Source organism: Glycine max, chromosome 7, assembly GCF_000004515.6.
Source record: "Glycine max cultivar Williams 82 chromosome 7, Glycine_max_v4.0, whole genome shotgun sequence".
Lineage (NCBI taxonomy): Eukaryota > Viridiplantae > Streptophyta > Magnoliopsida > Fabales > Fabaceae > Glycine > Glycine max.
Genome location: NC_038243.2, coordinates 41,373,789 through 41,445,877, shown reverse-complemented (window position 1 = coordinate 41,445,877; position 72,089 = coordinate 41,373,789). Strand labels below are relative to the sequence as shown.

Below are 72,089 nucleotides of genomic sequence, written 5' to 3'. Positions count from 1 at the left end.
GTTGGTACCTATGGAGGATACATAATCGAACTTCCCTCTCTTCAAGCCCACCTCGATCCTTTCCCCGGCGAATACCAAGTCTGCGAAGCTGGAGGGCATGTAGCCCACTAATTTCTCATAGTAAAACACAGGCAAGGTATCTACCATCATGGTAACCATCTCCCTCTTGACCATGGGAGGGGCTACCTGTGCTGCCATGTCCCTCCAATGCTGATCGTATTCTTTAAAGGACTCGCTTTCCCGTTTAAACATGTTTTGCAGCTGAGTCCGGTCGGGAGCCATATCAGAGTTGTACTGATACTGCCTAAGGAAGGCGATAATCAGATCCTTCCAAGTGCGAATGCGGGAAGCTTCTAGATTAGTGTACTAGATGACCGCTACCCCAGCCAAGCTATCTTGGAGGAAATGCATCAACAACTTCTCATCCCTGGAATACGCACCCATCTTGCGACAATACATTTTGAGATGATTCTTAGGACAAGTCATCCCTTTGTACCTATCAAAATCAGGTACCTTGAATTTCGGTGGGATGACAACATCCGGCACTAAGAAAATATCAGTCATGTTCGTGAATGGATAGTCGCCAAAGCCTTCAACAACCCTTAATCTCTTTTCGATGAGATCGAGTTTCCTCTTTTCTTCTGCTGCCAAGGGTGGCCCTCTTGCGGACAAAAATATTGGCTGTGTTGGGTGGTTTCGAGGTTCTCCCGTGAGGTTGGGCTGAGGTAGTGCGTTGGGTGCCGGCCCCTCGGCAGGGAACGGGGAGTAGGAATCGATGTCTCCCTGGGCATGCTCTCGATGATCCTCGTGGACCTCGTCCGACTGTCGAGGAGGCTCCCCTTCAAGGATGGGGGGAAGGACATGACCCGCGTCATCACGTATGACTGGTGGTGTGTAATTAGGTTGTAATCCATAGGGGTAAGCTACTTGGTTGTACCCCGGATGGGGGTTGTTGATGTGCCCTAGTGTGCTTCTTTCTCGTCCTACCACATTTGGGATAGGGTAGTGCGCGGTAGCTGGGAGAGTTGGGTCTGCTTCGGCAGCCGAACTAACAGCGACGACGGTGGCCGCGTTATTCTCCATTAGTTGTCTCATTCCTAGCTTGACATCCATCATGGAAGCCATTTGCTCTTTCAAAGCCGACATGTCGGCTTTCATCTATTCATGTACTTCCTCTTGGTCACCCATCGTCCTAGATTTGGATCTAGTGCGATAGGGATGCCTTGGGGCGCGCTTAGTTATGGCGTTTTTTCCTAAAAAACCAAACGTGAGGAGTACGTAAAAAAATGAATGTATGCTAGAGATAAAATGTGGGAGTGATTCGATTTGCACTGATTTTGGAGTAAAATCACAGGACAAACTCATTTTATTCAGAAAGTTACAACTAGTCAAGATCTGAGTGACAATACAAACTTCCTAGCGGTTCCTAATTATATGGGCCATTAAGTCTATCATATGCTAACAATAGCTGAGGAGTCCGTGGATATCCTCGGGGGCAGAGTAGGCATCTGCCATTGCTTTGGCCTTGGCCAGCAATCGGGGAAGTTCTTGACTCCCGTTTAAAGTAAGAGCACATTGGTCCATCCACATCGTTGCCTCTTGATGTAACAAGTTAATCACCCTTCCTCTAGCCTCCTTTTCCGCGTACACTCAGGCATATTCGTTCGCTACTTTGTGCTCGTGGGTCGTTGCTAGATTTAATTCTTCTTGGTACTTGCTGATGATGGCTAACATGTTGGTCTCGGTCTCGCATAACCGCCGAGACAGGTTCCTCTTGGACCTTAGGCAAATCCTCAATTCATCATTCAAGATCAAATTGTCTACTCGTGATTGGTCCATTTCCTCTCTTCAGAGCTTAAGCTCGCTGTTACTACCTCACAAAGCCCCTTGGAATTTGTTTCGGCCATGTTCTTCCCTACGGGCCCTCTTGGTCTCTTGTTCTAAGGCCTTAGTGGTGGTTATATTTACGTCTCTCAGTTCGGCGTTCTCCTTTTGGATCCTAATAGTTGCTGACTTGAACTTTTCTTTGTCCGTTTGGGCTTTCTCGAGTTCTGTCTTGAGGGCCTGTACCTCTTCGTCTTCTTCCGGAGTTTCAACCTCCACCCCCTTAGTGGTTCTCAAATTTGGGAGCCAATCCAGTCCTTGTGCATAGGCTTTCAACCACCTATAGTAGCCGTCGATGGGGCCGTTGCTATTGCCTCTAAGTTCCTTGTCCTTCTTTTGCACCGTCTCCCATGCCTTGCGGATCTTTTGAAGTAACCCCGCGTCGGTGCTTTTGAAACCTCGTGCAATAATAGGTGTGAGGCCTTCCTCTAATGGTGCCCTTCTCATAGGGTAGCCAAGTTGTCTTATGGCGAGAATGGGATTGTAATTAATGCAACCCCTTGTCCCCATCAAGGGAACATTTGGAAATCCTCCGCACGAAATGAGAATCCCAGTTCTTCCTTCTTTCCATCGGGGGAACCAATTGACAGACACTCCTTCTTTGCTTGCTAAGAGTCGGTCCCAACTTGCCTCTTTTTTCTCTATGCATGAGCGGTGGTCTTCTAGCGGGCAAGCATGTCTCACCTCTTGGCGGAAAAGGTGCGAAACCAACCATACGTAGAGGGTCGGAGTACAGCAAACGATCCTTGATGTGTTCTTTTGACATCTTCGGTCGAAGGTGTTATATAGATCGGCTAAGATAGCGACAACCGGGCTTTCCTTGCGGTCACGAAAGGCGAGAAAAGCGTCAATCGCTGCCTGGTCCACCAACCCATCCACATTTGGAAAGAGGACCCCCCCCCCCCCCCCCCCCCCCCGAAGATCAAAAGTGCGAGGATGTCCATGAACGGGGCCCATTCGCCTTCACCTGCTAAGACTCTTGCTTTTGCTTCCAAATATTTCCTTGGTACTCCAACCACCCCATTTTCGATTTGCTTTCCGCGGTCTAATTCCTGCGTTGAGATTTGGACTATCTTAGAAATTCTAGCTAAAGAGGGATAGAATCCCGAGAAGAGGTATGGTTTCCTTCCTCCCAGAGGGCATCCTAGGATTTCTTCAAATTCTTCCACCGTGGGTGATAACTGGAAGTCCCCAAAGGTGAAGCACCTCAAAGGCTGGTCATAATATTGGGCGAGGGAGGCAATGGCCTCTGTGGAGACCTTTGCCATGGCTAGGTCCCAGATCTTACCGTAAGCTTTGTGAAAAGCTTGTAGCTGGAGCTGACCCATCAACTCTCCTAACTCTTTCAGACTGGCGACTCCTATCAGAGCATTGTGTCCCGACGTCCTTCAGCACAAGGTTCCTTAAAGCAACTCACCTAGTCATCTGCTCCCGGAACACAAAGTTCAAGATCATCACAGGATCCAAACATAAACAACAGAGGGAGTGAGTTATCACATTCCTAACTAATAGAGAAAAATAAGACAACATATAGGTATAAATATTATATAACAAAATACAATTCACTTGAGCATAACTCACGTTATTTTACCACACGTCTCATTCGTTTTCACAACATTCACATACTCAATAGTCAAAACACAATATCATCAAATCAATCAATATAGAACAATACACAAGCATTATGGAAGAGATACACTAAGACTCAATCCTATATGCAATGTGGTACCATGTCAGTGAAAAACCTCGTCGAGTGCTTAGGAGTACATGACAAGACAAACCACACACTAGCAAGTCAAGTCACTCTCACTAGGTAATATCATAGGGAGACCAGTCAGGGTCATAGTGTTTTGCGAGAATGCTCCAACCATATGGAATTAACATAGGCTTAAAGGAACACTCAAATCGGGTGACCCCCAAGGCCTACAATGGATCCCATCACAATACTCGTCGTGCAAAACTCGTCGCCCTTAAAGGGTCTTACAGTTGTGTGATTGTACAATTCATAACTCACAACACAATACACATCTCAATATACATGTATTCCATCATTCATCACATGTTCAATGCACCACATACTCACATGTCCAAAATATACAAATATCAATAGCAATTTTTATCAAGCAATTCTCATTAGAACATCAATATTTTATTTATAATTATAAAGGAAAAATTGCAATTTAATAAACATCCCAAAATAAAATCTTAATTTAATCCTCTAAGGATCCCTACACATGTTCTCACTAACCCCCAATTGTGAATAACTCATCCCTTACCTCTAAGCAAGCTCATGTGTCTTCTGACAACGATAGAGACATCTCTAACAAGTTCCTGAGATTCCTCTGGTTGTTTGCTCTAATAGGGTTCCCAAACGTTAGAGAGAATGAGAATGGATTGAAGCCTCCATTTGTACTATCTTCATGTGATTCCCTTTTCTCCCTCCACGAATATTATCTCACAAATCTCAACGGTGAAAGTGTGCACAATTGAATTTTGAACAACATATCCAAATTTTACTACAATCCAACGGTTAACTAATCCGGGATCATAGTTTTACTGAGACAGTTTTGGGTTTCTGCGGGAAAATAAAAGGCTACAATGTGAAGAGTATTCCTCTAATCTCAGACATGATTTTGAAATTTCCAACGGTGAGAATTCTCAGAATTGAGTTCTGAACTTGATTTTCAAATTTCACAATGATCCAACGGTGAATGAGTCAGAGATCGTCGTTTTTCTGAGACATATTTGATGGTCTGCGGGAAAAGAGAGGTTGAGAAGGAAAAATGAAATTAAGCGACAGAGGAGACGACTGAGGAGTCAGTCTAAAAACTGACCTAGCATTTTTCTATTTATAGCTAGCCGTATTCGCGACCTATTATTTACTCTATTTATTTATTTTTATTATTTTATAAAAAAAGAAACTCTATTTTATTCTCCATCAAATGAATAATAAAATACCTTTTTTTATTTTCTCTCAAACCATTATTTTAATTAATAAATTTATTTCCCCTTATTTATTTAATTATAAAATCTCATCATTTTTTTTTCTAAAACTCTATTTATTTACAAATAACAATCATTTTTAAATTAGTTTACGAAAATTAGGATGTTACACACCATGCATATGATGAGAAATTGTAGTACATGCCACAATTGCAAGAACATAAAATCCTAAAAATAGAATCATCTTATCCTAGTGGGCCAAGGTAGAATCACATCATCTTAGCAAGCCAAGGTTACTAGAGCTACATCCAAAATTAGGGTGATTCTACTGATCTACATGCTAGATTGGAAGGAAGTCATAGGAAGCGAATCCTCAAAAGATGATACCATGTGCAAACATGGATTGAGTCCAATTCAACAAACAAGTCTTCATTACTTATATATAATATTCAAGACAAGGTTTGTTTGCTAGGCTGGTTTTGCCCTATTTATGTGTCAGTGAAATTACTTATTGATACTTTCTAACTTATATATTGGATGTATTAATTTTTTTTCCTGAGTAAGCAATCCAAATCATTCAAGACAAGGGCCAATCTGGTGAAAAAAGGTCTAGAGAAGGCAGACATTGAAATCAATGTGATAGTGAACCTTGAATAGGTATGCTAAAAATAAAATGGTTGATTACTTTGTTTCACACTTTCACTAGCCCTTGGAAGACTTTCAGGTCATTAATTAGTTTTTCAAATTGTTATTTCAAAATGTGTTATGTTTTGTTTACTAGTCTTTTTCTGTCAATGCATGAAATTCAATGTAACCTTGTTTTTTAGCAACATTTTAAATCATGGCCACAATTGGGGTGACAATTTTTGTTATGATCCATGATATCATGAAAAATTATGGATAAATATTGCGGTTACAAAGATCTTAAGTACCCTGATGTTGTGACTACAATTGTGGTTGCGAATCATTTTTCAAAACCTTATATTTGAAAAAATGATACCATGTGCAAACATGGATTAGCCAAATTAAACAAACAAGTCTTCATTGCCTATTTATAATATTCAAACACATCAAAAAGTTTCAAACAACATAAGCTTCAAATGTATTTGAATTTAGCACCAATAACTAAATTGTCATTCAATGAATAAAATAGATGAGGACTCTCTCGAAAGGATTAAAGGAACAATCAAAGAGTGAGTAATGTCATAATCATTTAACAAATGAACGGATCAGAATGATTGAATGAATTAAAGAAGGAACTATCGATTCAACAAAAATTATCAAGTAGGTTTTGGAGGTTCCTTCCATAGAAATGGATCTTAGCTTTAGTGTCATTTTGCTTCTTGTTGTATTTCAAAGTAACCTTTTCTTGGTTGTTCATTGATTGACGACAATGAAAAAGCAAGGTTACTTTGAAAGACGACAAGAAGTAAAATGCCACTAAAGCCTGGACCCCTTTTCTATGGAGGTAAATCCTAAACCTACTTGTTAATTTGTTTGAATTGATAGTTCCTTCTTTATTTTATTCAATTTTTGTCCTTTCATTTGTTAAATGGCTCTGACAATACTCACATTTTGATTGTTGCTTTAATCATTTCAAAAGAGTACTTGTCTGTTTTATCCATTGAATGGCAATTTGGTTGTTGGTGTTGAGTTCAAGTAGCTTTTAAGGTTATGTTGTTTTTAAAATTTTAACATGTTTGAATATTATATATAAGTAATGAAGACTTATTTGTTGAATTTGACCTAATCCATGCCTGCACATGGTATCATCTTTTCAAAAATAAGGTTTTCAAAAAATAGTTCGCAACCATAATTGCAATCACAACATCAAGATTCTTAAGAACTTTGCAAACACAACATTTATCCATAATTTTTCATCATATCATGGATCATAACAAAAAAGCCACCCCAATTATGGCCATGATTTAAAACATTGCTCTGAAAAAAATATATATTTAGTTTCCCACATGGACAAAAAAAGACTAGTAAACAAAACACAACACTGCACATTTTGAACAACAATTTGAAAAATAGATCATGAAAGTCTTCCAAGGGTTGGTGAAAGTATGAAACAAATTAATCAACAATATTATTTTTAGCATACCTTTTCGGGGTTTAGTATCACATTGATTCCAATGTCTTCTTTCTCTGGACCTTTTTTCACTATATTGGCCCTCATCTGGGATGATTTAGATTGCTTACTAAGGCAAAAACAATTAACACATCCGATATATAACGTAGAAAATATCAATAATAATAATTTCATTGACGCATAAATAAGGCAAAACCAGCTTAGTAAACAAACTAAAAAACAACAACAAAAACAAATACTTATTGTCCTCTTTCAAGTGTTCAACAATATTACATAAAATGAAATTGAAAAAAATAATTAAGTCCCACTTAAAGCAATGATCCTAAAACACATCAAAAATCACAGAAACAGAGTATAGGTAATTCTTCAAAGAAAATGAATAACATAATGAAAAGGATGAATTACAAAAATGTGTTTTTTAATACTTGGGGTGAGGGATTCTTCTGACTTGCTCTGCTCAAATTAAAACCTATGATAAAGATCTACAAGAAAGAAAAAGATAGCAATTCACAGTAACCCTACTTTTCCCTCCACTAGAAAAGAGGGAAGTGTTAATCTTCATTCATATGTGCGATTCACAAGAAATAACCTTGTGGGCACACTTATATGCAAAGAACATAGACAAGAGAGAGATACTGAGAGAGAGAAACATTTTTATCTTATTTGATTCATTGTTTTAGTTTTATAATTAATATTAATTTATTTTCATATATACATACATACATACATACATACATATATATATATATATATATATATATATATATATATATATATATATATATATATATATATATATATATATATATATATATATATATATATATATATATATGAAATACAATAAACATGAAAATTCTAATTAAAAAAAGGACATGTTTGAGACTCTTTGAGGTTCAGAGAGCAATGTTTCCGTAGTGATTTAGGGGTTTTTCTTCTTTAATGATTTAGGGCTTCCTTAGTGATTTTGAGAGAAACTAAGGGGGTTTATTGGATTGATATTTTAAAAGACTATTTTGATAGAAAAATTCTAGTAGATGCTAAAAGATTAAATAAAAATGTTATCATTTATCATATTTTTTTAAAAAATTATTATTAGTTTAGATTTTAATGGATCAATATCATAAGATTTAAAAGGACTTTAAGAATTTTTAAGATTTTAAAGGATTTCAAAAATAAAAACATAATAAAGAAAAGCAAGTGCTATGTTTCAACATGCAAATAAATCATTTTTGGCATAAAAAACTTAAGGAAAATAGCTTAACACATAGATTCAGGACAGGGCACGAAGCACAAAAATTTCAAGACAACATGTTCAAGGAAGTTTAACAACAAACATAACATTCAAGAATTGGAGAGACCCCTCTGACCTCTTGATGAAACTCATGAAATATTGAAGGAAGAATGAAGAATTTTCAGTTTTCAAGGACACTGGATACAAGCTTGGAAGAAGAAGAAAAAACTAGACCTCTCTCCCTCAAGGTGGAACTCGTGAAAATGGTGAATGAAGGCTCTAATTGATATTTTTTTCCCTCAAGGAATCAGGAGATAAGGTGTAGGCTTAAATGACAAGTTCAAATGACACTTGAATGACCGCTAGCCAGCCATGCTTCAATTGGGTGGTTTTTCTTTTTGCAAAACTACCAAAAATGGAGGGGATAGGATTTGCCAAAAAGGGATAGTTTTGCCTTTTTACCAAAACTAGTAAATCTTATCTTAATCGCATAGGATATTGTGCTAATCTTCCTAGGAATACGTGTATCCAGAGTGTATCTTACACAAAAAACACTCTCACATAGAGTTAAATTACACTTTCGCTCAGTGCGCGGTGCAATTTCGCTATAGATGAAATTTTTGTTTAGGTAGTTTCCAAATTTTTGCCAACTAACTAAATAAATTATTTGGACTAAAAAAATATGATTAATACTTGTCATACCCTAATTTCGTCCGGGGATTATTACTTGATAATATGCAACCTTTGATCGGCCGCTTTGAGATACTTGGCATCCTTTGTTTCACAATATGTGAAGTCCCGAGACATGCCGGAAATCAAAAAGAAGCAGGCTTACGCGATCCGTGAAATTCCGTAATGTGGCGGAAACCAAAAGGAGGTGTTGTTACGCAATCCGTGAGTTTCCGTAACTTCTTCGAAAGCTAAAAAAGAGTAAATACATGATCCGTAAGGATCCGTAACCTTACGGAAAGAAAATAAGTATCGTTATGAAATTCATAAAGTTTCGTAACGTAACGGAAAAAGAATCAACAAAAAAGGTAAAGGTGTGAACTTATCAAGATAGGGGTGTAAATAGCAATTCAAATCTTGGCCCTTCCGGAACATTTTGGAAGTTGGGTTGCTTAAGGAGGAAGCAACTGGGCGGCAAGCTCCTCCACGTTTTTGAAAAATGATTTCCGGGGCTTCCGCGGCTTCCGTATTACTTCCGTAAAATTTCCGAAAACCTTGGGTAAGCATATTCCACTTAACATTGGTGAAAGGGAAGAGAAAAAAGATGAAAGTTAAGTCATATATGCTTCCGTAAGGCTTCCGTAACTTTTCCGTAAATTACGAAAGAAGGTGGGGTGAACTTATCAAGATAGGGGTGTAAATAGCAATTCGAGTCTAGACCCTTCTGAAACATTTTGGAAGTGGGGTTGCTTAAGGAGGAAGCAATTGGGCGGCAAGCTCCTCCATGTTTTTGAAAAATGGTTTCCGAGACTTCCGCGGCTTCCGTAATACTTCCGTAAATTTTCCAAAAACCTTAGGTAAGCATATTCCACTTAACATTGGTGAAAGGGAAGAGAAAAAAGATGAAAATCAAATTCGAAAACACTTTCGTAAGGCTTCCGTAACTTTTCCGTAAAATACGAAAAGGGGGTGAACTTAGTAATTCGGGTGCGCTTAGAAATCTTCTTCATTAAGTCTCTGGGCGGCAAGCACCTCCCTTTTTTTCTATAAATAGGGGAGGGGGGAGTTGTTTCAAAAGGTTCAAGACCCCTTTTGCTATGCATTTCGACTATTTTGGGCAAAAAACACGTTTTCGTGAAGAAAAATCGAGTCGAAGTGCTTCCGTAAGCGATTCTGTGCAAATTCTTCATCGTTCTTCGTCGTTCTTCACCGTTCTTCATCCGTTCTTCGTTCGTTCTTCATTCTTCAACGGGTAAGTTTTCGAATCCGAGACTTTCAATTCATTTCTTGTTTTGTGTACTTTCACTTTAATTTCGTTCACTTTCAGTTTTCTTTTCTTCCGTTTTTAACGTGCTTCAACCGTTTATTTAAGCCGTTTTCTCGCCTAATAAATGATAAAATGAATTTCAACCAATCATTTGTGTTGTAATCTCGTTTAATCACTGTTAAAACAAAATCTAACCGATCGTTCACATTGTAACCACGGTTAAACCAAAAAGAGGTAAAATAATAAAATAATACTGAAAAAATATCTTTTAGTAAAATAAACCAAAAAAAAATCAATCGGACGTTTTCTCTTTGAGATTTTTCATTCTTAATCGAATTGACTAATAACTAAAGTGAAATTAAGGCTAAAATCAACTCGCCTAGTCAAGCTCGTCCACAAAAAAGTCACTAAAAAGGGTTTGAAAGTTTATCATTTCAGTTTTTTCCTTATCAAGTAAATGGATCATTTTTAAGGTCCAACGCCTTAAAATGATCACCTTTCAACTAAAAAGAATCGCTTGATTCACTCTTAAGAAAGAACTACGTAGGTCTGATTTCCTCTTCGATGGAGGGTACGTAGGAGCAAGAGCCCCGCTTTTGTCGACTTCAAAAAATAAAAAGAAATAAAAGTTAAGGTAACACAATTTCCACAATTCTAAAAAATAGGCTGTTGTCCTTTGAGACAAACGTGAGAGGTGCTAATACCTTCCTCAAACGTAAATATAATTCTCGAACTTAGAATTTTCATTTCAACCGGTTTCCTTTGGTTTTTCCGACGTTTTCCACAAATAAATGTTGGTGGCGACTCCGCGCATCTTTCCTCCTTTGGAAAGCGCACCCGTGAGCCTCGCCTCGCTCGCCCGCAAAAGGGCATGTTGCAACAATACTAAACTTATACAATTAGTATAATACAGAGAATAAATTAAATCAGACAGACATATAATTAAATTATACAGTGCATAATTTCCATTGTCTAGTCCTTAACAATATTAAGAAGAAAATTTTAGGGTGTCACATTGAAAGGTGAAGAGAGAGCTGAGAAAATATAGAATGAATGACACTGGTTTCATTCATTGGCTAGGAGTTAAACTAAGAAGCAAAGGAGAATCTCTAAATTCTTTTGTTAGAGAAAATCAATATTAATAATGAGAAGAGAAAATCTCATGAATGATGTGGAAAATTATGCAGCAAGCATACAATTGAAAATTATGATTAGGAAACTAGATAAACAATCTCGAGGAAGATAGCAATTACATATGAATTTTTTTTTTAAAAAAATCAGATAATAATTAGGCAGAGTACAACTGTCTTGAATCGCAAGCAAATCCCTAAAAAACATGTGTACAATTCTAAAACAAAAACTAACACAATATCTAACAATCAAATTTTTTTCAAAAGTTGGCAACCAGCAAACAGGGGCAAAAAATGCAACTCCTCTAATAGTGCATGGTCAACATCCAAAACTCATTTGATAAGAAATTGAATCAATGGCCATTTAATTCAAAAATGCACATCGTAGACATGAAGCACAATACTCTTCAGCAAGTGAATAGTTGTCATCTCTGGTTCAATATCTCAAATGTAGTAAACTTAACAATACAATTATCGAACTAAAATGATATAAATGAACCTCAAAGCAAATGCACAATGAGCACGACAAAGCTTCTCACCTCATTTTTACTTTAGAGATCTGATGGAGACTGAAGATAAAAATACAAAAGGGGATTAGAAACAAAACCCTAGAAAAGTAGGAACAGGTGAAGAAGAAAAGAGAGATTGAAGTTTGTGATGCTTACCAATGAAATTGGAGAGAAGGATTCAATCACTATAGAGGATGAAGTTTGTGAACATCAAATGAATGAGCAAGAAAAGCAACAAGTGAGAGATTGAATCATAAATCATCGATATTTATGCAGAATTGCAGTGAAACACCTCGTCTTTCGTAAAATAAATAAAAAGAATTTTATTTAAAAATTAATAGAGTTTTTATCATTTAAACAAATAATAGAAAAGGGTTTTTGTTATTAAAATAAGGGTTTCATAGTATTAGAAAATAAATAGAGTAAAATGATGTTTTAGAAATAAATGGATGTTTTAATTTGTTATTTATTTGATGAAAAAGTAAAATAGAATTATTTTTTTAAAAAAATAATAAAATAAATAATAGGCTAAGAGTACCCTAACTATAAATAGAGACATACTAGGTCAGTTTTACATTTAGGATACGTCTCTATGCTTTTTGCTCCTCCCAAGTTCATTCTTTCTTCTTCTTCTCCCAAAACCTCTCTCTTTTCCGCATATACCCAAACTTGTCTTAGTAAAATTACGATCGTAGACTCGTTAACCGTTGGATTTTCCTGAAATTTGGGCACCACCTTTGGAAGTCATTTTTGCACATTCTCACTGTTGGGATTTTAGAAATAATGTATTCATAAAGAAATGTATCTCGCACGGAGACAGTAAAATTGTGGCTCCAATCTCTTTTCCTTTTCTCTAACGCTTGGAAACCTTTGCAGAGAAACCTGAGAAAAAGCTTGAGGAATCTTAAGGAACTACTAGAGACACTACTATCGCTGTTGGACTACACACTTGAGCCCGCTTAGAGGTAAGGGATGAGTTACTCATACTTGGGGATTAGAATGAACATGTGTAGGGATCCTTAAAGGATTAATTTGTTAGAATAGTAATTCTTATTAGTGGTAGTTATTTCTTTGTTTTAGACACATGGGATATGCAGACTTTTTGTTATAAATAAAAGTCTTATGAACGTGCGTATGTGTGCAATTTCATACCTTTCACAGAATAAACCTATTATTTCTTGCTTTTTCTCTCTTTTTCCTTAACAAGTGGTATCAAGAGCCTTAAAGATTCTAGGAATCCAAGATCAAGGATGCGTCAAGATGGTGACAATCTTTTGGAAAATCTACTGATCCTCGATGACAATAATTGGCATCGGTGGTTGCACATATGAAGGTGATACTTGAGTATCAGGAAGTCCTTGAGATCGTGGAGAAAAGGTATTCACTGCTTGCAGAAGATGCTACAAAAGAACAGAAGGTGGCATATAATGAGAATAAGAAGAACGACTGCAAGGCCCTATGTTTGATTTACCAGAGTGTGGACAATGCCCATTTTGAAAAGATCATTGGAGCAAAAACCTCATCGGAGGCATGGAAGATCTTGGAGAAAGGAAATGAAGGTGTGGAACAGTTGAAGAAGGTGTGTCTTCAAACGATGCACAGACAATTCGAATTGATGCAGATTGAGGAAAATGAAAGAGTAGCTGAGTTCTTTAATCATGTCTTTACTCTGACCAATGCAATGAAGTCCTGTGGTGAGAAGGTCACTGATCTCACCATCGTAGAGAAAGTCCTACATACCTTGAACCCCAAATTTGACCACATTGTGGTGGTCATAGAAGAATCAAGAAATCTGGAGAGATTAGCATTGGAGGACTAGCACATTATTGCTTTCTTGATGGTTTTTTAGGTTACATGCAGATTCATATTGCACTGAAGGACTAGCACAAGACAACATTCACCTGTCCATTCGACACATTTGCCTACACCAGGATGTCTTTTGGCCTATGCAATGCTCCTGACACCTTCCAAAGGTACATGGTGAGTATCTTTTCTGATTTATTAGAAAGTTGCATAGAGGTGTTTGTTGATGATTTCAGTGTTTATTGTTCTTTCTTTGATGCATGTTTGGATAGCCTTTCTAGAGTTCTTGATTGATGCATCAAGACTAACCTTGTTCTTAACTTTGAAAAATGTCATTTTATGGTCCATGAAGGTACAGTCTTAGGGCATTTGCTCTCAAATAGAGGTATTAAGGTCGATAAGGCCAAGATCGATGTTATTACTTCTCTTCCTTACCCCACTTCTATGTAGGAAGTATGTTCTTTTCTTGGACATACATGTTTTTACAAGAGATTCATCCAAGATTTTAGCAACATTGCCCTGCCATTGTCCAAGCTTCTTAGTAAGGACATGTATTTTGTGCTTGACCAGCCTTGTAGAAAGGCATTTAAGGAGCTGAGGAGGAGGCTTACCACCTCTCCCATCATGCAGCCATCAGATTGGGAGCTTTCATTTGAACTCATGTGTGATGCCTCCGATTATGCACTTGGGGTTGTTTTGTCGCAAAGAGTTGATAGACTATCACATGTCATTGCTTACGCCTCACACACTCTGGATGCAGCCCATGTCAACTACACCACCACCGAAAATGAGTTTTTAGCTATTTCTTTTGCATTAGATAAATTCAAATCTTATTTTCTTTGCTGCCATATTACTGTCTATAATGACCATGCAGCCTTGAGCTACCTGTTTAAGAAGCATGATGCTAAACCCAGATTGATCAAGTGGATGCTTCTTCTTCAGGAGTTCGATATTGAGATCAGAGATGAGTGGTGTAGAAAACGTGGTGGCTGCTCATTTGAGCAAGATTGAGGGACCTATTGATTCCATCCTTATTAGGGGTAACTTCCCCGATGAGCATTTGATGCAATTGCATTCATCACATGTCACACCTTGGTTTGCTGACATTGTGAATTTCATTATTGAATCTATTCTCCCACCGCATGCATCTAGGTCTGAAATAGATAAACTTAAGAGTGATGCCAAATACTATGTGGGGGATGATCCTTACTTGTGGAGGTTTGGAAGTGACCAAGTGATCCGCAGGTGTGTGCTTGATCACGAGATTCAATTTATTCTTTAATTTTGTCATGGCACACCTACTTACGATCATTTTTGTCCTCAGATGACCGTTAGGAGGATCTTAGACTGTGGGTTGTATTGGCCCACCATTTTTAGAGATGCTCATCATTTTTCCACCACCTGTGAGCAATGTTAGAGAGCGAGAGGGACCATTACACATAGTCCTGAGATGCCCCAAAAGCCCATTATTTTCTGTGAGATTTTTTATGTTTGGGGTATTGATTTGATAGGTCCTTTTCCTATTTCTCGTGATTTTTCATATATCTTACTTGTTTTTTATTATGTTTCCAGGTGGGTTGAAGCTAAAGCCACCAGAACTAAAGATTCTAAAGTTCTTATGGATCATGTGAGATTTAACATTTTTGGCAGGTTTGGTATGCCTAGAGCCATTATTAGTGACCAGGGGAGCCACTTCTGTAACAGGTCATTGGAATGCTTGCTCCAAAAGTATGGGGTTGTGCATAGAATTGCTACGGCTTTTCATCCCTAAACTAATAGGCAAATGAAAGTTTTTAATAGAGAGACCAAGCAAGTGTTGTAGAAGGTAGTACAACCAAACAGGAAGGATTGGAACGAGCTACTTGAGGATGCTCTATGGGCCCATAGGATCGCTTACCGAACACCTTCTGGGATGTCTCCCTATAGGGTGGTTTTTGGTAAGGCATGCCACCTTTCAGTGGAGATTGAACACCATGCTTATTGGGAGGTGAAGGGTTGTAACATGGCATTTAATGAAGCAGGTATGGAAAGGAAGCTTCAATTGCATGAACTTGAAGAGATCCGTTTAGAAGCCTATGAGAACTCCAAGATCTACAAGGAGAAAGTGGAGAGGTTTCATGACTCTAGGATTCCTAGGAAGGAGTTCCATATTGATCAAAAAGTGCTCTTGTTTAACTCTCGCCTCAAGCTTATTTCCTATAAACTTCGATCTAGATGGAATGGACCTTTTGTTATTACTAATGTTTTTCCCCGTGGTGCAATTGAGATTAAAAATGAAGTTACCAGAAAATTCTTCAAAGTGAGCGGTCATCAACTCAAGCTTTTTCATGAGAGCCCCCAAGTGGAGGAGCAATTTATGGTGGACCTCTCTTTGGTCTTGCCAGTTTTATGTGATGATGTGCCTTGAATTACACTTGAGGAGTTTCTTTTCTTTTTCTTTTATATGTTGTCTCTTTGTTTGTATTTCATTACATGCTCACATTGAGGACAATGAGCATTTCAAGTGTAGGGGAGGGTTTAGAAAAAATCTGTCTGTTTTCTGTTTTTCTATTTTATGTTTTCTATTTTCTGTTTTTATTGTTTCTGTTTCCGTATTTTGTTTCAATTTTTGTGTTTGTATCTATTTTATGTTTCTATTTAGTTATATTCTTTTTTGTTTGTTTTTCTATATCTGTATGTTGTTTTGTTTTTTTGTTGTTGTTTTCTATTTTAGGTTTTATGTTTTACTGTACGTGTTATGTTTTGTTGTTTTATTGTTTTTACATATAGAAAAAAATAAAGATTTTGTAGTTGTTTTTTGCTAAAGTTTTTGTTGAATTTAGGAACTTTTTCATGTTTTTCATTGGATTTGTAACTTGTATTAATTGTGAGAGACGTACCATTTTTTAGTTGAGAGGTTTTATGCTTGATGTGAACCATTGTTGCAATTGTGAAAGTGATAAGTAGGCTTGAAAAAATTTGAGGTGGATCATGTGTGATATAGGTTTTATGCTTGATGTGAACCATTGTTGCATTATTTCATTCATGCTTGATGTGAACAATTGTGAAAGTGATAAGTACGCTTGTGCTAGATTACTCTATGTTTTGTCTTGCCTCTTTTGTCATTCCTTGTTGCACATGCATTGATTGAGATGATTTAGGCCTTCTTTCTTTTAGCCACTAGCCAAATAAGCCTACCTTGCATTGATATCCATTGTCACCCTCTTTGAGCCTTTAACTCCTTTTTTCATTTTGTAGCTCATTACAAGCCAAAAAGTGGAAAACCATGTTGTTCTAAACTTTAGGCAGAAAAGGGACCTTGGAATTGTTTTGGGAGTGGGTTTCAAACATGTGTGGGGGATTTGTACTTTGTTTTATGAAAGTTCCTTTGTTTTTGTCATTTCATTTTCTCGTGACTTGTTGAAAAAAAAAGAAAAAATAATAATAAAATAAAAGATAAAAAATGGGAGTATAAAAATAAAAGGTTCAAAAAGAAAAAAATTGTACAAACAAAGAAAAGAAGAAGAAAAGAAATGGAAAAAATGTGTTGTGGTTCATTTTCATTCTTGTAACTTCTTATTATTTTAATTTTTTTGTTCTCCACTTTGTTTCTTTGTTTCTAACCCTCTTTTTACTTGTTGACTTACTTCCCACTGCCCCTCTTTTTAAATCTCCTTCTCATATCCACTCTTACCTAAGCCATACATTACAAACCAATAAAAGTCTTTTTGATCTTTTGATGCATGTGTATTTCAAGTTGAATGGATTAGAATCTTGTCAAAATTTGGATGTGCTAGTTACATGTGGTGCTTGAGTGTAAACACAAACCCATACACATTTGGTAAGGTTGAGTGTTGTTCTTTGAGAGATTTCTATCGCCATGGTACATTCTTAATTTTGACTTGACTACTTGTCCATTTTTCATGTTGTGATCATGTGTTCATGGATTGCTTGTTACCTTAAGGCCATTCTTCCATTTTCCATGTCTCTCATTTTTGTGCATTGTTAGGATCCATTGAAAAATATGTGTGTCTTGTTCATACCTTCTTTCAGTTGTGGTTTTTTTTTTATTTCTTTTTCTTAGTCTTTCTTTTAATTTAACTCAGGAGTGCAAAAGATAAAGTGTGGGGAATTTGATTGAGCATTTGTAGTTTAGTATTTTTCTATTCTTCTAAGTTTATTTGACCTCTCTTTGACTCCTATTTTCCCACCTTAATTCGGTTTTGATCTTAGGCAAATGATTGAGCTCAATTGATAATTGTGACTTTTTTTGGATTTTTGTGCTTACTTGACATATCTGTCTTGTGTAGAGCCTGTAAGTAGTCCTTGGAAAGCTAAGAAAATGATCTTCAATTTTGTCACGAATAAGCTTGGACCAATTCTGCCATTTCGAGGGTCAAATTGGGCTTGGAAGTCGAACCTCTGCACTTGAATAATTGAGTTACAAATTTGGGCTTTACTTTGTGTAATTAGTTTAATTAGGTTGATTAGATGGACCTAATCAAGGCTCATATCTTCCTTCTGAGTAGTAACTATGTGTGTGTGTGTGTGTGTGTGGAAGTTAGTTAGTTAGTTACTTCATTTTGTACCAAAAACAGATTTAGTTACTTGTTGAGTAAGCTTTAGGAAAACTCTTTTCTCTCAATTGTTCTTCATTCTTCTTCCCCTTTTCACTTCTGTTCTTTTTTTTTTCTTGCACAAATTTTGTGACTCTTCCATTGGTGATGATCATGGAAGGCTAAACACTCAATCAATCCAAGGATCCACTCCAAGTAAGGCTGAATTTGAGTTCTGGTTTAATTTTTCTATTCTATGTGAATGTTCATTTCTTCAATCTGATTTTCAATTTTCATGATTATGAATATGCTTAGGATTGAAAATGGATTAGGTTAAGGATTCCTTTCCTAATTGCGAAATTTAATCACAGATTGTTTGAATGATATTCCAACCTAATTTGCGATTTTAATGAATTTAGGGATTAATTCAATTAAACTAACTCTAATGACATTGATTAAACTTTTAAAACATGATCATTCTCTAAAGAACTATGATAATTTGTTTGCATTGGTTTGGTGAATTGGATTAATGCTATTAAATTTGATTTGTATTCTATTTTTATTCTATTCTATTCTTCCATTTCTATTCTGTTTCTTCATTTCTGTTTTTGTGATTTCGCATTTCTTTACATTGCCTACAAATTATTCATTGAAATTCCCCTACTGTTTATAAGGGAATTAAAGTAGGAACCAAATTGAACAATATCTCTGAGTCGACCTAGGTCAATCATGTACTATAGAATTTCTCAGTTTTATTTGTTTTGAATCGATTTGACAGTCATTATCAAGGCACGGGGGTTTTTCGAGAGAAAGGGTTAAGAAATTCAAGAGCTTGAGAGACAGAGAGGGTTATTATCGAAAACTCAATGTTACTTTTTTAAAAACCGATGATGACTGAGCACACACAACATCAATTTTTTAAAAAACCAATGTTAATATTCTCATTTCAACATCTGTTTTTTGAAAACCGATGTTAACGATGACATTTTATATACAAAAATGTCATTGTGCATTTTGTAACATTGATTTTCGTCAAAACCGACGTTAACTTGACAATGTTAAATCCTATAAATCCTATTTTTGTAGTAGTGTATAATTGAATTTTGATTTTATTTGTATTGTATAGGTCCTTCAGATTTGGTGGCAATGGATAGGGACCACAAATCCCCTCCTTTCTCTTCTTCCCACTACGTCAAATTAGAACTATCCTCATCAGATCTCGGCATCTTCAGCCACGACATCAACAGAATGCCCAAAATTATTCCTGACAAAAACAAAGGCCATAAATGTGTCATTCCTAGATTCTAACCCTACCTGACGATATCACCTTTGACATTGACCTCATCCACACCGACGAAGACTTACTCTCCCTTTACCTCCACATTGATCAACTCAATTCCTCTCCGCTACCCCAAGATAACAATAACAATGGCAACAATTCCTCTCCAAAAGAAGTGAAGGCACACGTCAGGTAGCTATGAGGCCACAGTCCCCTCACTCATAAGCACCTCGTTCAATGCAACAAAAGTTTGGAGAATTTCAGAAGGGAAAGAAAAGAGGTCACCTGAGTGTTTAATTTAGATTTTTTAATCTCAAACATTTATGCTAATCTACCGGTTAACAATGTTATTTCTCATTCTCACAATAGTCATCTCATATATATATATATATATATATATATATATATATATATATATATATATATATATAATTTTTTATGAAAAATATTATTGGTTTATAACTAATACTCTAAGTCTCTAATCTCTAACAGTAGCCGCAAAGAAGCATTTCCAAGATTATTTCAAGTATCATAAGATAAAGATGTATCGGTAGCAACCATGGTAGTACAATCTGTTGATGGTTTATTCTTGGATTGGAGGTGGGGAAGACCTCTGTTTGTTTGTTAATAGACTTATTGGAGAATTTGAAGAGTTTGCTAGCCCAAGTAAGACTTACGGATGGGGTTGAAGACCTATTGAAGACCACAAGAGTTTGTTAATAGACTCGTCTCTTCAGCTTATAAATTTCAGATTGATGCACGGGCCAACAATCTTTCTCAACAATCTGTTTTGTTCTTGGGTAGACACTTTTGGAAATGCCATATTCCCTCTAAGGTATTAGTCTTTTCTTGGAGACTCGTGTTGGATAGATTACCAACTTGTGTACAATTGCAGAAATGAGGTGTTTAGATATACCAGATGTGGAGACTTCCTGCGTTTTGTGTAGAGAAATGGCTGAAGATTATAATCATCTTTTTTTTTTCCAATGTATTTTTGCGTATCAGCTATACCGCAAGATGAGAGTCATCATTATAGCCAACTGGGCTCTTGTGTTAGAGGGAAAAAGAATCGGAGGTTTAAGTTCATGTTTTGGCACATAACATGTTATCTGGCATATGCGAAACAATATTATCTTCAGAATGGGAATGCAGATGTTTTAATTTGGAGGTTTTGACTTTCATCAAAACCTTATCATGGCAATGGGTGGTATATAAATCATGGAGTAAACTGGGTTTCTTCTTCTCATCTTGGTGTACTTCCCCATTGGCTTGTTTATAACTTTGTGTTCATACTAGCCGCTTCAATGGCTTTTTGTTTTGAAGGGCTATTAGGTTTTGCTTCATCTGTACTACTGGTACAGCTCCTATGTACAGTCCTTTTATATATTATACATATTTGTCTTTAAAAAAAATCAATGTCAGAGAATGAAAAAACATAAATGATTATGTTGGATGATTATTAGAGAGCGAAAAATTTTAAATCTTTAATTGGATTTTTTGTTAAATCATTAAAACATTAATTTTTAATAATTGTTATGTTAGATTTGTTTAATTGTAACCGGAGGTTGAAAGAATCAATGTTATGTTTAATTACTTATTTTTAATATTATAAGTGTATACTTTTAATATTTTATTTGAATTATTTAATAATAATTTTTTATTATAATTATAGTAATTATTTTAATTAATTTTTATTGATTTATTATTATTAATCTTATACATAAGTACAATGTAGGTTACAAGTGTTGATATGGGTATATAGATACTCAACAGGTGCATAAACGAAAATTAAAATTAAAATTGTTACTTACACTGATAAAAAAAATCAGGTACGAATATTATTTTTAAATATAAGTATGAAAACACAAACTATAAAATCCTCCCTAGATCATATCCATTATCATCCCTAATAGCAATTATCTTATTACCTTTAAATAAAAATTCTTTTCCCAAAGTAATTAAGGAGACATTGTCTTCTCTTTCAATCATATGCCATCATCAAACATTTAATTTTTCTATCATGCTCTGTCGTTGCACATGTTTACTCCCCCACTACTTTCATTAAAAACTACTTTTACACTGCTGACAGTACAAACCCCATTCAATTAGCCCACATTACCATTTCTATTAAAAGTAAATATTATGTTAATATTTTAGAAGAATTTTTCAGTACTACACTTTTCATATAAAAATGATATGCTTATTTTATGTATATATAAATCCCCCGTTATCATAGCTCGGAAGCTTTACACCTTTCTTTTGTAAACAAGTTGGAGGAGATGCCATGTGAACCTTTCTAATGACATTTAATTCCATATAGTACTACCTAGGGTTTAGGTGTCCATTATATTACTGTAGGTTTTGGTAGTCCTTGGCTCCTTGCTTACCATTTATGGAATTTATGCCCGAATTACCAAGTGATTAGAACCCCTCCATTGAGAAAAATTATTGCATTGGAAATAGTTTTCTTTTCATTTTCGATGTGATCGAAAGCATATTGTGAAATGGAACAAATACCCACAATGATTAGTGCAAGCTGGGAACTTTTGCTTAGGAAATGCAAGCAATTTATTTCATAACGTATCATATGAACTATGAAATTATGAATCAAAACCACCCAGCTAGCTCAGGTGACCATCTTTCTTCACCTTCCAATGTATAGATGTTAAACGCAATAGAAAAACAGGCATTATATATACTTGTGGAGATTTTGTAGGTCAACGATTATATGGACGGATTACATCCAAATTAATAAAGTTGTTAAGTGTTTTAAGAATAAGAGTTTTGTTTTAGAACCAACTATATATTACAAACTTTATGATGTGAATTATTAAATAAAATTCTAATTCTGTTTAGAAAATAATACCAAAATAGCTTAAAGAATTACATCTAAATTTCATTCTAATTTATTTAAATAAAATTACACGTACTATAGTCGATTAGCTATACGTTTTTTCAATTCGAAAACTACATATTGCTTTCTTGGTACAGTTTGTCCAGTAATATGTAGCAAATATACATAAGTATACTGATCTTTATCAAGCAACATAATGGCTTGAACCATGACAACGGCCACAAACAAGAAAGCGAGACTGGGAATTTTTGAAGTCAAATTTGGTATCAAATTGACATGTTCCTAACCCTACTCAACAAAAAATCTACATAGGCGTTATAGGCATCTCCTTTGTTACGAAATTATTCCAGGGTCGCTTTATGCTATATTTGAACAATAACCATTTTTATTTACAATTCTTTTACTTAAAACAACTCAGCATATTGCATCAATTACTTATTTTATTCTAACTAACATCACCGTGAAAGGGTATGAAAGCGGCATCACAATTTACATGTATGTTCACAGTTATGCTATGACCAGAATTTTTGTCAAAAATTTCACGAACTATACATAACATTTTTTAAAACAGTTATAGCTAGCATGATACCAAAAATAGTAGTGTAAAACGACTCGAGTTGGAAACGTACCGCTATAATATAATATATATAAATATATGCAGCTATAAAACTAGATTAAAATATAATTCATTTTAAACAAGAGAATAATTGTAATTGGACTTAACCAGTCTTATTCAGATTGATTGATTAGAAAACTGAATTTCATTAGAGTCTGAATAAACTTATTATTTAATTTAAAGAAAAATATTATGATTCAAGGAAATTAAAGTAAACGTTTGAAAAATTAACTTTTGTATGAAAATATTGATTTTGAAGTGGCATATATGATTCGTTTTTTAATATTTTTATTTTAGAAGTAATTTAGTAATAAAACCTAATATAATTTTTTATTAAATACTTAAGTTATTTGTCATTAATTAGTTTAGCTCAATTCATTTTGAACTAAATGTCAATATATTTTTTTGTTTGAAAAAGTAAAAAAATAAAAAACCCAAGGAACACTAGAAACCCCAAATGTCAATATGGGACAAAAGATATAAATATTCGATAATCATTTTTGTGATATTTTCATTCATGAGTGTCATGTATACTCTTTTATTAACGATAATTAATGAAAGTTAACAGATATATAAATTTGTCACACTTTTTATACTTTTAAAAATTAAATTAAAATTTTCATTTTTTCAAAGATAAATTTATCAACGTTATATATATTTAGGAATGAAAATAATTATTTAACCATCAAACTAATTCACCCAATCTCATGAAGAGCAATTTTTTTTTCTAGTGATTCAAATATACAGCAAAGAATGACGAAAATGTTTACAAAAATTACTGAAATAAAAAGAAATTTCTTATATTAATCTTCAACAATTGATCAAAGGGTTTTGAGAGGGAGCGAAACAACGAAATTATACAAACTACTATTTACCGGGGGAAAAAAACCACGAGTTGTATCCCCCTAGGCAATATTTCACGTGAACTTCTATCCCCTAGGCAATAGTTTGCAAAGGTAAAGAAAAGAGACCGGAAAACTCACGAGTTGTACAAACATAGCAGATGCACGGGATAGTAGCATGCAGTCGCAATTAAGGCTAAAAAATCAAATTACATTAACCTATTCCTTAATCGAAATTTGGGTTTGCGGTTAGAGAAACTATTAGGTGGTTGGAAATTGTTATAATCTACATTAATCTTCAAAAACACATGATCAACTATTATTATATATTTCTCGTAATATAAAATATGAATATATTATGTAAATATTGGTGGAGTACATAGATATATAATAATTTTGGACTATTTAATAATTTTTCTTGTAATGAAGACGAGAGAAACTAATTGTGAATAGTACAGGCATATACAGAAATATAACAATTATAAAGGTCAAAAAAGGAGAATTTTGGTGTCAACAAAGTAGTATTTGAGATTAAAAAAGACATTCAAGGAAAAAAAAAACACATTAGTGAAACAGAATTCAATATGGGAAGAAGTAGCAATTATATATCCATATCCAATAATTACAATCACATATAACATACAAAACCAAGCAATTAACAAGGCACACAATATAAAAAGAGAAACATTAGTTATCATCATTTTGTAATAGAAATACCAACAAAAATATTTTCTCTACATATATATTAGGTTTAAACATCTTTTTAGAGTGTTTTTATTTCTTGTCCTTATAATTATTTTATTTTATTTTTAATCCTTACAAATTATGTTTGTTTTATTTTTATTCTCATAACACTTTACAAAATGCTTTCTTCATTATTTAAAGCACTATCTAAAGTGCTTTAAGGACTAAAATAAAATAAACATGATTGGCAAAGATTAAAAATAAAAAAATAATTTTACAAGTACGAAAAACAAAAACATACTAAATTGTAAAAGACTAAAAAGATATTTAATTAAATCTACATATTATATAATTGCAAAATTACAATAAAATACAGGGAGTCATTTGTTAGAATGGATGTTAGTTAAAGTTTGAGAGTTAACACAAAAAATGCATGCAATTTAAGAACAAACTCAAACATAACTTACACAAAAGCATAACTGCCAAGAATAACCATTTTATTAATTTATTTATTTTATAATTTAATAATTTATGAAGATATAAGATTGGTTTAGTGATAAAAAAAAAAGATGAATTCAAATCCTCTTTCAATAAAAACTAACAATATTAACAAATACTATTTACCGGAAAAAAAAAACCAATTTAATAATTTGACTGAAGAACATTACTAATCAAGCAGATCCCAAAATTCATGTGTACTTTAGTCTGAACAGTTCAAGTGAATTATGCTTACCAAATGCAGACATGTAACTGTGTGTTCCAATACCATTATTACGTCAACCATGTGATGCCAGTATCTAATGATAGATATGATTGATATGCCCAAATATAAAGAGAGAAGGGTAGGGGCCTCCACACAGAAATTTAAATATACTCAAAACTTATAACAGAATCATTCACAGATGATAAGAGAACAAACTAAGGTATTGAAAGTATCAAAGTTTTGCATATACTCCTCCTGAATCCCATGTGTGGCAAAACAATTAGTTGGTACCAAACAAATCAATGTTCCAAACATCAACATGACAAATAATGCAAACCCTGGGACAAATAAATTCTCAAAATTCCTAAAATAACCCTTGTACGGATTTGATAAAAGAAAATGGCATAGACCATATAAATATAGGTAAATTCACGGTTTATCAATGAAAAGACAAAACCAGGGATTGTTAATGTTTTCCTTGACAAGATAGGTTGTGTAGGACAGTTCATGAAGATCATACCGACAAAGAAAATATATCACAAAGAGAAGGAATAGTAAGGACATAATTGAAAGTGGTTTGATACTTATAACACAAACCCATTTTGATGTTAAATAATAATTCCAAGCATGCTTGATGAAGTTGTAAACAAAGCTATCAAACTTGAGAGTTTATATAGACATGATAGTTTTATAGACTCGACTCGTAAACTCAACTCGTAGACTTATAAGAATTTATTTCATATAAAAATAACAATAAAATATCTATAAATAACATACTAATTAAATATTTCAACAATATAATAAAACAAAATAGTAAATCATAAAATTCAAAATATTTAAATAATCAAGTCTAATAATAATACATAACTACTAGACAATAACTTGTAGAGGTTATAATAATGGTAGATCATTCTCATTGAGAATTTGATGTTATTAAAGAAAGAGTTTGATATTATTAAAGGTGAAAATTTTGTATTTGAGAATAACACGCTAAATGAAGGTATGTTGAATGCTAAACACAAAAAACAATAAAAAGTTACTTACATTTTGATATAATTTTTTTAACTTGCTAACTCGTTGACTCGATTGTAAACTCAAGAACTTACTGAGTTTACTTAAAGTTTATAAAATTTATCCAGAGTCTACTGAAAAAAGAGTTTACCCAAGAATCAACTCGCAAAGAACAAATAGACTCATAAACTCGTAAAAGTTAGCGAGTTAACTCAAGAGTTTAATAATTATGGTTATAAACTTGACGAGTTTCACATTAATAGAACACCGTACCAAAATCCATAGGACAAAACAAATTTTACTTTATTTTTTCTGAAAGATTAGATAAATGATAATCCAATGCACATGGCAAACTCCACCAAAATGTAAAATATGTTAGGACAACAAAGAGGGAGCAGCATGTGCAAAGATAATCAATACATGCAATGTATACACACAACTTCATTAATTTGTACTTTTATCATTGGTCAGAAATAGCGGCTAATAAGATTCTGGCCACAAAAAACAAGTGATACACATGCAGCTTCTCAGTATATAATAGCTAAAGCTGAGAAGGCAATTCACCCCCTAACAAATATTCTGGTAATTAACAAAAAGAAATGCCAATTTAAATATCGTAAATGGTTCTTGCTTATCAAATAATATAATACTTTCAATGCAAAGGCAATGTGAAATCAACGTCAATGCAAGAAATTTATAAGGTCTGCAGAAATTGCTGGTTAAAGTAAAGCATCATGGAAGACCAAAACGGAGCAACAGATGCATTAATAAGCCTTGATTTACACAATTAGACAATAACATTGAAAAATGAGACCAGAACAACGTTGAAATAAAATCACGTATCACTATTTCTTATCTCATTTTCTATTTTCACAATTAAGAATAATAGTAATTCTAAATCTTATAATTTTTATAGATATTAAAAAAAAAACTATTAAATATTTTTGTGTTTCCAAAATATTAAAATGTATTTACCATTTCATTTACCATTTACTTTATAAAATATTAAAAGAGGTAATAGAAAGATATTATGAAAGATACGGAGTACTATATTACTTGATAAAAATATTATATATATATATATATATATATATATATATATATATATATATATATATATATATATATATATATATATATATATATATATATATATATATATATATATATATATATATATATATATATATATATATATATATATATATATATATATATATATATATATATATATATATATGAGATGTATATAATTTTTTTTAAATGAGTGAAAAAACTATCTATTAGATGATATATAGATGATCAAGATTAAAATAAACAAATCATGTGAGTATATCTAAACATTACATAACTCAAAAGTAATTATGTAACTATAAATTTTAATTATCCATATATATAAATATAACTTAAATTTATCTGTTTCATCCTTATATAAAAAAAGTCATTTTCAATATAAATATATATTGAGAAAAAAAATTAAACAGCTTATTGGAGGCCTGAGAAAGGGACACAACAGGGGGAACAGTCACCACCCCAATAATGTTAGATGAGAATCAATGGCTGGGCATTGGCGAGGGTCTGAAATTGCAGACAAGAACAAAAGGGAAAATGAGAGTACATCATGCCTTGATGAATACAGAAAAAAAAAAATATATTAGCAGCTTGTTTACGCATCAGGGAGATTGTTAAGGTGACAAGGACAGCCACATAAACGACAGTGACGTTTCAACTACTTCAACTTCTCATGCCAAAGTCTAAAGCTGCACGATAATGAGGCACATTTATTTCTAACCTATACTAAACCCAAGCAAACTAACATTATACATGATACTAGAGGTGTCAATATATATATATATATATATATTCACCTTCATCAAAATGATAAACACCATAGATTTTTGGGTTTTACGTTGTGGGGTTTGCATTGTAGAGTAGATTTCACCTTTTGAAAATTTTAAACCAAGGGAATAATATAGGGGCAGAAGAAAAATGCAATACGGCAACCAATAGCTTCGAAAATGCAACACAATAATAATATAATTAAAGACTAATAGTACTATTATTCTTATAATATTTTCTACCTATCCATTATTTTTACCACTCATTTCATACTTTATTTTTTCTCTTATTTCTATCTCTTGAATGGAAATTGTTTACAAAAAATAATACTCGTAATTAATTAAATCGTATTTTGAACAGTAAACATAGCAAGATTCTTTTCAGATTTGTTTTTCAATTCTCAGATAATTAATTTGGTACATATAAACTATTCTCTTGACATGTTTTGGCTCCTCTGTAATCCACCGATCTAGTCATGCAAATGAGTCAACGACGAAAGAAAAATTGGACTAAAAGGAACAAAAACCGAGGACGTGAAAAATGCAGAGTGACATATGGTTATAAGATAAGATACAAACTCAGAAGAATATTAATATTAATTAATCTATACCCCCACCCCCAACCCCCAATATTTGGCAAAATTAGAAAAATTACCCTACAATAATTAATAAGTCAGGCTTTCCAAGCCCATCATCATCATCTATGTTGCACTTGGAAAGAATGGTTTTTAATTTATTGGATGATTACCATAGTTTGATGAACCTCCAAGAAGTAACCCACCACCTGAAGCTGCATAGACATCATGAGAAGGATCCACCATTGGAGATGAAGAGGAAACCCCATTTCCACCACCCAAATGCAATTCTGATAAATTAGGATACCCTTCTTTGTCCTCAACCCCTTGATCATAGAGAAACCCTTTGAACACATGGCCACCAATCTTCACAACTGCTTGATAAGCATACTCATCTTCCCCACCATCATCCACTGCTGTTACACGAACACACTTGAACACCGCCGGTGCACGCACTTGGCAAGGTAGTGACTCCTTGAAACCCACATCTGCACACAATTGAACAAACCCTACTCAATTCCCACACAAACCCTTCAAAATCCCAATTAACCCACCAAAAGCATCAACATTAATGAACTTATAATAACAACAACTCTAATTATAGATTACCATAATAAAATCATTGCTCGTAAACTAAATGTACATATGAGTTATCTTATTTTAAAGAAATAATTTTCTTATAAAAAAAAACTATCATGTTAATTTCTAAAATTAAACTATTACTTCCCAAAGTATTTCAAAACTATCCGATATTAATTAGCAGAAAATAGAGATTCTCGCACTAAATTTTACACACAAAACTTATGAATATCTAAAAAGATAAACACAAAATATTTATAAACCATCGAAAAACTTTAATATCAATTTAGAACACACAAACAATACTAGAACATTCAGGCAAGAATAGCTCATAAACATTCCGTACATGTTAGGATGAACCTACAAATTCTTTGGTACTTACATATTTTCTCTCGGTATAATAAGAATTTAATTTCACTTAGAAAGATCACTGTAGCAAAATTTGCATTAAAGATAGATTAATAAAGTAAAACTTCAGTTCTTATCAAGATAAACACTTGAATCTTTGTTTAGCATGTTAATCTTCTGCACTATCTTTGTTATGAAAAATTTTCTATTTCTTTTCCATCAATATTTTAGAATTGAAAGATAACCACAAAATTTTCATGATAACTGTTATAGTTTTTTTTTTTTTTTGCTTTGTTTTTTTAATCAGCGGAGAACTGTTATAGTAGCTAGAAAAATCTAAGAATTTTTGTATAGTAGTCTTTTAGGTCAACAATTGAATGAATTTTAACACAAAAAAAATGGAGAGTTTAATAGGTAGAACAAAATTTCTCAATTTTGTAACTATGACTATAAGATTTGGAACACATTAGAGACACAAACCTTGGTGGCTAGAACCAGTGTCAAAACTCCTCGGAGGAGTGGTATTAGTATTATTAGACGTTGAAGTATGCGAAGTAGTCTGGGAAGCAACAAGCCTAGGTTTCTTGGCACCAGAAGTGTCCCCACTGGACCTGGCCGCCGCAACCGTCATGAGCTGCCTCTCCCTCCGCCGCGACGCCGGCACCCACGTGCTCTTCACGTGCGTGGCGCAATCAAAACCCCTACTCTTGCAACACGTCCTGCACCTCCGGTGACTACAGTCCTTCTTCGCCTGGTTCCCACAGTCCTGGCACGTGTTAGTCCCACTCCCACCCAAACCCCCATCCCCACACGTGTCACGCTCCACGTGACCCTGTTGCTGCTGCGGTGGAGAAGACTCGTGATCTTCCCATAACTGAATTCTGTTACGGTGGTGGCTGATGTTTCCCATTATGCCCTCGCTCTCGAGGCATGGCGTGGCGGTTAGGAGAGGGAAAACATTCACACCGAGTGCAGTTCCAGGATTGTTGTTCGAATTGTTAGAACCGTTATTTGGATCGGACAATACGGCGTCGTTGTGGTCGTGGTGGTGGTGGAAAGAGGAAGCGGGCGCTACCACGAAGATGTCGTGGTGAGGCGCCATGTTGTAGTTAAATGACCTGGATGCCCCCGGCCACATGGCTGCACCGCCACCATGTGTGGTGGCGGATGAAGCATTGAAGCCGAGGGAGAGATCGTCGCCGCGGCCGGAGACAGCAGACGGAGGGGCCGACCAGTCCGCAAAGGCACCGGAATCCGAAGGGAACCACCTTGTAGTAGCCACAACTGAAGGCTTGTATTTTTATGGACAATCCTGCTCCAATCAAGTACAATCTGTATAACCATAATATAAGTTTTTTCTCAGAGTTTGTAACACAAATTAAACTAAAACAATTTTGTATCAGTTTATCCACCCATAAATTGTTAAATAGAATATATAATATATACATAAATATAAACACGAAATAATTTTGTATCAATTTGATTGATTTGATTTACCCGTTGAATGTTTGAGACAATATATATAAACATAAAAATGATTTTGTGATGTGTTATATAATATGCTACAAGCTAATAACTAACAATTACAAGAACACATGTATGGGTTTGTTTGTGTGTTGACAACTAACAAGGTGATCATGATTGTCCAACTGTGGAGAAAAGTTTGGAAGGGAAGCCTATCTATCTATGTGGGGTTAGTTGAAGTGGGGTCTCTGCAAGTGGATCAGGGGAGAAAGCAAAGAAGATTGAGCTTCTTAGTGAGAAAGGTTTATTTTTAGCACTTGTGTTTTTGTGTCTGCTTCTTCTGGCTTATCTATCTTCTGCTACTGTCACTCTGGGGTATGAAGGAAGGAAAGGGTGGGTTCAAGAGAGAGAGAGAAAGGAAAAAAAATGGGGTTCTGAAATCTGAATGGTTCAGAATAGAGCAGAGAAAGAGGGTCAGTGAGCAGTGATAAGTGAATGAATGAGCAAAATGCAAAGCAATAACGACCTATATTAGTGTGATGAATCTCTTTTCTTCTGTTCTTGTTGCTGACCCTTTCTCTCTCATCACCATCAGCATGATAAACATCTTCTATTTTGAGTTTTTCTTCACTTACTCTCAGAGAAAACTAGAGCTTCATTCTTCCGATCCCTTTCTTTCTCTCTCACACTTTCTCCCTAACTAGAATGTAGGTGGGTTCCTCCCTAACCAAAAACTTTCTTTCTCTCACACCGTGTGTTCTCTCTCTCTCTCCAATTATCACTATGATTGACATAAGTAGAGTTGTAGAGTGCACATAAATTTAAAGCGTGCATAAAGACTTTTGTTGAATAGTTTTTGTAATGTTATGGACCCTCTCTTTCTAAAGTCACATGAATGAAGGTGAAGTGAAGCTAGGCTAAGCTAGCATCCCGTTACATGTGGGAGAGGGCACCCTTTCCTTTTCTATTGGCGCGTGCGTGAATTGCCACCGCACAAAAACGAATATAAGGCTCATCAAACTCATGCTTAAGAAATGCTCCATTTGCTTCAAGAATTATTTTATTTATTTATGAAAATATAAGATTAAAAATATTCATTTTTATATTTTTTATGACATAATAAAATAATTATTGTTAGATATATCACACATTTTTTTAAAAATACTAAAAAATAACATCTTCATGTTATATTTTTATAAAAAAATATTTCTTGAATTAAAAATATAATCGGTGAAATAAATACCCTTTGAGTGTATTTTTAACACGAAAAATATCTTTTAAATACATTATCTATTAGTAGTTAAAACTTATGTAAAATAAACAATTTTAGTAGGCCTTACTTTTTATTAAAAAATTCTCTCTTTGAATTTTGTAAATTTTAATTAATAAAAAAATATGTGTTAAAAAAATTATATCAATAGTATTAATATTAGTATTATAAAAGGTCTCCCTTTTCTATCAGTATTAATTAAAAGTTAATAAAAATATTTTTTTTTTAGATTTTACTTTTATTCGATGAGACTTTTTAAATTTTATAGTTTTTGTATGATAAATTTTAACTAATAGTAATAGTAAGGTGTGTGTTAAAATTGAAGGAGTGTTTTACAATACCTGTTTTTAATGGTGACCTTTTGGTTTGCGATGGCTTTTTTGGTTAATGGGGCGGTTATATTATATTTACAGTAACTATGCCTTGCTACTGTTGATATTTTCGGTTTAACAGTGGTATTTTTAGCTCTTGTACATGGTTTGGGTACCTTTGCGCCCTATACATCAATATATAATTTTAATTTTCTGATTTAAAAAAAATACCTGTTTTTAGTAGTCTAGCACTCCTAAAACAAATATAGAAATAATTTTTTAGAAAAATATTTTTAAAGATTATAAATATAAGAAAATATTTTATTTTGTTAATTGATTTTTTTCTTTTCATAATAATTAGTTTATGAAAATGTAATTTTTGCATTGATTTAATTTTTAGTAAAATAAACAATGATTCATTAGTAATCTCTAAGAATACTAACTCAAACAAATGCAAATTTGTAGGTATTTTACTTTTACTTATTTTAGAAGAATTTATATTTTTGCGCTTTGTTTGTTTCAATAGAAAGCATGGAACATGGAAGTAAAATATGAATATATGATATTGAACAATCCTTCCCCGTTTGCAATGGTATAATATCACGAACAAGTGCATATATTTATCCTACATAAAAACATGTTCTGTCTAAAGGATGGACGAAAGATTTATGTAGATATAAATAAAGATGTTTTTATTTATATCACGTTCTTTTTATACGAAGCCTTTATGTTATTTGAAACAAATTTTATTTTATTTTATTAACTAAACAAGAACAAATTTTACTTTATTTTTTATATATAAATCAAAGAATAAATTACATTCCCACTTCCTTATTAATACTCCTATTTTTTTCGTATTAGACATGACACTCCTATTTTTTTTTATCATGCACTTACTCACTTAATTAATTATTTGGAAAACATTATAGAAATGCTCCTTATATATACATTATTAATCCCGTTAATTATTTGAAAATATAGCCTTACTCTACAGCAAATTAGGCTCGCGTACGGCGCGTGAAATGATGAGCTGTGACGACTGAAATTATTTGTTTTAGAAAAATGGAACTAATATTATTCTAACGGTTATTAATTGTTATTATTATATTAAACCTATGGCCTATGAAATGGAAGGGAGTAGAATAGTAGCAGTGTAGCACTCGCCTACGACTATAATCTCTAGTGTCATCCATATCTTTCGCTCTTTTCCTTAGATAATACTTCCTATACCAATATCACTGTATTCTCTTGTTTATATAGATTGTCCAATCATCATTTTGAATATGACGATTAATTTTAAAATATATTGTTATTTTGTTCACATTTATACAATTGATTTGCATCTCTATTCTATTCTATTTGATTTAGTTATATTAAAATGTTAATTGATATTTTTTTTTAAATATTAATGAAAAAAATTAAAAAAGTTTTATCACTTAATGTTATCAATATGTTATCTTTCATAATTTTTAATAACTTTATATTTATTAATCCGTTATCTAGTATTTTTAAAATTTTCATAATAGGACCCGTAATTATACGTATGTAATAATTTTTTTTTCTTTCTCAAATGTAATAGCGCTGTATACATGCTCTTTTAGATACAAATATTGACAAAAATCTTTTGTTTTTCAAATAATAAAGGAGGAAGAAATTATGGGTTTGAATTATTCAATAACAAAAATTAATAAATTAATAATTAATATTTATCAATAAAAACTTAAGTAATTAATCGAAAACTACATATCGAAACCACTCATCAGTTCTATAAATTTGTATTTGAAGAGTTTTTCTATTTTGAGAATCTTAATATTTAAAATTACTTTATATTTCAGTAACTCAAGTTTACCTTAATATAATTCAAGAAGACAAAATTCTCTTGTTTATTTCTTATTCAAAATCTGAATTTAAATTCCCACATATAATTAAATTCATTGTTACTTAAACTAGTGCTCACTTGCAATTTCAATCTCAAGTTTAGTAAAATGTTTCCCTCTTTTCCCTTTTTATTGTGTAATAAATTTAGTATCGAAAAAAAATAATAAAATTTACACATTTCTCAAATTTTAGTTTGATGTATAAATGCTGAATATTGGCTACTCCTAGCTAGAACAGATCTCAATCTAGTTACATCTTTTTGCGTGTGAAAAAAATTGACCTAAAATTGAAAACGAAGTGTTTAAATGTCTTGAATTTGAGTCATCTCATACTTGTATGTGACATACTTTTGCACAAGACAATTTTGGTGTTTCTTTCACATAGAATGCAAAATGACATTAATAGTTCAGTACTTACGTTTCTTAATGAAGATTTAGAGCTTACTTTTTTTGCTTAAATATAGAATTACAACTAAAGATATCATTTTACTTTAAAATGGATTATTCGGTGGCAGAAAATTTGTTGATTGTTAAATAAGAAGCTTCAAATGCCTCTAACGCCTCTTACTAAACCAACCAAATATATAATACAAAGTTGTTTAGATGAATTACTTATTTTAATTTTGTGGGTCTTATAATTTCACATAAATTTAAACATTCTATATAAAAATTCATTTCAATACTAAGATTATTAAAATGAGTACTTAAATTAATTTTATAAATCCTACAATAATACTTAAAAACATATATTATTTATGATATAATGTTATTAATCAACGGTACTTATATAAATAACTTCATGTCATATCTTTCAGTTAAAAAAAAATTATACTTTAAAGTTAAACAACTCTTTCAAGTACCCCTAAAATGCTATAAGCAGTTCCGTATTTATAAGAGTTGTCTATTCATGAAATTTTATAATAATTTTTTTTTATAAAAAATTACTAAAATAGAAAAGAGTTACAAATTTAGAAAAATAACAAACACTCTAACGGAAAAATAATTTATGTACCAAAATTCAGAAAAGAAATTCATATCTTAGTAAGCCAAATCAAATGAAATATCTTAAACAAGTGCCCAGCACTAAACTATATACTGTATTTGAGATGTTTTGCGCGCTTGTGGTCTGTGGAGAAATGAAAGATTGTTGGAGTACACCCTTTGGCGTAAGCAGTCGGAGAGAAATTTCTTTATTTGGTCAAAACACTGATCCATAAATTCTGTGCGTGAAATAAGGAAAACATCAGTAAATAGGTCAACATCCAAAATCACAAAGAAATTAAGTCCAACAATGTTCCGGTTCGTTGGAGCTTAAAAGTAAAACTACGTTGGAACTACTGGGTTGGGAAAAGTTTGGAGTAGTATCCATTGGGTGATAAGTTTAAATCTCAGTGTGTGATTATTATACAACAACTATCTAATTGTTTGAAAACTAAAATGGCATTCCTAAGTTTTCTTTTCTTTAATTTAATTCCTAAGCTTTATGTTAGTACATAATAAGTATCAAGTCTCACAACATCCTACGTGACGTGTAAGTGTTGACTATCCCAATTCCCAGGAAGTACTGTATATTCTTAATTTTGGGAGGAAAGCAACTAAGCTCTAAGATTTCTCCCTTCTAACTCGGGTTGGGCTCCTCTCCATTGACCGGAGAAGATATTTTCCCTCTTAATCACTATATCAAATTTCCTCAAATAGATTAAACACGTATGCCTCTCTAACGATTTTTCATATATATATATATATATATATATATATATATATATATATAAAGTTTCAACAGATTTGCATACAACGTATTTTCTTCATCCCATTATAATCAATTATAATTATTGTGAAAGAGAAAAAAAAACTTATCACAAATAATAATCATTTTATTTCTTTTAATGTATCATTAGTTATTTTTTTCACTTATATCTCCTGTGATATTAATGAATTAATGATAATATAAGATCAATTTTATAAAATTATTATTCTCTTTAATGTATTTATTATTTTTCTTGATTTATATAAGATAACTATTATTTTGGAATGGAGGAAATATAATCTTACCTAAAGCTTTCCACTGTTTGATTATTGAATATGGCGTGCTACTCATTACATAAGTTCATCCTAGTGGTGTTTAAAATCAAACAAAATTGTTTGTAAATCATAAAATTAATTAAAAAATTGTTTGTAAATCATAAAATAAATTAAAAAATTGAAAATTGCTTTAAACCCGAAAAAATGTAAAAATAAAAAAAAAATTAAAAAAAAAATCACATAAACCGAAAATGTAAAATAAAAAAAATTAAAAAAATCACATATTTTTTACGGTTTGGTTGGTTTTCGGATCTTACTATCAAAATTGAACCAAACCAAATCGCATATTATAATTATATTTTTATTTAATAAATGCTTAATATTATGTAGCTAGTATTATTTTAAATTTAAAATGATTATAATATTTGATCTATAGTATACTTCTTTCTATAATAAGGCTGTAATATATGAGTTTTGTTGCAACAATTAATAATATGTATTGAACAATTTATTAAATTTCTATTATATTGATGGACAAATTAATATTATATTAAAAAAGAGTTGGTAATATAATTTTATAATAATTCTAAATATATGTAAAAATAATAATTTTTAACTAACATATGTTGAACAAAATTTAATAAGAAAATAAAATTATTTAAAAATAATATAGTGAAATAATTATGTAAGTTTACTTTATAAATTTTAAATTATGATAATAGATTAATAAAAATAAAAAAAACCTCAAAATTAAACCAAATCAAATTAAAAAAGATTAATTTAGTTTGATCATTCGGATTTGATATTATATTTAAATCAAATCATATCTTTATTTTATATTTAATTCAGATCACATCTTCCTTAAAAATAAAACCAAATCTCACGAACAACCTTTATTCACGAGAAGTATCATTGTTTTGTTGCATGAGTCTACATGCATGGGATTTGAATCCAATGTAGTTTAGTAATAAATGAAAGACTTTATTAACTTTTGGTCTCTCATCTTTTATGTATATCTGTTTTTACTTTTGAGCTTTTCATAACTTTTTTTACTTGTATTAGTCTCTAAAAAAAATTGTTCTGTTTTAGTTCCATAAAAAAATTGTTCCGTTTTTAGTCCTTAAAAAATTCTACATTAGGAAAAAATGGTACAAAAATTTATGAGAGATTAAAAAGATAATAAACCTTAAGTGGAATAAGATATGAAAAAACTCTGCCTTTAAATTTTATAACATTCTAAAATTAGTAGGTCTATGACCATTCCTAATGCAGGATTTCACTGGGTTCTTAAGTGAGTCTCATTTATATGCATCACTATTTTTTAGCTTTTTCAATTTAAACATATTATAAGAACTCAACCTCTCCGTCCCAACACTTAACAAAATTAACTAAATAGGCTCCACCAATTAACCCCACATCCTTACAACAAAAAAGTAACAAGTTGGCCCACCATTTCAAATATAGGGAGTAATTCATAGTTAAGAACCTATTATACGTTTTAGTTAGTTAGATGCTTCTCCAACGCTATTTAAAAATTAAGCACCGATTTTCATTTCTTAAATACTGAGCTAAAACCTCCCTTTGCCCTTACTCCAACGCTACTAATATATTAGATAAATTTCTCAGTTTGGTGTCCTTTTTAAAACTTTTTTCCAATCTAGGACTGTTTTTAAACTTATTCTACGAGGATGTTGTTTTTTACGTGGAGGGCATGCAAAAACGTCATCTCCATTGACGCTTTCGTGGGGGCTTGACACGTGACATGTCGCCATTGCAACTGGCGACACAGGCAACGTTGTCGCCACTGGTATTGGCGCGTCCAGGAGGCTGAATGGAAACGCTGGTTTGATCAGCGACTTCAACTTTGCAGGCTTCAGGTGTAGGTTGCAGCAACTGCAGGTGCTCAGGCGTAGGGTCAGGAAGGCGCTGTCCATGCTGGCGAGTTGGGTCTTGGAGGATGTCGCCATCCGTGGTAGCGCGTTCAGCTTGGTGGATTTATATATCCCCAAGTGCAGACGAGAGTGAAATGCTTGTGTCGAGAAGGTGAAAGAAGAGGGTGCTTTGCTTGTGTCGAGAGAGAGGTAGCTGGTGCTGATCTTAGGAACTTTGAGTTCTTCCATTTTCTAAAAAACTGTAAGTTATATATTGAATATATTTTGTATGTTTTATTTATGTAGATGTTTATATTCTGATAAATGAATAGTTTTAGGTACTGTAAGCTAATAATTTTATGTAGTTTAGTTTCAATTCTTAATGCTATATGGTAGATTAGATTTAGTTTTAAATTTTTATATGGTAAATTAGGAATAGTTTTACATACTCTAAGTTATTAATTTTATATGGTAGATTAGGAATAGTTTAAATTCTTATATGATAGATTAGGTTTAGTTGAATTTTTTTATATAATAGATTAGAAATAGTTTGAAGTACCGTAACTTATTAATTTTAGATTAGCTTTAGTTTAAATTTTGTATATGGTAAATTACATTTAGTTTAAATATTTGATATGATAGATTAAGAATAATTTTATGTACTGGAAATTATCAATTTTAAATTAGGTTAGAATTAAATTTTTTATATTACGTTAGTTTTAGTTATTATTAGTTTCATATGTTATGTTTAAATTAGAATAGTTTTACGTATTTTAAATTATCAATTTTGTATGTTAAATTATTTTACTCGTAATTATTTGAAGTCATTAATTTTATATATGGTAGATTACATTTAGGTTAAATATTTGATATGATAGCTTAAGAATAATTTTATGTAGTGTAAATTGTTAATTTTAAATTAGGTTAGAATTAAATTTTTTATATTACGTTAGTTTTAGTTATTATTAGTTTCATATGTTATGTTTAAATTAGAATAGTTTTACGTATTTTAAATTATTGATTTTGTATGTTAAATTATTTTACTCGTAATTATTTGAAGTCATTAATTTTATATATATATTATTTTAATTTTTAGTCGAGAATATAAATATTATTATATATATTTAAATGTATATTTGTATGTAATTTAATTTATTTATAGAATATATATGAATTAGGTTATTTGTATAATATATATTTTTATTGAAATTAAAAAAATATAATTTGTTATTTATGTAAAGTTGTGTTTGAATGTGATTTAATTTATTTGTAGAATACATTTAAATTTCCGTGATTGTATATTATATTTTGTTATTGAAATATGTAATTTTTGAAAAATATAATTTGTTATTTATTTTAAGTTGTGTTTGCATGTATTTGAAATTATTTGGAGAGTATATTTTGAAATTATTTTAATTAATTTTTTGTAAATATACTTAATTTGTGTATGTATAATTAATATATAAATATTATCGTCAATTTATTGTATTATATTTTATTTTGCAGGATCAATGTCATCTTTGTCGTCATGCTCATCAAATATACAAACTAGGTCTGGTCCAATTGATGTTGACGTTTTGTGGATGCAACCCAAGCATGTTTCAGAACATGTTTGAAATGAGGAACCAGATAGAAAATTACACATCAGATGAGCAGTCCCGACGTATCAAAGTGAAGAACAAATACCAGAGGAAATTATTCCTCTGCTTCGGCAATCTGGGTTTTATTGGATAATGAAGATGGGATACCTAAAGATAAATGCGGCCTTAATTAGTGCGTTCATTGATAGATGGAGGCCCGAAACACACACGTTTCACTTGAGATGCGGAGAGGCTACCATTACTCTTCAAGATGTGTCAGTTTTATTAGGTCTTCGTACTGACGAGGCACCATTAATTGGTTCAACAAATCTTGATTGGACCAATTTATGTGAAGAATTATTAGGAGTCAGACCACAGGAAGGTGAACTTGAAGGCAGTGTGGTAAAATTAAGTTGGTTGGCTCACCATTTTTCTCACATAAATATTCATGACGGTAACGTTGAACAATTACAAAGGTTTACCCGTGCATGAATCCTTCGATTCATAGGAGGTGTCCTCTTTGTTAACAAAAGTAGTAGCAGAGTTTCCTTAAGGTACCTACAATTTTTACGTGACTTTGAACAGTGCAGCACGTAGGCGTGGGGACCTGCCGTGCTTGCGTATTTATATAGAGAGATGTGCAGCGCCACCGATTACAAAGTTAAATCAATCGGAGGTATGTGCATCTTAATCCAAATGTGGGCATGGGAACGATGCACGACTTTGGCTCCAAAGAGGACGCCTCCCGTAATAGAAAATAAACCACTCGGACACATGTTTTTCGTTTAAAAAAATACATTTGAATTGAAAATAATTAATGATGGAACGTGTTGACAATGATGATTTCATTTTTATTGTAGGTGGCTGCGACATGGAAATCATCATATTGGCAATGATGATCTTAGAGTTTTCCGTCGCAAACTGGATTTCATGAAACGACATGAGGTAAGAAGATCGTAATGTATTAGTTAAATGAAATGTTAATATGTTATGTTTGACTGAAAATTGACAAGTGTGTTGTTATATACAGTTTGTCTGGGAGCCATACACAGCAACTGTGATGGCAGCGTTGCCTCCAATTTGTGTGGTTGGAAGTGTAGCCTGGTTCGCGATGGTGCCACTGATTTGTTTCCATGTTGTTGAGTGACACCAACCCGATAGAGTTTTACGACAATTTGGATTGTAACAACCTATTCCCGGGTGTCCTTCGCAACTGCAGAATCTCTATGGCATAATGCTCAAAGGCAAACAAGACGAAAATTGGTTCCACCTGTTGGCCCCGATCATCAGTCAATGGAACAATTGAGCTGAGTTTAGGGTTGACGTTTATCCTCGACAGGAGGGCCTACTGAGTTTTAACTCGGACTACATGGTGTGGTATAGGCGTAAAACAAAGATGTTTGTCGACCCAAACAATGCAAACACAGCTACATTGGTATTTATCTGTTTTTCAATGTTTAACTTCAAATTATTTTGTTAAGCATGAGCATTAATTTCTTGACGCTAATAATTGCAGGGTGAAGTTGTGGAGACTTTACATTATATGGTGTCACCACAAGGGAGGAACACATGGACAGTTGATGATCTTGTGCCTTACGTGAAAAAGTTAGCGATTATATCCGAAGAGCAAGAGAGAATCACTGAGCCAGTGTCACATGGTCCAGCATCAGAGTGTGAATTCCCAACACAAGAGTTTCACATTCTTCAGTCAAGTGTTGAAACTCGGGGCATAGGCAGACGAAGCGAGCCTGTTGAAGCGGAAGAATATTCCCAACAAATGATGGAGCGTGGTCATGGAATGTATTACACACCAACAACATTTTCCCAATATCCTTCACAGATGTATCAGTATCATTTTGAAGGTCCTCACACTGATACTTCTATGAGCGAACATTCGTATGGTGGTGTTGCAGAAACACAGGCTCATTTTTCATGGCCCACTATGACTCCTTCACAACAACAGGATGCCTCAATGGCAACACCTAACGCCCCATTTGCTTTGCAATAGAATGTGCCCGGAGCAATACCTGATATGGACGATTTATTAGGTGTTGATTTGCGTCAGAAGTTTTCTGCTGAGGCTGAGCAAGTAGAAGCGGGGAGACAACGCGGCAGAAAAAATCCTGATCGTCAAGCGCGAAGATGGGATCGACCATGTGGCACATCCTCACGACATCACGGACACCATAATGAATGATTTTGATGTCTCTGTGTAAATTTGTTGTTGTATCTGCGTTGGCCAATAACTCTATATCAAATGAGGACAAGGTAGCTAGGTTCACAACAATAGGGGGATTGAACACCTAACCTAAGAATGGTGAGCCTCTCGATGGACGAGGTGAGTCTCTGTCATAGCCATGGCACGGGCACAACCACCACTATCAAAGTCAAAATGAATTGTCTCTTAATGGAGCCTATTCCCATGAGAGGAACCTATGGTCATAGTAGCATTGAGGATCCTTTTCTTAGACTTAAGCTTCTTAGTTTTCTTCCTCTTTTGGGGAGATGAAGGGATCACCATTTGTAGAGGATCGGTGTCAACATCCTTGACAGCCTTATCCTCCCTTTGCTTCTCCATCTCTTCCAACATGATATCATCAAAGTAAAAAATGGTATCCATCTCCTTGCAAATCCTAACAAAGACACCTGAAAAAAATGAACACTTGTTATTAAGTCACACAAGCACAAAATCACACAATAAAGAGAATGAGAATCTCACTCTTCAAAACCGCACAAGGGTGAGGGGATATATACAAATGAACAATATCACTTGTTTTTTATTGAATAGTTTTGTTTCCTTTTCAACTTACTAAGTAATTTTATGCTTTATTCAATTACACATTTTATTCCATCTCATGTTCTATTTTCATATGTATGATAATCATGATTTTAAATTGTGATCTGCATCGACCTCACAATTGCAATTGTTATATCAACCACATTTTCCCACAAATTTTCCACAATGTCAAGAATCTCGATAAAATCACAACTGTGATTGCAACCATAACCATAATTTAATAGCATGATGATGATGATGATAGTGTTTATAAAAGTAAATTGCACCCATTGATTATGGGTCTTAGGTTCGCCCTTGTCTATTCGATTTATTGATGTCATATTCACAATAATTTTATTATCAAGAAAATTTTAGATTAAAATTATCAAAAAAAACTTGTTTCACATTGTCATAATATCTATGATAATAACAACTCTCTAATTTTAATAAAAAAAAACTTTATCAAATTAACAATTTAATCAAACAATTTTTGAATTTCCTTCTTGCTCCTACCTCCTAGTCCTATTGTAAGTGATTCTCTTCATAAAATAACATTGTGTGTCCTCCTATTTTAAGTGATTATCTTTATAAAATAAGATTGTAAGTTCTCTTCCATAAGCTCATGATAAGTAATTTTCCATCTTCTTCGTGCTTGTGTTTTTTCCCGCATGGCACATAGGCAAGTCATGGTCTATTTCTCCAATAACCTGAATAGTGAATAGGCACCACTGCCAATAATTCCTAATCCAAATTAATCCCAATTGGGCTTTCCACTGTATCTACAGTTGGGCTTTTAGCACTTCCTACCCAACACACTGATCCAACTGGACTTTTTTCACTGGGTCCCTTCTGTAGCAGTAAAATGACCTTTGATCACCGGGTATTGCTTCTTGCACTTGGCATGTTACTTCCTGAATTTCCTCTTTCCTTTTAGAATGTCTATTTTGGAATGTAATTTTACATTCTGAAATGTACTCTTTTTTTTTAACTTCCAGCATAACCATTCCGGAAGGTTAAAAACCATTCTGAAAATAGTGTAGGAAGCAACATGGGAGTGCAGGAAGCAATAGCCTTGATCACCTTTTTATTGGCCGAGATATAGTGGATAAGAATCTCTTACCCCACTTACTTACAACTAGATAACTTTTCATTCTAACAACTGTACAAACTCTATTATTATAAGTACATGAGTACACTAATTCATCTTCCAATTACACATTTCTAATTATTCACATACTGACTTAGCGTCCAAATGGTTTTACAGGTACTGCTCAGAGAGCTGATTGTTAATAGAGATCGGACTGGAGAGCACATCAGAATCAGGTAAAAACAACCTTATTCTTAGAATCACATCCAGTCGCCCAATGCTTTAAACTAATACCATTGAGGAGTCATTGATCACCATTCAACCTTATTTCCTTCATTTTCACCCTATGCAGCTAAAATAATACTATCCAATTACTACAACTATAAATCAAGCGTATGAAAATAGACTACCATTAATTCCTTGAGTTATATATACTCTTTTATCAAAATTAGTAGTTTGACAAAGCAATGAAAACAAAAACTCCAAAAAAAATCATAAAATCAATGTTCTATTTCTAGACACACTCAAACATTCATTTCATTTTGAAATAAAATAAAATAAAATATAATCCTTGTATAATAAGATGCATGTTTTTCTATAATACTTCTTGAAAAGATACAACAATTTTTTAGTTTATGTAATAAAGGGTTATTAGAGAACTTGTCCTTTCAATCTACAAAACCAATGGTTCGTTCCGTAAAATTGCAGAGACAAAGCAGAGTTATTCTAGCTGCAACTAACGACCAACGTACTAATATGCCAGCAGCAAATAAATAATCAAACAAGAGTAAACAATGACACACAAAACTGTATCATAATGGAGTTGTTGACAAAATTAGTGACTGTGTTTTACCAGTACGTTGCCTCCACCAACGTTTTGAGAATCTCGTGTTACTTATGCAGTCACATTGATAGGATGGACTCTAGCCAGGCCAAAAGATTGTATAGGATGAGTTAAATATATAATTTATAAATTATAGTTTTATTTGACTTATATTAAAATAGTATGATGTTTGACACTTGAATAATTATTATCCATTGATTGATATTTAGATTATATAAATGTACTCATCTTTACTTATTATTATCAATTAATGAAAATATTTGAATTGTTATTTTATCTTCTTCATAGCTATATGTAGTTTTTAATGGTATTTTCTTAGAAGTATTGATATGTAGCTTTCAACACTCTTAACAGAAATGGATGGGAATTCACTCTGGCACAATTAGAATGACAAAACAAACATAGATTCAGAGTGTGTTTGCATAGGAGTTTGACTCAACGCAACTGGCATTTCAGGAAAAGCTTCCATCACATTGCTTTGACGTTTTTGTCTTGGAAAGCCAAACTTCTCCATTAAACGTTGTTTGGATGTGTTTCCAAAAACACCCACTTGCACTAGAATGAGTCCGGTGATGGAAACAAATTTGATCCCAAAATTAGATTTAATAGTCCATCAATTTGTCAACTTTAGTCTAATGATCTATAACGGTGTGCATATACACTAAGATTTTGTAATATTGAGTGCAGTTTGTGTATGCTACTATTCAGTTTTCTGCCGAAACAAGTATCTCTACATCCTATACTGTGGCAGGTCCAGATGAATCAATCAACAAGGAAAAAACAAAAAAGAAGGCTCCACCTGGACCTTCCTGCCATCGAATTTGATTCGGTTCAACTTTTCATTACACCACATTAGTTGATCTTTTCTCAATTTTTTCATGTGCATCACCCTTGAGACCAATCTCAATCCCACTTGAGCAAGCAACTGCTCTTGATCAAGTTGAATTTGTTCCTCATTGTGCTTTAGGAACTTCCTCACTATGCAATTCCCACTCCTCACCGTGTCCTTGAGCTTTCTCTCCTTCTGCAAGATTAACCAAAGATTGTAAATTGTAAGGTTTAACAATGTTAACATAGGTTATGCTTGGATTGAAGTTTACATAGTACGTTTATGAATTTCAATACACCAAATGAAGAAGGAAAAATTAAAATTTACTTTTATAGTAAAAATATTATTAAGTTCTTCCAACTTTAATCCGAACATCCACATAGGTTAATTGCAAGTCTTTCTAGAAAGAAACCTTTTGCAATTGGGTTCGGACATTCCCAAGAAGATCTGAAATTGCTGGGTCCTTGACATGAATTCCTGTTTGATGAAAAACTTTGATTACATTCCCATAATCTTTATCTGCTCTGACAAATTCCCAGAACACCCGCATGGACTCTTTGATGATCTGTTCCAACCTTTCACTATCAATTGCATGCTCTTCACCCAACTTAATTATTTTCTTGTCCTTTGTATTATCATCTGTACAAAGCAATCAAAACAAAGTTAATTATAATTATAACTTCTCCCTTGTGGTTGCAATGTGTACAACAAGAACTTAATTGTGGTTAAGGTTTAATATGTTGATTGTACATATATGATAATGTTTTAAAAATCGTCTCTATTATCATTTAATGATAACCTAGTATATGATATAGACATATGACATTACATGTCATGTCTTACTAATTAGATATATTAAAGGTGTAAGTGATTTGATTATATAAAGCAACTAAGACTTACGTTTTAGGTCACATGTTAACAAAAGGATCCAAAATATAACTTTTTTATTTAAAATAAACAAGATTATTTAAATTTTATTTTAAGTCTCACTTATGGTTGGGCTAACCTTGCATGTAATTCCTAAATAATGAAAAGGATAATTAAAAAATAAATAAATTTACGACAGCAAAATTTAATATTTTTTAAAGGACTAAGATTGGAATTTAATAACTTTATAGTTTTTATATTTTTTTATTCAGCAAAAAAAGTAAAGATTAAAAAGTTAGGTTTTGTTACCTTTAATGACTGGAACTTGGAGCAAGTTGCGAATAAGACAACGGTTCTTGACATAATTCCGAATCCTTGGGCCTTGAAATGGTTCATCCTCCAAAAACCGTTGCATGAGGACTTGAAAGAGTTGAAAATCACCCGCCACAAGATTATAGCTACGAGGCCATTGTGAATCACATTGTTTTAACACTTGAACTCTCTTGTGCTGCCAACACAGGATCTCCCATGAGAGGCAAACCTGACCAACGTACACCAATTCCAAATCTCCATGGAGTTCTTGAACAAACTTCAACATTGGGTCAGATATTTGCTTTTGTGTTTTCCGTGGCCACAAATTCTGAGATAGAGGCTTGGCACTTTGGACGGTTGATTTTGGGATTAACATTAATTTTAGAGGGTCTTTTAGTTCAAGAAGCCCTACACATAATGGCAAAGCCGGTGATTTAGTCAATGACATGACAAGGGAAAACAAGATTATTGCCAAAGGAATAAATGCTTCCATTTTTAAAAGAATAAATTATTCTGACACTTCCTGAAATTTGATGAGATTATGCATGTTTTTTTTTTTTTTATATATATATATAGTTTACATCAATCTCCTTTGTAAGAGACAGTGTACTATCAAATAATTAAGATTATTATTGTAATATGTAAAAAGTGATAGTAGTGTTTTTCAAAAGTGTAAAGATAAAAAAAAAATTGTGCAATCTCACAAAACCTTAGGATCAGGTAATTATTCTCATTAAAAATAAATTTTTGGTTAGAGTATAATATTGGTAATCCAACTTAATCAAAGTTGAAAAGTAATATTTGAAGGTTCCAAAATCTTTTTCAAATACTTTATGGGAGAACCGATACCAATCACTAATGTTTTAATGGTGTATACGTGTAGGGTGGACTTATGAAACAAATGAAGAAGACTTGTCTAGTGAATGGAATTGAAAAGTCTTTATGGCCTTGTGATTGGAACAAAAAGCAAGATAACATATAGCTTTATGAGTCATGGAAAAACAAATCTTCCAATCTTCCTGACAAAAACTCAACTAAAATGGAAAGATCAGATGTGACAAAAAATAATGAAATTAATGTAAAAAAAAAACTTCACCAAGGTATTTTGAAATGCCATACTAGTAAATCAGTGCTTTTGATTTATCAATAATGATTTTAAGGGCGTTTGCTTGCATTCTTTCTTACGTTCTCAGTTGTGTTGTTCCTCTCTGTTATTATATGGATTGTTAATCACTCTAGCTGGACCAAAATTTTGGATTTGTATCGAAGGAAACTGCCGATGATAATTGGACTAACATAACAAGAAAATTAAGTTTGTATTGAAGGAAAACCCTTGTCCCACTAAATAGTAAATACCATCAAATGTAACATGCCGGTGACCTGTTCGCTCAAATGACACTCAAAGATAGTTTTCTGAAAATAACTATTAGTGACTTAAACTATAAATATAGACTGAAAAAGTGGAAGGAAGAAAGAATTGGGACAGCTGATTTTAATCCCTAAATAATATGCTAAAAAAAATCACCAGAACATTTGAAATTGTCTAGAGCAAGATGAGATCAATGAAAATATTTAACACAGAAATGAAATTAATTAACTTGGGAATCACTCACCTATTGCATGCATGGTCTGGTAATTCAAAACGTCCAGTTTCCTGATTTTCTCTGCATAGCACCGATAAACCTTTTGAATTTCAACAATGTGATCCTTGAATTCTTTCTTCTCTTCAATCTTCAATGGCTTTCGATCCTCAACAACTTTTGGAGACTCTGTTTCCTCTTCTTCTTCCTCTTCCAAAATAGTGGCAAGCCCTCCTTGTCTTGCGTTTTTAAGCTCCATTTTCAATTGTTCCAGTACCTCATCATGCTCCCACTCAAAATCATCCTCATCTTCATCCTCTTCTTCATCAAAATCTGATTCATCCAAGTTATCTTCCCACATGGTTTCTTTTGTTTTCTCCATGCTTCCCCTGCATTCCTCTTCTCCACAATATGAAGAACCTTCCATTACATCCTTGTTTTCATCAAGATGAAAATTGTGATTGTATGAGACTTCACTGTCCCATGAATATTGAGTTTCCTCTCCGTCTTCAACTCTTTCATCTTTATGACTTACCGAATCATCAATGCCGCTGCTGCATGATTCTGACCCAAAATCATATTGAAGTGTGTTATCGTGTTGAAGGTGGTCATCATTTGATGAATCACTTCCACCGACCGCATTAATTTGAAAGATTTGACCGAAAGTGGAATTGGATGTGATGCTTCTCTCATCTTGAACAAATTGCTCTTTCTCTTCTTGAGCAACAAGGGCTTTCTCCAAATTCTTCTCTGGAAATTCCATTTTAGCAATATTTTCAGTTCTGGAAAATATATTATCAGAATCATTTGCAGCTATATAATTTTGTTGGAAAGAGAAGGTCAAGATCCTTGGTTCTTCTACCAAACTACTAGCTTCAACAGAGTCAGTATCTGTGAAGAAAGACTCTTCTGTTTTTTCTTCTTCTACTTTCTCCTTATTATCTTGAGGAGTATTGGAATCATCCTCCATGAAAACAAAGCTCTCTGTTTCATTTTCACCAATTTTCTTAACATCTTCATGAACATATGCAACAGTCTCCAAGAAAACAGACTCGCATGCTTCTCCTTCTCTTTCGTTACTATCTTCATGCATATCAGAGTCTTTCTCCTCTAAAACAGAGAACTCTATTTCTTCTTCTAGTTCCTTTAAAACAGAAAACAAATTTGCTAACTCCTCTGCGAACCCATCAACCTTAGAATCTTCAATCCGATATCTCTTGGTTTGATCAAGCAGATCATGTGGAACAAGGTGCTCACTTTTCCTATCTTCTACATGAAATCTGAAACATGAAATAAAGGGAAAACATATTTTTCATTTTTCATGTTTATTATATGTAAAAAAAGCATCAGAAATAATAACCCAAATGAGAAGATTCATCAAACCTGAAGATGTATCTGAGAATCAACCCCAAGGAATACAGCACATAGCTGCAGAAGAAAACACAAAGAGAAGGCAATGCCCAAAGCACGTTTTCATAGACAAAACCATTAGCAAAAGACACATTGATTGAACCAATGTGAGTTTTGACCATAACAAGGTTTCTAGAACCCATCAATGCTAAACCAAACCCACTCCACCACTAAGATTTTGCTCTCACTTTCACAAGATTTTAAACCACGTTATAAGGAGAAGAAGGAGACTTGGGAGCAAGAAAATTTCCCCGTCAAAGGATTCATTGCAAGACAGTGAACTCTCACCACTATTGCACACCCAAATCAGTGGCAGAATAATATCTTGGGACCTAAATGTAAATATGCGAGATTAGGCATATATTTTGTACAAGGAAAGAAAGCAACAAGAGGGTTTTTCAATTTGCACAGTGAATAAGAATCTGATTTGGTCAGATTGGAATCTTGGTACGAACGGTTTGTAGTTTGTGTAGCAGTTTTTGTGGTACATTTTTTTTTTGTACTATTGGCTTGACACGTTTCAGATGTGATTATGTTGGTTGTGGCAATTTGTGTCACATTTTTTTTCTTTTGGGATTTCTTAGGTTGGACTCAGTCGGTTGTCTTAGGATTCGAGAAGTCAATGTTTTGTTGCAAGTGTTGGCAAAGTTGAAGGTTTCTTCATCTTCTTGGTTTTTGGGTCAATTTATTGGGTGAAACAGTGTTAGAGTACCCCTTTTGTGATAAAAAACCAACACCACCTACAAGTAGAAGCAATGAATGATGAAATTGATGTAAAAAGAAAAAATGTTACTAACCCTGCACACGTACACTTAATTTTGTTATAGTAGAAAGGTAAACTTGAAAATTTGCTAGTTGAGAAAAAAATGTTGTTTTAAAATTAAAAGCCATCCCTGGAAACCAAGTTAGCATTTTTTTTTTCTGCCATAAATGAGTGGGATTTGGAAGATTTTTCTTCTATAATGTTTTGAAAATAATTGTGCACTTTTCTTATTACCTATCTCAACATAAACTTTAAAACTGGCTAATTAATTTTTACCTTAATCAGATCAAAAGCCATCCGTCGAAACTAAGTTTTCATTTTTTTTTCTGCTCTAAATGACTTTAGAACTTGCTAATTAATTTCTACCTTAATCAGATCAAAAGCCATCCGTGGAAACCAAGTTTTCATTTTTTTTCCTGCTATTAATGAAATGGGATTTGCAAGATTTTTCTTCTCTAATATTTTGATACTACTTTTGCACTTTTCTTATTACCTATCTTAACTTTCCTTAAGAATCTTTTCTCATCCCTTCGATACTAATATATCCTACAACTTTTGCTTACTCCTATGCTGGGAGAGATTGTCCTTAAATGAATTTTAATATCTCAAAAAATTAGTTCTTCACTCTCAAATGTAGATTCAGCAAAAAAAATGATTATCATGACTCATGGATTTACACAGAGAAATCAAACAGAAAAATTATTTGAAAAAGCATTACATGTTAGAAGTTCACTTACTTTGTTGGGGTTCAAGAGTTGAAAGAAGCACCACCGGTTCTGTAAAGCAATCTCTTGCCAATGTTAGCTGAAAAAGAAGGACAAAAAAAAATTGTGGAAGTTTGAGGTTTATGGAAGAAGCTCAAGCCCCACTAATTGATATTTGAGTCACAACAAATCATCAAATGAAGCTGAGATAGTTGTTGTCATTGTAAGCACCAAAAACAAAAGACTAGATGAGTGCAAATTAGGCCTTATATATATGCACCAGAAATAGAGTTCCCCATTTTCATGCCAGATCTACTTAACGTGTTATTTGGAGAATGCCAAAAATTGTTTTTGGTATCAATGAGATTAATTTGGGAGTATTTATTAACTTTGTTGACACTAATATTTATTGGAAAACTTATTGACTATCTTTAGTCTTTCACTTAATCAATTGTTTTTTCTATCTCTGAACTAGAGTTTAAGGAGACACCGGACCAATGATTTCCTGGTAAAAAAATTTATTAATATTACTATATTCACCATCACACTGACAAAACAAAACCTGAGAAAGAATGTATGTTTGGAGTGTATGCTTAATATTGTAAAGCAAGACTTGAAAATGAAAAGAATAGGACATTTTTATAAGGACTTAGAAGAATAGGATGTGTTTAGGATTTGTTTGTTTTTATGTCAGTTCATTATCGTTAATCTGAAATTACATGTTTTTATTTAATAAATTGCAAGCATGGGGCTATTACGTATAGGATGTGACATACATTTGTTAAAATATAGCTCTTTCTGGCGTACGAAAGAAAATGGCAGTTATGGACCGTAATTATGATGTTTTAATGTACACTCAAATTGATGTGAACTTGGAGATACTGAACCAGGGACGCATTTGCGTTTGAGATTTATTTGGGAGTTTAATTGTAGATATAATGATATTTAAGTGTCATATCTTTTTCTTATTTTTTGATAAAACATTTTAATTTTATAATATTATTCTGAAGATACTGTTTTTTTAAGTTAGACAAAATATTTAAGTATCATTCTTTTTTTAGTAGTCTCTTCTTTTATAATTTATTAGTTATTTTAAAAGCTATAACAGTTTGCATTTGCAATTAAATGGATTTATTATCATTTCCTTTATATTGATTCAATTATAATTAATTTGAGAAATATTAAAGAATCTTTATTTAGCTTTTTGGGAATTAAATTTTTAGATCATTATAAATATTGTATTATATATATTGATTGGAAGAGAATTTAACTTTTTATGGTTGGCCCGTCTATCACGAAGGTCCGTCTCCGTCCTTGTACAATTGTACTGAACTGCTAGATTGTTTTATTAGGATGAATAAAACTAATTATTTTAAAGTTTAAACTATTGAGTATAATTAAAATACGATTAAATTAATCTTAATTCTTAACTATATGTTTCATGTTAAAACGTATATTATTAGGGTGCGAAAAATTAATCATGGATGAAAGTCAAAACGAGACTTATTGGAGAACTTTACAACCCTAAATGAAAGTTACATGATAATATTTATCAAAGTTAAGAGAGTTTTTGGGGTGATGTCACGAGAAACACAACAAAACAGTATTATCTAGAGGCCGGCTTTTTTCATCTAAATTTTGGAACCTTTTTTGGGAGGTGGTGAATGTCTTTTTCATATCATCAAAACACATGTTTATGGTCATAACAATCATTAAATTATGAAAAACATTGCTTTGTGGCAAAAAAAAAAAAAACACAGTAACCAACCGTATTATGAATGAGCAAAATGAATGCAGAATAATTATCCAAGTGAAAACTTGATTGACATATAATATCACGTTATTGCAAGAGTTTGATGCTATGACCAACACATGTTTATCAAAATTATCATGAATTTTGAGCACTTAAATATAACATCTTTTAATACCTCACGTTGCCTATGTGCTTATATAACTGTCAGTTTAGATACACGGAAAACATTTTGAATGTTCTATTTAAATATTGTTAGTTTCTTCAATCGAGCTATTGAATTTAAACTTGAAAGTTCTGATGATAATAGTCAAGCTTATGACATTTCAAATTTAAAAAATTCAATGGTAAATATTTTTATTCTTTTGACGAATGATAACTAAGCATATATGAATGTTTCATTGATCTCAAATAACAACGTATGATATCTTTGTTTAGCCATATCGAGATTCATAATTTCATACAATAACAATTTTTCTCCACTAAACTGAAATCTTGGTTTTGTCAAAACTGAAATCTTGTTTAAATAGAGTTATTGACATCATTGCTATTTATTTTTTTATCGTAACGGCACGTGTAATGCTTGAACGAACAATAGTCAAGACTTAATGCCAGAAGTTGTGTCTCGCTCCCAACGCCAAAAGGTACACGACATCATTGGCTACGGATAGTTAGACTTCAACTCATGCAATTTGTTTCTAGTGATTTAAATTTTGGGGTGGAATCTACCAAAACTAGGGCCAATGTGGTCTCAACTATTAGTTTGTTCAGAGGGACATTCTCATGAAGTCAATGGAAAAAATTTAGTTAAGCTTCCATACAACGGTTCGGTAGGGATATGATGAAATAGCAATTAAAAAAAAGAGAGAAAACGGTTTGGAATTTAGATTACCTTTTCCATTCCATCTCTAAAAAAAAGAGCATTACATCGGAAAGAATAAAAAACTACAAACAAGAGTAAACGAAAAATATAAACATAAACACATTTTGGGGGCGGATTTGATTGTTATAAAGAAAGTTATAGATGTAATAACTAATAAGTGGTATGATAAAAAATAAAATAAAAAAGTGCAGTAAAATTAAGATGAAAGAAAGAGTAAATATATGTCCACTAAATCAGTCTAGTGATAGGAGAATTAAATAGTTTATACAAAGTTTTATGATCAAACCTTACTGTCACTTTTGTGAAAAAAAATGAATATATAAATGTAACTACTCGATCAATTGGAAAGTTCATATGGAGGATGGTAAAGGGCTAAAGCTTAAAGGCATATCAAGCGTTGACTGTCTAACTATTTGCATGTGAAAATGGCTCATACTTTTCGTGAAAGTAATTCAGTTACTGATACACTAACTGGAAAGGATCATGATTTATCTTTTGGGGTTCATTGGTTTGATTCAGTTTCTTCCTTTTGTTGTAATTTGTTGTTAATTGACTCTTGCGATGTTTGTTATCCCAGAAAAATCTCTTTGTAGTTCTGGTTTTTAGCCTCCATTTAATGAAAAAAAAGAAGCCTAAAGGCATATAGGAATGCAAGCACCGGTTGACATGTAAATTGGCATATAGTAACGTGGTCTTTTAAGTGCGCGTGAAGAAAATTGGACCTGTTCCTGAAAACTGAAAAGCTTTTGTTTCTAGAAGTGTTATTGTAGTCCTCTACAAGTCCTACAAAATAACAAGGAATAAATAAGGCCGCAAAAGTTTGCTTTCAGTTCAGTCCAAAAACATCATACAGCTAAAGCACTTGCTATATTCACTTTCTGTTTTCCAAGTACAGTTCCTTTCTTCTTTTTAAACTCAAATGATTTAAATAACTTTTCTAAGTACAGTTGTCTTTTGGATTTTTTAATATATGCAAACGTTTTTTTAATTAAATTCTAGAAAGTGGTTTTCAAAATATTGTCCAGATTTCTGAAAACTTTCTAGAATACAAAAAATTAAACAATATTCTAAAAAGTATAATCCATAATCTGGTTATCAAACTTTTGAGTTAATTCGTTAACTCTTACGAGTTTATGAGTCTACTTACCCTCTGCGAGTTAACTCGTGTGTAAACTGTCTTTTTAGTAGACTGAGTAGACCCTATGAACTCTAAGTAAACTCGGTAGAGTCTCGAGTTTACCACCAAATCAACAAATTAAAAAAATTAGACCAAAATGTAAGTCATTTGGGTTGTTTTCTATTTGTTTAGTGTTCAACATACATTCAATTAGTGTGTTGTTCTTGAATAAAAAAATTATCACCTTTAATAACATCAAACCATTGTTCTCTAATAACATCAGACCCTCGATGGAAATGATCTACCACTATTATAACATCTGCAAGTTATTATCTAGTAATGATACATTACTAGACTTGGTTATTTAAGTTATGTGAAATTTATGGTTTATTATTTTATTTTATTATATTGTTGAAATATTTAATTGGTATGTTATTTATAAATATTTTGTTATTATTTTTATATGAAATGGACTCTTACGAGTCTACAAATCAAGTCTATGAAACTCTCACAAGTCTACATAAACTCTCGAGTTTGATAACCTTAATCTATAACTTGTTATTTTATATTCTGGAAAGTACTTTTCAGAATGATGCTTAAATTTTTTTTTTTTGGAATATTCTTTCTTAAACAATTAAACATAATTCTGGAAATTAGTATCTGGAATAACAAGTTAAGAGTATTTTGAGTATAGAGAATATTTATAATAGTAAACAAAAAAGGAAGGGGGGGGGGGGGGGGAGTATACTTTTAAGGAATGTGAATATGGCAAAAGTCTATAGTTTTATGATATAACAGGTAGAGGTTTTGGGCTGAGCTCAAATTAAAGTATGGTCACGAAAGTAGGCAAAGTTAAGGTTATAGTATTTGCACTCCACTATTTTATCTTTTCACTCCCGAATTTTTATTTGTCTTTTTTATAATATTCTTGACAAAAACATGTTTTGTTGTATAATCTATCCAACAATAACTTGTTTCTATGATGTATAAGAAGAGATGTATATCAAAAATTTGTTTCAATTATGAATTGTAAAATTGACACCTCCTATGCAACCTCAAAATGAACCTAAGAATTTTTTTTTTGTCTACGAAAAGATATTAAAAAGAACATTAATATTGTGATTGATTCATGTTTAAATTTGTTTGGGACATTAATATTGGATCAACCTAATTTCTTAACCTAATATATTAATATTAACATTATGTATATATGGTTAAATCTTAGAATGAAATAAGCATAAAACTTAATTATGGTATATTTTATTATAGGCTAAAATATATTTTTCGTTTCTATAAATATAGCAAAGTTTATCTTTTGTCCTTGCAAATTTTTTTGCCTGTTTTTCATTCGCATAATTATAACATGTTACTTTTTGGCTCAAAATTAGGTTTGGATGGATCAAAACCTATTCGAAACCTACGTGGAATTTCTTTAATTTAAATTTTAAAGTATAAATTATGGGGTTAAAATTGCCACAAATTTGAGGAAAAAAGAACAAACATATGATTTCTGACAGTTAAAAACTATCACAAATTGTGGATTTTTTTAAATGCAAGGATCGAACCACCTCTCTTTGTCTTCCTTGACCTCGGAACAACGAAAAATGACTATCACAGAAGAACCCACACACTCACAAATCCCACCCACAAAATATGCAAATCCAAATTCAAACTTGAACCCCTCCTCTTCCCCACCACCCATACCCGCAACAACAACAACAACAGTTTGGACTTCCTCCTCCACCATTGCAAACCCACCACCCACCACAAACAACAAGATTTGAACAAGAACAAGAATTAAGAGCACGAATACATTTGAATGCACAACAATAGGAATCAAGAACAAGAATAGGTCTCGGATAAGAAGTCGATGCCAAAGAAGTCGAGGAGGTAGATGAAAGAGGCAATGAGGGAGAAAATGGTGGTGACATCCTCTCTCTCTTGTTTGTGCTTTTTTGGCCTTGACCTCCTTGTCGAGGCACTAAGGGAGTTGATGCTATTGCTGCTGAAAGCGCTACTTAGGGCCAAATTTGGGGAGCAGTGGAGGCTTGCCCTTGAAGGAGGCATCATTGTCAAAGGAGGTGGGGAAAGAGTTACCGCTAGCGGACGTGAGGAAGGGTCTGACAAAGAGAAAAAGGAAAGGAAGAAAGAGAAAACAAAGCTAATATATGTCTTGCTTTTAGTGGAAAGCATATTCCATGTAGGTTTGGAATCACCCAACCCTTACGCCAAGCCAAAAAGTAATACATTATAAATTTATAGGGATGAAAAATTATGCAAGGACGGAAAATGAACTTTGGTATATTTACAGGAACAAAAAACATATTGTAGCCTTTATGATATATTTCAAAATAAATAACATTATTGTATACTCCAAGCTCCCTAAACCAAGCTAGACCACATTATAAGCCTTTTTGCCCCTTTGGCTCAAGGATGGAGAGTTTTATATCCTCTGAGCTCCCTAAATTGAGCCAAACCTCTCAACTAGAAGCCTTTTTCTCTTAATCTTTGAAGTGAAACTCTACAAAATCATTGGACGATACACTTGATCTTATTTTGTTTATGCTTTGCTAAGCAAAATTATTTTATATTCGAGCTTAACTACCTATCTATCTCTCTCAAAATTTCGTTCCCCTTTCTCCCTCTTCCTCCACTCATCTTCTACTACCTTCAAGCTCTTATCCATGGTTTCCTATGGTGTTGAGCTTGTTCTTGAATCATCTTCTCCTTGAAGTGACGTCTCCAATCACCTTTCCTCCTTCTCAATTCTGTTGGCATTGATCTTCAAGAAGCAAAGGACTCCATTGATGAAAAAGATCCAAGGCCTACAAGCTCTAGATGGAGCTACATTAGAATCCTGCTTCCATTTCTTTCTATGATTTGCTGGATCTTTTCCTTAGTATTGTTAAATACTCAACTCGTAAGGTCGAGCTCTGATGCCAACTAAAATAACAACAATCACACTAGAAGGAGGGGTTGAATAGTGCATTAATCAAAGATAAACACTTTTTCGTAAGTAAAGAGCTTTATTGCAAGTTCAAAAATATATATATGTACTAGAGTTGTCTACTGAATTAAAAAAGCTTGATGAAAGCAGAAGTTGTGAGGAACAAGGCAAGGTTAGTGAAGTAGCTCCATGTGGAGCTTGTAGTCCTTGTATCTTCTTCAACAATGGATTCCCTTGCTTCTTTAAGATCAATGGCAGCGGAATGGAGAACAAGAAAGATGATTGAAGATGCCACTTCAAGGAGAAGATGAGTCAAGAACAAGCTCACTACCATATGAAGCCATGGATAAGAGCTTGAAGGTAGAAGACGATGAGTGAAGGGAGAAGGAGAGAAGGAGCACAAAATTTTAGACCTCAAATGAGGTCTGAACTTTGAAGTGTAATTCTCAAATGATCCAAGTTCAAAAAATGCACACACATGGCCTCTATTTATAGCCTACGTGTCACACAAAATTAGAGGGAAATTTGAATTTCTATTCAAATTTTACTTGAATTTGAAATTAAATTTGTGCTAATTATGATTAGTGAATTTTAGCTATGGCTCAGCCCACTAATCCAAGATCAAGTCCAAGATTCTCCACTAAGTGTGCTTAGGTGTCATGAGGCATGTAAAGCATGAAGGACATGTACAAAGTGTGACTATATGATGCGGGAATGAGGTGTAGCAAGCAAATTCTTAGCCCCCCTCTAAAATTTAATTGGATTGGGCTTCTCCCAATTCAATTAAATTTATTTTCCAACACATACGTCAAATATTCACTTAATTCATGTGAAATTACAAAACTACCCCTCATACAAAAACTAGTCCAGGTGCTCTGAAATACAAGGGCTGAAAAGTCCTACATTTCTAGGGTACCCTACCCACATTATGGAGCCCTAAATACAAGGCCCAAAAATAATGAAACCTTAATCTAATATGTACAAAGGTAAGTGGGCTCATACTTAGCCCTTGGAGGAATCCTTTGCCTCTTTTCCCTTCCCCTTGGCCTTTGAAGACAAGGCCTTAGTATCCTTTTTTTCTTCTTCTAGTTTTTCTTCCTCATCCCTCTCATCTTTCATAGTTAGTTGATCTTTGGCCACCTGTGAAGGTCTTTGAGGATGCAACACAAATTTTGTGCCAAGATGGGTGAGGTTAATCTCATTAGTTAGGCCATTGTAAATGTTATCAAATCGCCATGGCCTTCCTAAAAGAATATGCCCTGCCTCCATGGGAGCTATATCACAATTTAATTCATCCTTATGATGCAATCCTACCCCCTAAGGGCATTGGATAGAAGACTCCAAGAAGATTGGGCCAAAAATACAAGAGAAGATCCTAGGATTCTCATGAGCCTTAGGGTAGATTCTGAGCCCATGGGCTAAGTATGAGCCCACTTATCTTTGTACATATTAGATTAAGGTTTCATTAATTTTGGGTCTTGTATTTAGGGCTCTATAATGTAGGTAGGGTACACTAGAAATATAGGATTTTTCAGCCCTTGTATTTTAGGGCACCTAGACTAGTTTTTGTATTAGGGGTAGTTTTGTAATTTCACATGCACCAAGTGAATATTTGATGTGTGTGGTTGGAAATAAATTTAATTGAATTGGTGGAAGCTCAATCCAATTAAATTTTAGAGGGGGAGGTGAGCATTTGCTTACTACACCTCATTGTCACATCATATAGTCACACTTTGTGCATGTCCTTGATGCTTTACATGCCTCATGACACCTAAGCACACTTAGTGGAAAATCTTGGAATTGATCTTGGATTAGTGGGCTGAACCGTAACTAAAATTCACTAATCATAATTAGTGAAATTTTGGCTCCAAAGTTTGGCTCCATAAATTCAATTTCAAATTCTAGTAAAATTTGAATTGAAATTCAAATTTCCCTCCAATTCTGTGTGACACTTAGGCTATAAATAGAGGTCATGTGTGTGCATTTTTTTGAACTTTGATCATTTTAAACATTAAACATCAGATTTCAGAGCTCTTTTAGAGTACAAAATTTCGTGCTCCTCTCTTCCTCTCCCTTCATTCATCTCCTTCTTCCTCCAAGCTCTTATCCATGACCTCCTATGGTGGTGAGCTTCTTCTAGACTCATCTTCTCTTTGAAGTGGCATCTCCTCTCTCTCTTCCTTCTCCATTCCACTGCCATTCATCTTCCAAGAAGCAAAGGAATCCATTGATGAAGAAGATCTTAGGCCTACAAGCTCCAATGGAGCTTACATCATGTGGTATCAAGAGCATCTTCATCTAGGTGATGTTTTTTTGCTTCCTCTATCTTTTTGTTCGGTGAATTCTCTTTAATTTCTTGTTCTTCATCTTATTCTCCATTTATATCCTCCATTGTCTTATGGTTTGGTTCTTTTTAGAGTAGATTCAAAAAAAAAAAAAACCGATTAAATCTTAGATCTACACTTGTTCTTGCATTTCTATGATTCAAATTTTGTAGATTTACTCTTGAATCATGTTTTTGTGTTGATTTTAGGTTCTATCATTTTTCATTCATAATATTATTATGCTGAACCTTAGATCTAAATTTTCTTCCAAAATATTGATTAGAAAAAAAAACACAAAAATCTAAGTGTAAATCACTTAATCCATGTTGTCTTAGAGTCATGTTTAGTCATAGTAATTGTCACATTATGTTCTATGTTTGTGTTGAATTTTTATTTTGTTTATTAAATTCTAGATACATTTGTTCATGTATTCTTGTCATTCTTAGCCTATCTTTTGAATTTTGAGTCTAATTCATGCATGTTATTTAGTTCATAACATGTTCTAAATCAATTCCTAGAAGTAGTCTTGTTGCTGAACTCTTTTTTGTTTTCTAAGATTCCTACATGATGCTTATGATGAAGTTGAGTTGTGGTGCTGAGTTGTGGCTGGACCTGTGAATCAAATAAGTCTTAAGCTCTCTTGAATTGTGTTATTCAAGATAATTGAGCATAAGCAAACACAAATTGTAACTATCCAAGTCTTAAGCAATATAAACACTACTCTTGATTTCTAGGTTGAAATCGCTGGTGCTGGCAGCTTGAACATACTAACTTGTATAAATTACTGGGAATTGGTCACTACGTTTTTTTAGCTGAAATTTTTACTGAATTTTCTAGACATCTGGAAAAAAATTATGAAAAAAGAACCAAGCGATTTGGGTTAAAGGAAAAATAATAAAAATCACACAAGTTGGCAGAAAAATCAGTGTCCAGGAAAAAAAAAACGAAAGGGAAGTGTGCTTGTTGTTTTGACTCAAAATTTGTTCTATAATTGGTGCCTATTTTATACCAATCCTAGTTCTGAAATTTCAATTGAAAATTACTGTGAATACAAGTGTCAAAACTAGAGGTTTCTTGAGTCTTTTTTTTATAGTTTTTTGTTACTCTACTCTAGAGCCATTCTAAGTTTCTCTTTGAGTTCTAGCTTGCTTTTATGTGCTTTTCATTGCTTTAATTGTTGAATAATCCTTGAAAATTTATCTTTTTAAAACTCTATTGGTTTAACTTTCATTTCATTTTTTTGGTCTTTGGTTATTGCTTGTCTCTTTGTTTCCTTGTTTGTGAGTTGCCACATAGGAAATTGGAAAGGAGGATTGGTGCCATCCATTGAAGAATTTGAGTCTAGAAGCAAGGAGCCAAACACCTTATGAGCTATTGGATTAAGAAGCACTCTAAAATGAGTGAAACACCACAAAGAGAATAGCCACCAAAATTGAAGACTTTTTTTTGAAATTTTGCAATTGGCGATTTGCTTTGCTTTCAAATTTTGAAACAAAAAGGCCTTTCATTGGAAGTAAGTTGGGAGCCTCCAATAGGTCACCCTACTTCCATTTGTGTGTAATAATTTAAGGCAATTTTTCCTTAGGATAGTGAGTGTTTTTTTGGGAACCTTAAATGAGGTCATCCAAACACTCTTAGGATCCGCCTAGTTTGCTTTTCTTTCACTTTAATTTCTTGCTTACTTTCATAGTTTATTTTCTTTACTAGCCACACCTAGTTTATCTTGTTATTGCATAATACTTTCTTCTTTCTTATCACACTTATCTTGAGTTATTTTAGAACCTTAGCTTTTACCTTTTTTTTTACAAACCCCCAACAAGAAAGAACCACAACTTAGGAACCAACATGAGTCATCATTCATCTAGTGTTAATGGCAAGGGTACTAGTCATACGGACCCTATATCTAGAATCTTAGATGAGTTGAGTACTCTCAAGTTATGGAAAGAAAAACTAGAAAGTAAAGAAAAAGAAAAAGAGAGAGTAAAAATAAATCAAGATGAGAGGGAACAAATAAGGGAAGAAGAAATAAGGAAAATACTAAAAGAATTAAGAAAAGAAAAACATGTATCCTATAGTAGTCATAACTCTTGTAAGAGCCTAAGTGAGGAACTTCGTGACTATTATGAAGGAAGGCATAGGTCACATCTTAGACCTCACTCCCATATGAGAGAAAGGGAAAGAAAGCCTCAAGAGGCTAACATTAACCTCCCATACTTCCATGGGAAGGACAATCTAGAGACTAACTTAGATTGGGAAATAAGGGTAGAGCAACAACTTAAAAGGAAGTTTTTTTATCAAGCCAAGCATATCATTCATCGCCCTATTCGGACTTCACCCTACCCCACAAGACAATGCATCTACTATTGGGAACTCAAAACCACACCGTTGATCCTCTCTTCACAAAACCTCAAACACCTTTTCTCCTCCAGTGTTGTCGCTTGTTTTGATTTACCTGAAGATTCAATTTTTCTTTTGGGGGAAACCTGCAAGCCTTGTGGGGTTCTTTTGGGCTTAATGGGTTTGGTGCAAATGAGTTTGGGTGACGGTGATGAGGAGAACAGAAAAAAGGTGATGTCAGGCCATGTTGGAGAAATGAAAAATTGATGAATCCATGGTTATATTTTCATACGGATTGGCAAATTTGTAGTTATATATTGATACAAATTCATAAATTTGTAACAACATATATATTACATATTGATCAATCATAATTGTATTAAATGAATTTCGAAATTAGTGATATGTAATTCATCTAAAACAATTATGGATTGATCAATTCATAATGTATATGTTGTTATAGATTAGTCAATTTGTAACTATGTAATTCAGGGAAAATATTATTAAAACAATAACCTCGCCGTCTACAGAGAAAGGAGGATGATAATGGCAAGATAGTGACAAGGGGTGGGAAGGAGTTGGGATGAAGAAGGTTACATATTATGAATAAACAATTGTATTTCAAGAATATTAAATTTTATAAGGTGCACCAAGCAAAAAATGGGGTGTGTTAAGTAATTTCCTAACCATGGAAGTTTGTTCAATATTTGTCCAAAGGGGTGTCTAAATATTTTTTTAGCCTTAAATATGTTTTTGATTCTTATAAGTTAGCAATTTTTCATTTTTGGTTCATGTAAGTTCATTTTTTTTAATTTTAGTCCATGTAAGTTTGCATTTTTTCAATTTTGGTTACTGTAATTTTTTTCTTTCTTTTAGTCCCGGTAAGTTTGTGTTTTACAATTTTGGTCCTTGTAAACGTGAAATTATAAGGATTATAAATGAAAATTATATTCTTAAAGGGACTAAAATTGAAAATGCACAAACTTACATATTGAAGCTTTTTTTTAAATGTATTTTCCTTCACTTTCTAAACCTAAGCTACCACACTTAATAGTCATAATCTAAGTTTGTTCAAATGATTAGACCAGCAAGATATATATATTATTATAAAATAGTCACTAGAAAATAAGAAATGCATTTAGTTTTTCTTATAATTGTGATAAGGGTATTTGACTATCCTATCCTTTGGCCAACAACAAGATTAATCTTTGATATGAAACTTAGTCACACTTAAAACTCTACACCCTTCCCCATGTGAGTATTCTGCTGGGATCGAACCCAAGTACTCCTCCATGAACTCAGCGTGTGGGGCCAACTATATAAATTTATTTATTCCTCCCTTTTTTTGAACTATACACATTTATTTTATAATTAGAATTAATGTGTCTTGCTTTTTTTATTAAAAAAAATATGTAACTATCAATTGGAAATGTTTTTTTCCTCCATAAGAATACCAAACTCTTGTAAACAAACCTTAGCCTCTAAACTAGAAAACCTTATTGTGAGGATTCTTATGTTCTTGAGGATGCTTGAATAGAAAGGGCTTTACCTCTTTTATTAATCCCCTATAATGTTTTTCGAAGACATAAAGAGAGATTCACATGGAACATCAAGAAGTTGGTCTCCTCGACTATGACATTCTTGATAATAGTGTTAATAACATATAGGGCTCCCAATTTAGTGGCATTTGAGCCTAAACAATGTCTAGCTTCATTACTCTATTTCTTTTGATGCGGGAATAAGGTATAATTATAAGAGTGAAGTAAGTAAGGAAGATCCTAAAGCATCATAAGTGACAACTAGATCAATAACCACTGACCCTCTAAAAGCCAACAACCCATTGTAGCTACAAACCATATCTTCAGGAGATTACCAGATGGGTTTGTCAAAACTATCTTTAAAAAGAAGGAAGAAAGATAGTTATCATATCATACTCTAGTCTTCTCAACCATGACAATCTCCTTAGGAGAAAAGGAGAAAAGAATTTGTGTTCATGCCTTTAGACAAGATGGAACACCCATTTATTCAGACAAACTAAATGGTTATTTCATGAGGGACGTGGCACCAAAATTTTGCGACCGAGACTATAAGTGTTGGACAAGACAATCAAATGATGAGTCAGACTATAATGACAAGCACAAGAAAAGAAGTCCATGTAAACCTTCTATTCAAATTTTACTTAATTTGAATTTGTGGAGCCAAATTTGGAGCCAAAATTTTACTAATTATGATTAGTGAATTTTAGCTATGGTTCAGCCCACTAATCCAAGATCAAGTCCAAGATTCTCCACTAAGTGTGCTTAGGTGTCATGAGGCATGTAAAGCATAAAGGAAAGTATGACTATATAATGTGGCAATGGGGTGTAGCAAGCAAATGCTCACCTCCCCCTTAAGATGGTCCAAAATTTAATTGGATTGGGCTTCTCCCAATTCAATTAAATTTCTCTCCCAACACACACATATCAAATAATGCACTTAGTGCATGTGAAATTACAAAATTACCGCTAATACAAAAACTAGTCTAGGTGTCCTAAAATACAATGGCTGAAAAATCATACATTACTGAGGTACCCTCCCTACACTATGGATCCCTAAATACAAGACCCAAAATAATAAAACCTGAATCTAATATGTACAAAGATATGTGGATTCATACTTAGCCCATGGACTCAAAATCTACCCTAAGGCTCATGAGAACCCTAAGGCCTTCTCTTGCATCTTTGGTCCAATCTTCTTAGAGTCTCCTAGCCATGACTCTAGTGATGGGTTCCCTCCTTGGGAGGATTTCATCAAGAAACCCATGTCTGGCCACCTATCAATGCAAGTCGCGCAAAACAAACATAGCTAGAAGGTGCTGTCATAACAGGACAAATAATGATGAATGATGAACTTGACTTCACTAACACAATAATGCAAGATTCTCTAGACCCATCTAAGGTATACGCCACACTCTTTTCAACCAAAAAATATGATTCAAGACCAGATGATCCCAACTTATCTCTGAGTGATGAACCCATCAAGCACAAGTGGAGATGTTGTCGTTTATGCTCGTTGAAGAGAAACAATTGTATGTACTTTTACTTTTTTAAATAAGCATGTATGAGTATCAGTTATTTATACTAAAGTCTATTCAAAGTCTGAGTTAGTTGTTTGTATTTTCACTTTTCAAATAAGCATGTGTGGTTTTAGATTATCAGCAAAATTGTTTGTGTCTCTCTGTAAGCTCTTTTACCTATAAAAGGGGCCTTTCAGTTCAACTGTAGGACAAGGAGAAAAAAGCAATAAAACCTATGTGCTTAAAAAGTTATGAGTTTCTAAAATTCTCTTTCTTCTTATTGAAAAGCCTCATTCTTTTAATTATGTCTTATACCCTCTAAGAAAGAAGTAGGAAAATGATTATATGAGATATAAAGTATGCTCTACACTCACCTCTTACTGAGGATCTTGTATCAAAAATATATCCAACCTAATTATCCATTGTTTTGGTCCTTATTGTTATTGATATTATCATCAAGAAAAGTGACTGATGTTGAGAAAGTAGGTTGCATGTTGAAAGCCGAACAACTTGATAGTGAAATTCTTAATAATAGTGTTAATAACATATAGGGCTCCCGATTCTGTTGTATTAGAGCCTAAACGATGTCTAGCTTCATTTCTGTATTTCTTTTGATACGAGAATAAGATATAACATAAGAGTGAAGTATTTAAGATCCTAAATCATCTTGAGTGACAACCAGTTTGATAACCCTCGGTCCTCTAAAAGCCAACAACCCATATAGCTATAGAACATATCTTTAGGACACTACCAGATGAGGATGTCAAATTTAAGATAATTTCTAATTGGGTAATGAAAAAATAAATTATGCTAAAAATACATTAAAATTAAATTCTTATTTTAATATATTGCCGTTGGTCTACATCTTCTCCAATAATAAATTATTTAACCGGTAGAAATTTAGGATAGTAGCATTTTATTTGGGCTGAGCCTAGTGGTGTTCCTTTTTCAAGTGGGCCTGATACATCTACCAAAGGTAGAGAACAAGATCAAAGATTTGGTCCCATAAATATAAAAGCAAAGAAAAACAAAACATAGAAGCAAAGAATAGAGGTCCACTACTGCAGCAACAAAGCTTCCAAAATGGCATTAATTCCCCCGTGGTCCATTCTCTGTAAAAGCTGTGATCTTATTATATACCTATTCTATGAAAACTCATTACAAGGGTACTTCCGTCCCAAAAATTATAAAACCATAAACTTAAAAGGGAAGAAAACAACGTGGCAGCTTATAAGGCACAATTTTACAATATTTTTTTTAATCCGGATGAAACTTACAAGTTACAACTGAATTCATCAATTATTAATTAAGCAAGTGGCTCTTTTGATTATCTTAAATGGGTTATGATCATTGCATGCTAACAACAGAAGAAAGTACATGTTTAACTTCTTTAGGGAAAGACTTTAAGTCAAATAGAAGGATTCCTCGTTTTTTTAGGTGATTTGTAATGTAAGGTCTCAAAAGCTACATAGATTTTTACACTAATCTAAAGAATAAAAACTTCCTCTCCCACCTTAAACTAGATAACTTAAATATAATGAAACAACAAAATAACAAAACTAGCCGCGTATTGGACTAACTAAAAATGGAAATAAAGGTGGCAGATTAAGACATCAGCACTGCCACATTACTTTCCATTAATTAAATTAATTAACCAAATCATGGCGCTTGCCTTCTAAGCATAGACAAACAAAAGATTATGGTAATAAAATAATGTTTTAATAATAATAGATAAACACGGCAATAGACAATCGCATTTTCAACGCCATCTTCTAATATTCCAAAATAGTATGCTATTACTAATCAACTGTCCTGCTTGTTCCTTTTCTATACCAGCGTAATTGCTTGTAATAACGGTTTTAAGAAAGAAAAGTCCAATAAGAAGATGAGACCAATAAAAGCAAATAGAATGGATTAATGTCCTTTTCAATGTGATTAATAGGTCTAATCCTTTTCTTCCTTTGGAGTTTGGAGATAACTTACCTAGGACCACTTTCACCAAAAATATGATAAACCACAAAAGAAATTAATTGGTCTAATCCTTTCCTTCTTCCTTTGGAGTTTGGAGATAACTTCACCTAGGACCACTTTCACCAAAACTATGATAAACCATAAAAGAAATTAATTGGTCTAATCCTTTCCTTCTTCCTTTGGAGATAACTTACCTAGGACCGCTTGCACCCAAATATGATAAATCATAAAAGAAAAAATAATGGTAAGATTAGATTTTCAGAACTTCGCTCGTGCAATGTTTCGCCTTGCATTATCTGCAAGATATAAAAAGAAAAAAGAAAAAATCCTGCAATGGTAGGAGATCTCCATAAATGAATAGGACAAAATTGCAGATAGGCTTCACCACTCCCAGAATATATATATATATATATATATATATATATATATATATATATATATATATATATATATATATATATATATATATTTCAAAGAAAGTAGATGACGCACAATTAATAATATTAACGTTTCACAATTAAATCACTTTAAAACTATATACCTGCAACTTATCAAGAAGAAAACGTGACAGCAATAAGAGCCATCATCAAACATGTACCTGGTGACACTAAATTTCATAGTCTATGAACATAAATAAACATAATAATAATATGACATTTTATGTTGAACCTAAGGCACTTGGATTTTCCTATATCTGATTCTCCGAAAAGAAGAATAAGGAAAAAGACCCAAAAAGATGGTAATTAACAAAAATTATCAAACCAATGATCATGAGCTTCCTGCTTCAAGCTTCATTTCCCATCAAATAACTACGTAATTTCTTGACCAAAAAAAAAAAGGCTAAGCTAAGATGACATCTCATTAAGAGAAACATGAACAACATTGTTCACACACGCATCATCTACTTCTTTCATGTGAATATCGTTGTTGTTGCTATTTGGGTTGTAGGGGTTGTTGATATCACTATCAAATCCTCCTCCACCACCATTGGCATTGTCATCATCATTACTTTGAGGAGCATTTGCATTTCCATTTCCATCTTCAGATTTCTTCCTAAAAGTGTTCTTATTGTTATGCATCCACACTTTGAAGACCCCTCTTGAGACCCCAATGTCATTGCAAAACTCTTGGACCAACCCGTCATCCCCTTTCTGCATTCTCCACCCCAATTTCTCTGAGAAGCTATGCATCTTCTCCTTCTGCTCCTTGCTGAACTTGGTCCTGTACCTCTTCTTGGTGGGGTTCTCGCTCCTCATCATCGACAAATTGAAGCTTTTGTGTTGTTGTTGTTGGTGGTGGTGGTGTTCGTCGGAGGGTTCGGCAGAATAGGCACTGCCGAGGGCTAGAAGCATGTGAGGTGCAGAAGCGTGGTAGGGTGGCACGTGCGAGAGTGGCGGCGGTGATGGGCTAGATATCGGGCTCTGGCTGTGGCTCGGGCTTGAACTCAGGCTCGGTGATGTGCTTTGGCTCATGGCTCGGTGTGAGAGTGGTGCTGGCGCTGATAGGGTATAGATACAGTTTAAAAATGTGGGGTTGTTGTTTTTAAGGTTGTTGTTGAGGTTGTTTTCTTGGGGTTCGCGGCGGTGGAAGTTGCGATGGCAGCCGCACGCGGCGCATTTTAGGGAGCGGGGGTCGGAGGGGACGGTGGAAGAAGACAGCATGAACTCGCCGCAGCCGTCGAGAGCATGGCCGCCGATGCTGGCGGCGTGGTTTTTGAGGCATTCTTTGTAGGAAACCACCATGGACGGCGGCTGAGCAACGGTGGTGGTGGGATGGCGCTTGAGTGTGCCGTTGGCGAAAGATAGAGACTTTGGGGTGGTGGTGGGGATTGGCGTTGGTGGGGTGGTTTTAGTAGTAGTATTAGCAGCATCTAAGGTTTGTGTTGTGTTTGTGTTGTGGGTACTGATGGAGGTTAGGTCCATGTTTGTTGTCTCTTCAAGGGGTGATATAACAAGAAGAGAGAGAAAGTGTGTGTGAGAGAGAAAATAAGATGGCGAAAGGGGTGGATTAGGGTTTTGGACAAGTTTAAAGCATGGTGTTGAAAGGGTGAATTGTTGGGATGGAAGGGGAAAAGAAAAATAAAAGGGAAAGAAAGGGGTTAATGGTTTGGAGGAAAGAGAGTGATGATGATCATGCAGGTAGAAATGGGTGATGATGATGGTTATAATGAGAAGTGATGACAAAATCTGAGGTTTAAATGGGGTTGCGAGGAGATAGAGGGATACAGCAATACAATAGGGTCCAAAATCTCAACCACTAATGATTTGAGAAGAGAATACAAACAAAACAATCAAAAGGTAAAATTACAGATTATGGGAAAAAAGAAACAAGATTATTAATAGGATAATTAGATGTTTGAGCTAGCTAGTAGTAATGTAGATGTATTTACTGTTTATTATTACTACTATTTACTATTATATATTATATTATATTTTAAAAAAATAAATAGTATATATATTAATAGTATAAAAAGTTTTTAGATTATTGTTAAATTATATAATAATTACTTTAAAAATTATACTAATAATAATTTTTTATCAGTTAAAAGTGTAATTTTCTTTTCACTAACTATATATATATATATATATATATATATATATATATATATATATATATATATATATATATATATATATATATATAAAATTAAAATATTGAAAATATGCAAAATTGTAGTATTGTATTTTGAAATTTTGAAATATTAATTTGGATTTCATCTTATTTTGGCCAACTGAAATGAGTATAATAATAATAATAATAATAATTGAGTGTTGTTTCTTTATCAATCACATGTGTTAGTTGGGGGCGATAAATTTGTCTGAAAATATTAGGCAAGAATATATTCGTTGAGGTCACTGATTCACACAAGAGTCAGTGTCTGCTGCAGATGAGTCTTAAAGGGGAGGGTACGTACGTGGCTATTGTCCAGGTCAGGTGGTGCATAGTACCGAAGGACATTTCAGGCACAGCTGGGCCAGCTCATTCCTTCCCTTCCCCTACGCTGCAAAGCACACATGAATTCTGGTTTTGCTTTCTGATAATAATATGGATAATTAATAAGACTCAACCAGCACCACTTTGCTGCTGGATGCTCCTTCCCAACAACAAAACCTTACCTCATATTTTCATATGCTCACGCAACAACATTTTCAGTTTTTTTCAGACAGGTTCCAAGTCTCCAACCACAGAATAATGGGCATTTGAATTTTGAATTTGATCATGGGTGCAAAAATATTTGTAAAAACTTACTACCTCCTTTTCATTTCTTTTAATGTTTTAGCTTTATAAATTTTGTAAGTATCCTAACATCATTAGTTAAGGAAATAATAAAAAAAACTTATTTGGAAGACACAAAATGATATTCCCATAATCCTTTTTGTGTTCTCTGTGACTTACACGTTAAAAACTTCTCTAATATTTACACTATGTGAATATGTGAATCAAGGTTTTATGTGATCTACATCTACTCTTTGGCAATTGATATTTGATGGAGCACTAATGAATTAGGACCTCATTTCATCAATTGGTCATTTCCCTCTTCTTTTGGCCGACAATGTGTAGAGGTGAAAAGGACTTGTTTGGAAATGTACCAACTTTCAATTTAGAAGAGAGCACACTATCTTGCAATGCTCAGCTTTTGTCTCGCTCTCTGGGTCACGAAACCTTGACAAAAACTAATAGCAGGTCTTGCATTTCGTTTGTTTTCTAACAAACCCTTTAACTTCTTAATGGCATTATAGTCTGTTTGGCTACCATCCAAAAGCACAGTGGTGGTGAACAAAATCAATTCAAAGACAGCGGGTTTGGCAAAGTTAATTCTGCTACAAGTAAAATTGATTGAGAGAATTGCGTTTTAACTTTAATGTGAGACTTGTAAAGCATATCAAGTGAGATAAGAATTTATTATGAGAGGATAAGAGGAAGAAATTTAGACCATATAATTAAAAGTCATATATATTGTTAAGATCAAAAGTTATTTAATCTTAATCATGTATAATTGTATAATTTTATACAAAAACTTATCTTATTTGATAGGCTCCAATATGTATCTGTTTGGGCGTGTATGTTAAAATATTATTCTTAAATATAAATAAATTATTTTAGCTTCAATTATTTTATGTGTTTGTTTTAATGATTAAAGCACTTAATTAATAAAGGTGTTTTAGTTAAGATATAATTAAATTTTATATTAATTAATAACTTTTATTATTGGTACATTCATCTTAGAAGAAATAACAGGGAAACTAAGAGGAGGAAGAGGAAATAAAAGAAAGAAAATTTGGTTCCTAGAGCTTTTAATTTCCTCACTCAACCAAAAAGATTTTCAACTCCAATAATTTCCACTCAAAATAATCAATTTTTTTTTCACAATCAATTGTCATCGAGTATATAACAAAAAAATAATCAATTTTAATAAAAAAGAAACAATCAATTTTTTAAAAAATAATTGTTTTTCCCTTTTTCTATTTTTTCCAAACAAAACACTCCTAAAATTCATCTTTTTATTTTTCACTTTCATCTACCTTATTTCTCTTGTTTCAATCAGACCGTAAAAGACAATAGTTTTTTTTTTACCTGAAATGTATTGTACAACACCATTTTTTAGTATAAAAACAAATTGTAGTATGTTTACTTTAACTAATCTCATCAAATAAAAAAAAAATGTCTCTTTTTGGTAAAGGAAAAATTGAGTGGAGAGAAAAAAAATGTGGTAAATAAAAATATTACTGTGTTTAGTTC

General features: G+C 33.1%; 5 protein-coding genes across 6 annotated transcripts; 2 read left to right on the top strand and 3 right to left on the bottom strand.

Moving 5' to 3' along the window:
- Window positions 1-14,083: 14,083 nt before the first annotated feature.
- LOC102667745 (uncharacterized) lies at window positions 14,084-15,305 on the top strand. The gene is made up of 3 exons (XM_006584369.1): window positions 14,084-14,325; window positions 14,477-14,779; window positions 15,107-15,305. Exons 1-3 carry the CDS (start codon window positions 14,084-14,086, stop codon window positions 15,303-15,305), a joined length of 744 nt encoding a protein of 247 aa, XP_006584432.1.
- Window positions 15,306-15,446: 141 nt separating this feature from the next.
- LOC102667618 (uncharacterized) lies at window positions 15,447-15,941 on the top strand. Its single transcript, XM_006584368.1, has one exon. It carries the CDS (start codon window positions 15,447-15,449, stop codon window positions 15,939-15,941), a length of 495 nt encoding a protein of 164 aa, XP_006584431.1.
- A 12,493-nt stretch (window positions 15,942-28,434) lies between these two features.
- Window positions 28,435-30,698, bottom strand: LOC100816514 (protein LATERAL ROOT PRIMORDIUM 1; the record flags this gene model as incomplete). Its single annotated transcript, XM_026129133.2, has 2 exons — window positions 28,435-28,959; window positions 29,879-30,698. Coding segments are annotated over 2 exons (1,155 nt in total), but the record flags the coding sequence as incomplete, so codon positions are not given.
- A 14,398-nt stretch (window positions 30,699-45,096) lies between these two features.
- On the bottom strand, window positions 45,097-50,165 carry LOC100815449 (uncharacterized). 2 transcript variants are annotated; one of them, XM_006583903.4, is made up of 5 exons: window positions 49,472-50,162; window positions 48,122-49,368; window positions 46,506-46,916; window positions 45,742-45,968; window positions 45,097-45,524 (listed from the first exon to the last, which is right to left on the bottom strand). In XM_006583903.4, exons 1-5 carry the CDS (start codon window positions 49,639-49,641, stop codon window positions 45,267-45,269), a joined length of 2,313 nt encoding a protein of 770 aa, XP_006583966.1. In that variant the 5' UTR covers window positions 49,642-50,162; the 3' UTR covers window positions 45,097-45,266. The 2 variants fall into 2 exon arrangements, 1 of the variants encoding a protein (XP_006583966.1); XR_001389264.3 differs by having other exon boundaries at window positions 45,386-45,524; window positions 45,657-45,968; window positions 49,472-50,165.
- A 17,820-nt stretch (window positions 50,166-67,985) lies between these two features.
- Window positions 67,986-69,512, bottom strand: LOC100814924 (zinc-finger homeodomain protein 11). The gene has a single exon (XM_003528537.5). It carries the CDS (start codon window positions 69,269-69,271, stop codon window positions 68,195-68,197), a length of 1,077 nt encoding a protein of 358 aa, XP_003528585.2. The 5' UTR covers window positions 69,272-69,512; the 3' UTR covers window positions 67,986-68,194.
- Between the last annotated feature and the right edge of the window lie 2,577 nt (window positions 69,513-72,089).

Coding starts and splice junctions, on each gene's coding strand:
- LOC100815449 (XM_006583903.4), bottom strand. CDS start 49,641: ATGGGTTCTAGAAACCTTGTTATGGTCAAAACTCACATTGGTTCAATC. Junction 45,969..46,505: donor CCAAGTTCCAGTCATTAAAG/GTAACAAAACCT, acceptor TGCTTTGTACAG/ATGATAATACAAAGGACAAG. Junction 45,525..45,741: donor TCCGAACCCAATTGCAAAAG/GTTTCTTTCTAG, acceptor TTAATCTTGCAG/AAGGAGAGAAAGCTCAAGGA.
- LOC102667745 (XM_006584369.1), top strand. CDS start 14,084: ATGTATTTTGTGCTTGACCAGCCTTGTAGAAAGGCATTTAAGGAGCTG. Junction 14,326..14,476: donor TACACCACCACCGAAAATGA/GTTTTTAGCTAT, acceptor CTTCTTCTTCAG/GAGTTCGATATTGAGATCAG. Junction 14,780..15,106: donor AGTGACCAAGTGATCCGCAG/GTGTGTGCTTGA, acceptor TTATGTTTCCAG/GTGGGTTGAAGCTAAAGCCA.
- LOC102667618 (XM_006584368.1), top strand. CDS start 15,447: ATGTCTCCCTATAGGGTGGTTTTTGGTAAGGCATGCCACCTTTCAGTG.
- LOC100814924 (XM_003528537.5), bottom strand. CDS start 69,271: ATGGACCTAACCTCCATCAGTACCCACAACACAAACACAACACAAACC.